The 52,232-nt window shown below is 52.1% G+C and overlaps 3 protein-coding genes across 7 annotated transcripts; all 3 read left to right on the top strand.

Annotated features, from left to right (window-relative positions):
• The first annotated feature begins 11,815 nt into the window (after positions 1-11,815).
• Positions 11,816-13,480, top strand: NANOS2 (nanos C2HC-type zinc finger 2). Its single transcript, XM_002829431.4, has one exon. The coding sequence runs from the start codon at positions 11,901-11,903 to the stop codon at positions 12,315-12,317; it is 417 nt and encodes a 138-aa protein (XP_002829477.1). The 5' UTR covers positions 11,816-11,900; the 3' UTR covers positions 12,318-13,480.
• A 10,408-nt stretch (positions 13,481-23,888) lies between these two features.
• On the top strand, positions 23,889-36,386 carry MYPOP (Myb related transcription factor, partner of profilin). 5 transcript variants are annotated; one of them, XM_054540737.2, is made up of 3 exons: positions 23,889-23,968; positions 24,888-25,438; positions 35,092-36,386. In XM_054540737.2, exons 2-3 carry the CDS (start codon positions 24,940-24,942, stop codon positions 35,790-35,792), a joined length of 1,200 nt encoding a protein of 399 aa, XP_054396712.1. In that variant the 5' UTR covers positions 23,889-23,968; positions 24,888-24,939; the 3' UTR covers positions 35,793-36,386. The 5 variants fall into 5 exon arrangements, with proteins under 5 accessions (XP_054396712.1, XP_024094023.2, XP_063576209.1 ...); XM_024238255.3 differs by lacking the exon at positions 23,889-23,968 and adding an exon at positions 24,074-24,147; XM_063720139.1 differs by lacking the exon at positions 23,889-23,968 and adding an exon at positions 24,075-24,147 and having other exon boundaries at positions 24,339-25,438.
• Positions 36,387-38,813: 2,427 nt separating this feature from the next.
• IRF2BP1 (interferon regulatory factor 2 binding protein 1) lies at positions 38,814-42,793 on the top strand. The gene has a single exon (XM_002829430.5). It carries the CDS (start codon positions 40,626-40,628, stop codon positions 42,378-42,380), a length of 1,755 nt encoding a protein of 584 aa, XP_002829476.1. The 5' UTR covers positions 38,814-40,625; the 3' UTR covers positions 42,381-42,793.
• The last annotated feature ends 9,439 nt before the right edge of the window (positions 42,794-52,232 follow it).

Raw genomic sequence — 52,232 nt, 5'->3', positions numbered from 1 at the left:
CAAACAAAAACAAGTACACACACACACACACAAATGAGTACAAATAAGTGTAAAATCTGAACCACATCAGTGGATTGTATCGATGTCTGTATCTTGGTTGTAGTATCGTACTATAGTTGTGGAAAATGTTATCATCAGGGAAAACTGAGGAAAGGACATGAAGATCTCCATTATTGATTATGTCAGTTTGTGACTTTACAATTCTCTCCAAATAAAAAGTTAAAAGAAAGCACTGATGAAATGCAAAGACAGGATGTAACACCTGTAAAATGTGCAGTGTAAACAGGGCGGCTAGAAGAACACACAAAAGGCAGTTGTTTCTTCAACGGGTTTGCTGGGAGCACATGATTAGATTTCAGTACTGTGGCCTCCAGGGCCTGGCTTAGACAGGAAGTTCAGAGAAAGACCCCCCCTTTCACTAAGCTGGGACCCCAAAGTGCTTTCTGCTGAGTGAGTGTGAGCCAGACCTAAACCTGTCCCTGTCCCAACTCCAAGTCCCAACTCCAAAGGTAGCAGCATCAACACCGAGCAGAACGGGAGAAGGAAGAAAAAAAAAAGTCCCTGAGAAGTTGTGGCTTCAGAATGGCCCAAGAACAGAGTTGACACCCCCAGGGTAGATAACTGGATGAGTCAAGGGACAAGAAGCCAGAACCAGGTTTGGAGAGGCTGTAACCGGAAGTGTCTGAGGGGTGCCTAACCAAAGCAAACACAGACCCTGGAGTCCATGCATTCGACTCAGGCCCAGGGAAAATCCCCCAGTTAAATGCAAAGGTCAGCCAGGCGCGGTGGCTCACGCCTGTAATCCCAGCACCCTGGGAGGCCGAGACGGGCGGATGACTTGAGGTCGGGAGTTCAAGACCAGGCTGGCCAACATGGTGAAACTCCATCTCTACTAAAAATACAAAAATTAGCCAGGCATAGTAGCACTCACCTGTAATCCCAGCTACTCCAGAGACTAAGGCAGGAGAATCGCTTGAACCCGGGAGGTGGAGGTTGTGGTGAGCCAAGATCACGCCCCTGCACTCCAGCCTGGGCAAAAGAGGGAGACTCCGCTAAAAAAAAAAAAAAAAAAAAGCAAAGGTCAATAATCATCAGGCCAAGAAAATCAGGTCACAGGGAAATATGACACCAATAAGAATCAAAAGAACAGAAAAGATGTGGCTCAGACTTTAGATGCTGGGAGATCAGACACCAGTATTAAAACAGTCATGCAGCCAGGCATGGTGGCTCACGCCTGTAATCCCAGCATGTTGAGAAGCTTGAGTCTAGGAGTTTGAGACCAGCCTGGGCAACACGACAAAACCTCATCTCTACTGAAAATAAACAAAAATTAGCAATCCTACAAGGAAAGGAGAGAGAGAAGGGGACAGAGATCAGATCTGAAGAGAGAGTAGTTGAGATTTTTCCAGAACTGATGAAAGACACCAGATCACAACTTGAGGAGGCCAGCGGATTCCAAACATGCCTGTAATCCCAGAACTTTGGGAGGCCAAGGCAGGCAGCTCACCTGAGGTAAGGAATTTGAGACCAGCCTGGCCAATATGTGAAAGCTCGTCTCTACTAAAAATAGAAAATTTAGCCAGGCGTGGTGGTGGGCTCCTGTAATCTCAGCTACTCGGGAGACTGAGGCAGGAGAATTGCTTGAACCCACGAGGTGGAGGTTGCAGTGAGCCGAGATCAGGCCACTGCACTCCAGCCTGGGCAACAGAGCAACACTCCGTCTCAAAAAAAAAAAAAAAAAAAAAAAAAAAAAAAAAAAAAAAAAAAAAAAAAAAATTTAAAGCAATCACAGGAGGAAATAGAAGGTTGTTAGGCTAAATGGTGACTTCGCAACAGCACCAGTAGAAATCACAGGAATGTAAAATGAAATCTTCAATGTGCTGAAAGAACAGAACGTCTGATGTAGAATTTTATATATTTGTAAATATCTTGTGTACAACAGGGAAAGAAGGAATAATGTAGAATTTTATACCTTGCAAAAATAACTTTAAGAATGTACATTGTATTAGTTTGCTAAGGCTGCCATAAAATACCACAAACTGGGTGACTTAAACAAGAGAGATTTATTTTCTCACAATTTTGGAGGGTAGAAATTCAAGATCAAGGTGTCAACAGATTTGGTTTCTTCGGAGGCCTCTCTCCTTGGCAAATAGCTGCCTTCTCTCTGGGTCCTCACACGGCCTTTCCTGTGTGCACAGAGTGTCCAGTGTCTCTTTGTATGTCGCAGTCCCCTCTTCTTTTTTTGTTTGTTTGTTTGTTTTGAGACGGAGTCTCGCTCTGTCGCCCAGGCTGGAGTGCAGTGGCGCGATCTCGGCTCGCTGCAAGCTCCGCCTCCCGGGTTCACATCATTCTCCTGCCTCAGCCTCCCAAGTAGCTGGGACTACAGGTGCCCGCCACCACACCCGGCTAATTTTTTGTATTTTTAGTAGATACAGGGTTTCACCGTGTTAGCCAGGATGGTCTGGATCTCCTGACCACCCGCCTTGGCCTCCCAAAGTGCTGGGATTACAGGCATGAGCCACCATCAATCCCCTCTTCTTATACGGACGCTAGTCAGATTGAATTAGAGTCCACCCTAACAGCCTCCTTTTATTTATCTTTTATTTGTATTTTTTTGAGAAGGAGTCTCACTCTGTCACTCAGGCTGGAGTGCAGCATGGTGATCTTAGCTCACTGCAATCTCCGCCTCCCAGGTTCAAGTGATTCTCCTACCTCAGCCTCCCAAGTGTGAAACTACAGGTGTGTGCCACCACGCCCGGCCAGTTTTGTGTTTTTAGTAGAGACGGGTTTCACCATATTGGCTATGCTGGTGTCGAACTCCTGACCTCGTGATCTGCCCGCCTCGGCCTCCCAAAGTGCTAGGATTACAGGCGTGAGCCACCGAGCCCTGCTCAGCCTCCTTTTAAATTACCTCCTTAAAGGCCCTGTCTCCAGATGCGGTGGCTGACACCTGTAATCCCAGAACTTTAGGAGGCCAAGGCCAGTGAATCACTTGAGTCTAGGAGTTCAAGACCAGCCTGGGCAATATAGTGAGACCGCATCTCTACAAAAAAAAATTTTTTTTTAATAAATAAATACATACAAAATAATGGTCCTATATCCAAATATAGTCACATCCTAAGGTCCTAGGTGTTAGGGCTTCAACATATGAATTTGGGGAGACACAATTCAGTCCACGATATAGCAGATGTTTTTAAAAACATTTTTAGGCAAATATTTTTAAAAACACGGCGGCTCACCCTTTAGTCTCAGCACTTTGGGAGGCTGAGGCAGGTGGATCACTTGAGGCCACGAGTTCAAGACGAGCCTGGCCAACATGGTGAAACCCCGTCTCTACTAAACATACAAAAATTAGCTGGGCATGATGGCAGGCATCTGTAATCCTAGCTACTCCGGAGGCTGAGGCAGGAGAATCACTTGAACCCGGGAGGCGGAGGTTGCAGTGAGCAGAGATCACACCACTGCACTCCAGCCTGGGTGACAGAAAGAGACTCTGTCTCAAAAAAAAGAAAAGAGAGAGAGAGAGAAATGACACCTGGGTGGCTACAGAGGAGTGAGCAACTGAGCCAAATGCAATAGAAAATGAGATCATAAGATCCCAGGGAAGGTGGGAAGAGGGGACACATATCACCCAGGGGCCTGTAGGTCACAGTAAAGTTTTGGGACTTTATTCTGAGGATAATAGAGAATCAGAGTAAGTTTTAAGCAAGAGGAGTGACACGATCTGATTTATATTTTAGAAATCTCATTCTGCTGCTATGCAGTAATCAACACCCAGCCACTCCTCGACACTTTCTGTCTGCCTTCCCTCTAGTCCAGCCACCATCACCTCTTGCCTTGACCTCACTGGGCTCTCAGCTTCTGCCCTCAACTCCCACTGTCTGTCCCCCCACAGGACAGTTAGAGAAACCTTGCTAGATCTTCAGTCAAAGCATTCCCCGCTGCTGCTCAGACCCGCCCATCACTCCCACCTCACTCAAAGCACAACCCAGTGTCCTTACCGTCGCCCCCTGGGTCCTGCATTCTCACTCACCCCCTCCCACTCTCCCTCTCAATCCGCCCGAACCACACTCGCCTCCCTGAACACCCAGTCATGGTCCAACCTCAGGGCCTTTGCACTGGCTGCTCCCTCTGCCTGGGTCGCACTTCTCCACGTATCGACAAGCCTCCCTCCTCTACATCCTTGAAGACTCTTCTCAAATGGTGCCTCTTCCAAAAGGCCGCTCCTAACCACTGCCCCCTTTATTTTTTCTCTATAGCACATAGCCCAACCTGAAAAATATGCATTACACATATTATTGTATATTATATGTATATAATTATTAACTTATATATAATTACATATATAATTTTTTTAATTATCTTTTTTTTTTTTGAGAGGGAGTCTCGCTCTGTCGCCCAGGCTGGAGTGCAGTGGTGCGATCTCTGCTCACTGTAACCTCCACCTCTCAGGTTCAAGAGATTCTCATGCCTCAGCCTCCTGAGTAGCTGGGATACAGGCACACACCACCACGCCCAGCTAATTTTTGTATTTTTAGTAGAGACAGGGTTTCACCATGTTACCCAGGTTGGTCTCAAACTCCCGACTTCAAGTGATCTGCCTGCCTCAGCCTCCCAAAGTGCTGGGATTACAGGCATGAGCCACCGTGACTGGCCAATTATATATATAATTTTGATATACATTATCATATTCATAGTCAATAAAATATAAACAAATATAAATGTATTTTTATATTTTTATATTATGTATATAACTATATATTTTATATATTTATATTTTATATATAAATGTATATTATATATTATATTATATATAGATTTATATATAAATTTATAATAAATATACAGTTGTACATTATATATGAAATATAAATATATAAAAATATAAATATAAATATATAAAATATACACATATAAATATATAATATAAATATTAATAAATATATACTATATTTTAATAATAAATGTATATATCTTAATATTAATATATTTATATAATAAAAATATAAATTTATAAATTATAAATATATTTCTAAATGTATGAATATATAAATATATGATATATAAATATAAGATATATATTAAGATATATACAATATTAAGATATAAATATTAATATATAAGATATAAATATATGTTTTTTATATATAAGATATAAATATATATTATATATGATATAAATATATATATTTTATATATAAGATATAAATATATATTTATATATAAGATATAAATATATATATTTTATATATAAGATATAAAATATATCTTATATTTTATGTAAGTACATATATACCTTTTATATATTTATAATATTTATGTATTATAAATATATAATTATTAATATACCATTAATCATCAGTGTTGATATATAGTATTTTGTAAATGCAAATATATTTATAACTATATATTACTATATTAATGTTATATATTATGTATAATATAAAAATATAAATATATATAAATCATATATAATTCTATTAAAATAGCATATATTTACTTATATATAACTATATAAATATATACAACATATAATTTTAACATCTATATATATATATATATTTTTTTTTTTTTTTTTTTTTTTAGAGACAGGATCTTGCTCTGTCTGCCCAGACTGGAGTGTAGTGGCACAGTCACTGCTTGACATCCTGGGCTCAAGCAATCTTCCCACCTCAGCCTTCTGGGTAGCTCAGACTATAGGCATGCCTCCAAGTCCAGCTAATTTTTAATTTTTTTTAGAGATGGGGGTCTCACTATATTGCCCAAGCTGGCCTTAAACTCCTGGGCTCAAGCTACCCTCCTGCTTCGTCCTCCCGAGTGCTTGGATTACAGGGGTGAGCCACCGCACCCAGCCCCAGATCTGGATTTCAGTCCAGCCTAACTGAATCACATCCATGACAGATGTCACCTCCAAGCCTGTTTCCTGTTCTGTGAAATGAGGATATTACAAGATACTTGACAAGGCTGTCTGGGGATTTAATGAGATGGCATAGGCAAGCAGGCCCCAGAGACCATGAGGACAATGATGATGATGGTGACCTTGCTGGCCCTCGGGGTCTCTCTCCCCCTGGTCTTCATCTCCCCTGTCTTGGTCCCCGCATGAGCAGGTCTCTCGGTCTCACAGCGGGTCCCTCGGTCTTTCTGGGAGTCACTGCTGCCCATTTACGTGTTTCTCCCCACACTTTCTCGGGGTTTCTAACTCTTGCCCCTCCCCACCCGTCTCTGGACCCCCAGCAAGAGCTATTTTCTGCCAGGCATCAGGCGGAGACGGAAACTCACAAATAAACAGGGCACCGTGGCGTCAGGTTAGCAGACGGTGGTCGTGGCCTTGGGGTGGGGGCGGAGGTTAAGACGTAGTAAACACCGGGGCTGATGAATTTCTAGTCAGTATCATCTCCCGTTCCCTTAACTCATAGCAGCAACCACACCAGGGAAAGAGAGCTTGTCTGAAGAAGGATAAGGGGTATCTTTCAGTCAACTCATCCAATAAAACTGGAGTTGGGGGGTGAAAAGCAGCCATGGCCCAAATAACAGAATCCTAGAAGAAAACAATTAGGGAGAAAATAATAAGGGGGAAAAAAAAAACACTCCCAAGCCAGCAGTATCTGGGGTTCTCCGAACAATAGGTGCAATTGTTAAGGGGAGTCATGGAGCCTGGGAACGGCCTCTCCTTACATCATTCTCAGACATCCCGCAGATGCCACAGCTGTAACCACTGTCACTGGGTTACTGGGTCCAGGCCCTGCACACACAGGGAACTCACACCTCCCACGAGGAAGGTCAAGGCTGTGACTTTGCAGAAAGCACTCAGCACAGGGACCCCCATGCCCGTCATGGTGCCTCCCCAGGAGCGTTGTTCCTCCATTCTGCCGACCACAGTCTCTTCTGCTCTCGAGTATGTCCGTGGATGGCTGACAGGTCTCATCTGCTCTGTGTCTGAAAAGCTACCTGGCTCAAATACCCCCACCCTTCCTGGCTTCCCACCTCGATCTGTCACTACACCCTGCAAGACCCCCAGGGTCTGCTGCTTTCCCTTGGGGTCTTAGGCAGGCTCTTCGCTCACAGGGGACTTTGCGTGCTCCTTCACAGGGGGTGGGAGGATGTCCGAGGTTGGGGTCAAACAGTCTTGGGTTTCAGCTCTGGAGTAACACCTTTTTTTAACATTATTTTTATTTTAAATTTAATTGATTTATTTATTTATTTTTGAGGCAGAGTCTTGCTCTGTCACCCAGGCTGGAGTCCAGTGGTGCGATCTGGGCTCACTGCAACCTCCACCTCCCGGGTTCAAGCGATTCTCCTGCCTCACCCTCCCAAGTAGCTTGGATTACAGGCACCCGCCACCACACCCGGCTAATTTTTGTATTTTTAGTAGAGACCGGATTTCACCATGTTCGCCAGGCTGGCCTCTAACTCTTGACCACAAGTGATCTGCCCGCCTGAGCCTCCCAAAGTGCTGGGATTACAGGTGTGAGCCACCACGCCCAGCCCAGACTAACACTTACTGTCCATATGACTTTGGACAAGCTCCTGAGCCCCTCTAAGTCTTCCTTTGCTCATGTGTAAAACAGGACCATTAACAGACTCTATTTGACAGGATCTGGGAGGATTTAGAGATGACACAGGTCGGGCCCTGAGCATGGTGCCAGCCCACAGATGCTCAGTAATGAGTGTGCCTGTTATTATTGTCTCAATCGTGTCTTCATTTCATAGATGATCTTTTTTTTTTTTTTTTTTTTTGATATGAGGTCTCACTCCCTCACCCAGGCTGGAGTGCAGTGGCACAAACACAGCTCACTGAAGTCTCAGCCTCCTGGGTTCAAGCAATCCTCCTGCCTCAGGCTTCCGAGTAGCTGGGACTATAGGCATGCATCACCAGTTAACTTTTTTGTACTTTTTATAGAGACTAGGTCTTACTATGCTGCCCAGGCTGGTCTCAACCTCCTGGACTCAAGTGATCCTCCTGCCTCAACCTCCCAAAGTGCTGGGATTACAGGAATGGGAATTTGGGACAATGGATGGGGCCAAGAGAGGACCCCCAACATTATAGATAACATTTTGCAATGCCCCTTTAGGACCTTGAAAATTAAACTCATAGGTAATATAGCCCACCAACATACAAATTTTATTTTATTATTTTTTTTTCCTGAGACAGAGTCTTGCTCTGTCGCCCAGGCTGGAGTGCAGTGGCGCTATCTCAGCTCACTGCAACCTCCACTTCCTGAGTTCAAGCAATTCTCCTGCCTCAGCCTCCTGAGTAACTGGGATTACAGGTGCGTGCCACCACGCCCAGCTAATTTTTGTATGTTTAGTAGAAACAGGGTTTTGCCATGTTGACCAGGCTGATCTGGAACTCCTGACCTCAAGTGACCTACCTGCCTCGGTCTCCCAGAGTGCTGGGATTACAAGCATGAGCCACTGTGCCCAGTCACAAATTTTATTTTCAAAAATGGGTATCGTGTCATGTCCTAACCAAAATATAAAGGGAAAATAAAAAGACAGTAATTTATAATAAAATAATGTCTATTTAAGTGTATAAATGCTCAGGCATGGACACTCCAAAAATCATCTGAGCGGGGCAGACACTAGCCTCTCTGTGTAGATTCACCATGAATGAGATACAAACAAATGGTATGTTGTTTGGAGACAGATACCACAAGCAACATTGCCTTGAGTGTTGTGGCTTCTAGAATTGGTGAATAACTGAATAAAGTTCTCAGAAAAACCAAGAGCTTGAAGACCAGAATGAACACAGTGGTTGCATTCCAGGAAAAATGTGTGTTATCTTAAAATATTGCAAAAAGCACCTAGTGCTTATATGTAAAACATAGGTAGGCTCTGAATTTGGATAATTATAAATGGGTTTTTCTACCTAGATGGGTGTTCAGTGGGACACTGGAAAGTTAAGTGGGGCCCAGAACAGGTCTTGGTGGTGCAAACTGCTGAGATATCTGCCATCCCTGGTCCCCACCTACTAAATCAAGCCACACCCCCAATCACGGTGACAAACTCAAAACGCCCTCACCAATTCCAAAACATGCCCTAAGGGAGATTTGCAGAGTCTGAGGGTATCCAGCCTCTGCAAACCATGCTGGCTTCATCCTGGGACCTTCACTCCATTCTAGCCACTCCAGCCCCCTTGCTGTTCCCAAATTTCAGGATGTCTTTTTTTTTTGAGATGGAGTCTCATTCTGTCACCCTGGCTGGAGTGCAGTGGCCCTAACTCGACTCACTGCAACCTCCGCCTTCCGGATTCAAGCAATTCTCCTGCCTCAGCCTCCCAAGTAGCTGGGACTACAGGCACCCACCACTGCGCCCAGCTAATTTTATTTTATTTTATTTTTTATTACTTTTTTTTTTTTTTTTGAAATGGAGCCTCGCTCTGTCACCCAGGCTGGAGTACAATGGCACGATCTCAGCTCACTGCAACCTCTGCCTCCCAGGTTCAAGCAATTCTCCTGCCTCAGCTTCCTGAGTAGCTGGGATCACAGGCACCCGCCACCATGCCAGCTAATTTTTGTGTTTTTAGTAAAGACGGGGTTTCACCATGTTGCCAAGGCTAGTCTCAACCTCCTGACCTCGTGATCCGCCCGCCTCAGCCTCCCAAAGTGCTGGGATTACAGGCGTGAGCCACTGTGCCCAGCCTGCTAATTTTTGTATTTTTAGTAGAGATGGGGGGTGTTTCACCATCTTGGCCAGGTTGGTCTCAAACTCCTGACCTCAGGTGACCCACCCACCTCGGCCTTTCAAAGTGCTGGGATTACAGGCATGAGCCACCATGCCCAGCCACAGTTTCCATATCCTGTGTTCCTCTTCCTGGAAGATTCTTCTTAGTGGTCTCAGCTTCCAAGTCCCATTCCTGAGCCAGCCACTCTTAGAACACCCGGTTCACAGGCCAGCAGGTCTTTACAGTCTAGTGTTTTCTCATTCACTGGTCGCTCTCCTGAACTCGTTCATGAAGCAAGCATAAGGTAGCCTTGGTCACTGCTGAATTTCCAGCACCCAGTATGGAGCCTCAATAACTATGTATTGAATATCAAGGTGGCCCATGGAGACTGTGGGTGGAAGAAGAACCCCTGTAGGTGCGGTGGGCGGGAGATGAGGCTTTTGCTGGTTCCAAAGGCCAGGAAGGATTTAAGACAATGGATGGGGCCAAGAAAGGGCTTTCTTTTTTTTTTTTTTTTTTGAGAGACAGGGTTGGCCAGACACAGTGGTTTCTTTTCTTTTTTTTTTTTTTTTTTAGAGAGACAGGGTTGGCCAGACACAGTGGCTCATGCCTGTAATCCCAGCACTTTGAGAGGCCGAGGCAGGTGGATCACACCTGAGGTCAGGAGTTCCAGACCAGCTTGCCCAACATGTCAAAATCCCATCTCTACTAATACAAAAAATTAGCCAGGTGTGATGGTGTGCACCTGTAATCCCAACTACTTGTGAGGCTGAGGCAGGAGAATCACTTGAACCTGGGAGGCGGAGATTGCAGTAAGCCAAGATTGTGCCACTGCACTACAGCCTGGGTGACAGAGCAAGACTCCATCTCATAAAAAAAAAGACAGGGTCCACTCCGTAGCCCAGGCTGGAGTGCAGTGGCACAATCATGACTCACTGAAGCCTAAACCTCCTGGGCTCAAGTGATCCTCCTGCTTCAGCCTCCTCACTAGCTAAGATTACAGGCACATGCCACCATGCCCAGCTGATTTTGTATTATATGTAGAGACAGGGTCTCACTATGTTACCCAGGCTGGTCTCAAACTCCTGGCTTCAAGTGATTCTCTAGCCTCAGCCTCCCAAAATATTAGGATTACAGGCGTGAGCCAGCATGCCCAGCCCAAGAGGGGGCATTCTAAGTGAGATCGCTCTGTGCCAAGGTCCTCTGCCACTTTTAACATCAATTCCCAGTTCCCAGAGTGAGTATGAAACCCGACTCTGCCATTTCCTTGTTGTGTGACCTTGGATACATTCCTTAACCTCTCCAAGCTTCATATCTTTCTCTGTAAAGTGAAAATAATAGGCCGGGCGCAGTGGCTCACGCCTGTAATCCCAGCACTTTGGGAGGCAGAGACAGGTGGATTACCTGAGGTCAGAAGTTTGAGACCAGCCTGGCCAATATGGTGAGACCTTGTCTCTACTAAAAATACAAAAACAAAAAAAATTAGCCAGGCTTGATGGTGGGCGCCTGTAATCCCAGCTACTCAGGAGGCTGAGGCAGGAGAATCGCTTGAACCCAGGAGGCGGAGGTTGCAGTGAGCTGAGATCGTGCCATCGCACTCCAGCCTGGGCAATATAGCAAGACTCCGTCTCAAATAAATAAATAAATAAAATAAATCAGGTCATGTTGTTATTATTATTTTTGTCTTTTTATTTTTTGTAGAGACAAGGTCTCGCTATTTTGCTCACGCTGGCCTAGAGGTCCTGGGCTCAAGCGATCCTCCTTCCTCAGCCTCCCAAAGTGCCGGGATTACAGGTGTGAGGCACTGCGCCCAGCCTGGCTGCTATGATGATTAGGAATAACTCTGAAGTCTATGAAGGGTGCAGCCCCTCCAGCCTAGGGGTGGGGGATATTTGCAGACACAGACTTTCTTTGAACAGACTGGGAAACTGAGGCACAGAGAGTGGAAGTGTCTTCCCAGAGGACACAGAGCACCTTGGCAGCAGAGCTGGGACCAGAGATCAGGGGAATGACCTCCTTCCACATCTCTGTGAAGAACTAAAGTCAGATGGGGGTTCTGGGCAGGGAGTGGGCCCTTTAAATCCTAAGCTCCACCTTTGCTCAGAAGAGTCTCTGGGCATTATAAAAAGGGGTGCAGCTCCCTTCTGCTCTGGGAAACGCCTGCTGCTCTTGCCCTTGCCCACGGGCCCCCAGCCCCCGCCCCTCTCCAGTGACCCACCACCCCTGCTTTGGTGCCATGCAGCTGCCACCCTTTGACATGTGGAAGGACTACTTCAACCTGAGCCAGGTGGTGTGGGCGCTGATCGCAAGTCGGGGTCAAAGGCTGGAGACCCAAGAGATTGAGGAGCCAAGTCCCGGGCCCCCGCTGGGGCAGGATCAGGGGCTGGGGGGACCAGGGGCCAACGGGGGCCTAGGCACCCTGTGCAACTTCTGCAAGCACAACGGGGAGTCCCGCCACGTCTACTCCTCACACCAGCTGAAGACACCGGACGGCGTGGTGGTGTGTCCCATCCTGAGGCACTACGTGTGTCCCGTGTGCGGGGCCACTGGTGACCAGGCCCATACGCTCAAGTACTGCCCGCTCAACGGTGGCCAGCAGTCCCTCTACCGCCGCAGCGGGCGCAACTCGGCCGGACGCAGGGTCAAGCGCTGAGGATCGTGAGATGCCCACCACCCGCACCCCGACCCTCCTTGTCCATCCCACCCAAATCCCTAAACTCTCTCTTCCAGTCACCCAGCCCTTTGGAATTTCTGGCCCCCAGAACTCCACCCTGGCTGGATCCTGAAACAGTGGAGGCTGCTGGGAGCCAGGCCAGCCCCGCCCCTTTGGACCTGTCAGCCCTCGGAGCTCTGGCCTGTGGGCGTCCAAGGGTCCTTGGTGCCGCGGGAACCCTTCCTGCGCGGCCCTGTAGCGCCCTCTGGGCCCCGGTTCATGGATCTTTTGTCCTCGTGGGGCCTGCTGGTGACAAGAGCCCTGCCCCTTCGACTTCTCTGTTCCTTGTGGAGTTCTTGGATTTTTGAACCTCCAGGATTCCACAGTGCTATCCCAAGCCAGCCCTTAGGAGACACTGAACAAGGCTGGCTGAGAAGTGCCCACTCAAGAACTTCAAGATGGGATGTCGACTTAAGACCAGCCCTCTCCACCTTCAGCCTCCTGCAGAACCACAGTGTCATCGTGGACCACGCCTGTTCATTCCTTCCCTGACATCAGTACCCATCCCTCAGGAGCGGAGTGGGACGCTGGAGAGCACCGTGTCACTGGAGGGCACCGTGTCTTCGCAGGTTCACCTGCGGATGGAGAGCCGTCGGGTGAGCTGACACCTTTCAATGCCCCCTGGTTGTTCTTCCCCTTGTTCAGCCCATTGCACCCGGCACCTGCCCCCATCCCAAAATCACCGATGGGTCCTTTCCCCCAGCGAGAAGCATATCTCTCGATCACCTCCCATCCGACCCCCCAAATCATGATAGTTGACTAAAGGACATTTTTTTTTCCTCCTGTGTTTTTCATCCTCCAACGTTCAAGTCGAGGAACCGCCGATAAGAAAGGGGTTTGAGTACCTGGATGGGAATGGCAATGGCCTAGCTTTTATTTTAGGGGCAAAGAAAAGAAGAGCCCCCGTCAGATTTTAAGTTGTTCAGTTTTTGGCACAGGGTCGGGACCCTGAGTATTGAGCTCTGGTGAATAAAAAGGTTTTCCAGTCGTCTTTGAAATGGCTGTATCTGTTTCCGTCTTTGGTTTGTTTGTGAGACACGGTCTTGTTCTGTCGCCCAGGCTGGAGTGCAGTGGCGCGATCTTGGCTCACTGCCCGGATTCAAGTGATTATCCTCCCTCAGCCTCTCAAATAGCTGGGACTACAGGTGCTCCCCACCACGCCTGGCTAATTTTTTTTTTTTTTTTTTTTTTTTTTTTGAGATGGAGTTTTGCTGTTGTCGCCCAGGCTGGAGTGCAATGACGCGATCTCGGCTCACTACAACCTCCGCCTCTTGGGTTCAAGTGATTCTCCTGCCTCTCAGCCTCCCGAGTAGCTGGATTATAGACATGCACCACCACGTCTGGCCATTTTTGTATTTTTAGTAGAGACGGGGTGACCGAGTAGGCGGGACTACAGGTGCACGCCACCACACCCAGGTAATTTTTATTTTTGGTTTTTGTTTTTTCTGTTTTGAGACGGAGTTTCGTTCTTGTTGCCCAGGATGGAGTGCCAATGGTGTGGTCTCGGCTCACTGCACCATTGAACCTCCCGGGTTCAAGCGATTCTCCTGCCTCAGCTTCCCAAGTAGCTGGGATTACAGGAGCCCACCACCACGCCTGGCTAATTTTTTTTTTTTTTCTTGTATTATTAGTAGAGATGGGGTTTCACCATTTTGGCCAGGCTGGACTCGAACTCCTGACCTCAGGTGATCCGCCCACCTCGGTCTCTCAAAGTGCTGGGATTGCAGGCATGAGCCACTGCGCCTGGACTTTTTTGTTTGTTTGTTTGAGATGGAGTCTCGCTCTGTCGCCCAGGCTGGAGTGCCGTAGCCCGATATCAGCTCACTGTAACCTCTGCCTCCTGGGTTCAAGCGATTCTCCTGCCTCAGGCTCCAGAGTGCCTCACACTCGGCTAATTTTATATATATATATATATATATAAAAAACATATATATATAACATATATAATATATATATAACATATATAATATATATAAAACATATATAAAACATATAATATATATAACATATATAACACATATATATGACACATATATATATGTTTTTAGTGGAGATGGGGCTTCACCATGTTGGCCAGGCTGGTCTCGAACTCCTGACCTCAGGTGATCTGCCCTTCTCGGCCTCCCAAAGTGCTGGGATTACAACGTGAGCCACTGCGTCCAGCCTCTGTTTCCATCCTCTCATCTGGCTTTGTCCTCAGTGGCTGCAGGAAGGAGCAGGTAGCTGCATTGGCCAGACCCAACACGGGGAAGCCGGAGGCAGGACAAGAAAGGGCTTTGGGTTCCCCTTCCAGCCGGCCCCTGATACATCTGCCACCTATGAACTGGCTCTCAAATTCCTCCCGTGCCTCCGCCTTGATCCCTGTTCCCTTTTCATGTCATGTCTATGGGTTTCTCTGGCCCTGTGAACCCTCGGGATCTTCCAGGACCTGCTTTTTGGTAGTTCTTAAACTTTGAGCTCCCAGACCCCATTGGCGAGGTGTTGAAAATTATGGTCCCTGCCCTGCGCAGTGGCTCACGCCTGTAATCCCAACACTCTGAGAGGCAGAGGTGGGAGAATCACTTGAGACCATGAATTTGAGACTAGCCTGGGCAATATAGTGAGACCCCGTTTCTACAAAAAATACAAAACAATAGTCAGGCATGCTGGAGTCTTGCTTTGTTGCCCAAGCTGGTCTCGAACACTTGGCTTCAAGCGATCCTCCCATGCCTGTTAGGATTACAGGCGTGAGCCACCACGCCCGGCTCATTTCCCTTGTTGTAAACCACTCAGTTTGCAGTACCTTGTCATGACAGCTACAGGAAAGGAATGCACTGGGGCTCTGGGGAGGCATCCAGGGAGTCTGGACTAAAGTAGGTGCTGTGTCAAAGTCTGGCCTGGAGCCCGTGAGAAGGCTGCATGCGGAGAGTTATGGGAAAAGGGACAGAGAGCTTTGCAGGTGTGGACAGGTCGAGGCCAGATGCAGGACAGCTGGTCATTCTCCTGCATCTGCCCCGTTCCTGCAGTTACCTCTCATGAACCAGAGACCAGACAGGCAGGCAGATGCACAGCACACAGGGCAGCCTCCTGGGCTCAGAGGAGATACACAGGGGCAGAGTGGGCATGCAGGGGCCACTGGAGACTTGTGCATGGCACCCGTGTGCATCAGACACCATCTCGCCCACCCCTGAGGAAATCAGAGAAGACAGCAGCGAGACTCCATGCAGAAAAGCAAATGCTTCAGAACGGCCTCTTCCCTCCAGCACCACTTTGGGCTTAGGAGAGAGAGTAGGGGAATAGTTCTACACCCACAAAGAACCAGGGAAGGAAAATTAGATCCACTAAGGATAGACCTAGAGCCTCACAGAGTCCCCAATGTGCCCTGAAGTATATAAGGCCAAGGCTTTATCTCTGCACCTCACACTCCCACAGTGGCCAAGAGTGCCTACCACTGTATTGGTCTCTGAAACTGGATTTGTGCACACGTGGGGTTCCAGGGGTTCTGGTGAGTGGTGACCATAGATGAGAGCCGATTTCCAATGCTAACCAGTATTTGGCCCGTTCTAGAGAATTTTATACAAAGGAAGGGAAAAGATTGCACTTTTTTTTTTTTTTTTTTTTTTTTTTGAGACAGAGTCTCTCTCTCTCACCCAGGCTGGAGTGCAGTGGCACCATCTCGGCTCACTGCAACATCCACCTCCCGAGTTCAAGCAATTCTCCTGCCTGCCCAGCTTACCAAGTAACTGGGACTACAGGCATGCGCCACCACCACGCCCGGCTAATTTTTGTATTTTTAGTAGAGATGGGGTTTCACCATGTTGCCCAGGCTGGTCTCAAACTCCTGACCTCAAATGATCTACCTGCCTAGGCCTCCCAAAATGCTGGGATTACAAGAGTGAGCCACTGCACCCGGCCAAGATCGCACTATTAACAAAAGTCTTTATTTTTAATTTGTACTAAGAATGTTGAGAGATCATTTTTAGGTTTATCATTCAGTTTCTCCTTCTCTCTGCCCTCCCGCAAAAAGTCTTGCCCAGGCTGGAATGCAGTGGAGTGGTCATAGCTCACAGCAGCCTCAAACTCCCGGCCTCAAACAATCCTCCCTCCTAGGCCTCACAAAGTGCTGGCATTACACGCATGAGCCACTGTGCCCGATCCAGATTCTCTCTTAACGGTCTCTCCATCTGTCGTTTTTGCCTTCTTCCTCTGCCCTCCTTCCTTTCTCCTTTCTCGCTCCCCACGTTCCTTCCTTCCTTCCCTTCTTTCCTTCCCTCCTTCTTATCCAGTCCAAAACAGAAATCTCACATTCATTAGGAAATCCTCTTGGCTCTAGCTTCAACATCCATCCCAAATCTGACCATCTCTTCTCCAGCACACTACCTTCCAATGCCCCACCACCTCTCACCCAGAGTACTGCAGTCACCTCCTCAATGATCTTCCTGCTTCTACTCTCAACCCCTAAGGGTATATTTTCAGGCTGGGCACAGTGGCTCATTCCTGTAATCCCAGCCCTTTGGGAGGCCGAGGCAGGTGGATCACTTGAGGCCAGGAGTTCAAGACCAGCCTGGTCAACATGGCGAAACCCCGTCTCTGCTAAAAATAAAAAATTAGCCAGGCATGATGGTGCACACCTGTAATCCCAGCTACCCGGGAGGCTGAGGCACAAGAATCTTTGAGCCTGGGAGGCGCAGTTTGCAGTGAGCCGAGAAGACGGCACTGCACTCCATCCTGAGCAACAGAGGGAGACTGTCTCAAAAAAAAAAAAAAAAAAGTATATTTTATTTTCTTTCTCTTTTTTTTTTTTTTTTTTGAGATGGAGTCTCGCTCAGTCTCCCAGGCTGGAATGCAGTAGCATGATCTCGGCCCACTGCAACCTCCATCTCCCAGGTTCAAGCAAGTCTCCTGCCTCAGGCTCCCCAGTAGCTGGGATTCCAGGTGACCGCTATCACGCCTGGCTAATTTTTGTATTTTTAGTAGAGACGGGGTTTTGCCATGTTGACCAGGCTGGTCTCAAACTCCTGACCTCAAGTGACCTACCTGCCTCAGCCTCCCAAAGTGTTGGGATTACAGGCGTGAGCCACTGTGCCCAGCCAAGAGTATATTTTCAAAACCCAACAAAAGTGATCCCATTAAAACACAAGCCAGCTCACCTCCCTCCTCTGCTCAGAGCCCTCCTGTGGTCACTGTCTCACTCCAACTAAAAGCCAAAATCCTCATCTCAGCCCACAAGGCCCCACACAATCTGCCTCTCACCCAAGTCTGGCTCTTTTCCTACCCTCTCCCATTTGCTCAGTCTTCTCCAGCCACTTTGGCCTCTAAACTGTTCCCCAAACACTTCTGGAACATTCTGGCCTCGGGGCCTTTGCACTCACCCTTCCGGCTCCTTGGACAGCTCTTGGCCCAGATACCCACATGGCTTACTCTGCCACTTCCCACAAGCCTTTGCTCAAAGGCCACCTTCTCCCCGAGGCCTTCCCACCCACATATTCCTAATCCCTCCACCCCATCTCTACTTTTCTTTCCTCCTTAGCACTTACCACCACCTAACATGCCACATGGCTGAGTTGTTTATTATGTCTCTGGTTGCAATGGTCAGTTTCACATGTCAGCTTGTCTAGACCGCTGTCCCCAGTCATTCAGTCAAATATGAATCCAGCTGTTGCTGTGAAGATATCTCACAGATGTGATTAAAGACTATAATTAGTTTACCTTAAGGAAGGAAATTTATCCTAGATAATCTGAGGGGGCGGTGGCTCATACCTGTAATCCCAGCACTTTGGGAGGCCAAGGCAGGTGGATCCCCTGAAGTCAGGAGTTCAAGACCAGACTGGCCAACATAGTGAAACCCTGTCTCTACTAAAAATACAAAAATCAGCCAGGCGTGGTAGCATGCACCTGTAGTCCCAGCTACTTGGAAGGCAGGAGAGTCGCTTGAACCCAGGAGGCGGAGGTTGCAGTAAGCCGAGATCGCACCACTGCACTCCGGCCTGGGTGACAGAGTGAGACTCTGTCTCAAGTAATAATAATAATAGGCCAGTGCAGTGGCTCAAGCCTGTAATCCCAACACTTTGGGAGGCCGAGGCAGGCGGATCACCTGAGGTCAGGAGTTCGAGACCAGTCTGGCCAACATGGTGAAACCCTGTCTCTACTAAAAATACAACAAAATTAGCTGGGCGTGGTGGTGGGCGCCTGTAGTCCCAGCTACTCGGGAGGCTGAGGCAGGAGAATTGCTTGAACTGGGGCAGCGGAGGTTGGCAGTGAGCCAAAATCGTGCCACTGAACTCCAACCTGGGCGACAGAGCAAGACTCCGTCTCTATAAATAATAATAATAATCTAAGTGGGCCTGCTGCAATCAGTCAAAAGGTTTTCAGAGCAGAGCCGAAGCCTCCCTGAGGAAATTCCGCCTGTAGACAGTGGCTTCAGTTCATGCCCAAAGCTCCAGCCTGCACTTTCCGATGGTGCCCTGTGTATGGATTTTGAAGTTGCTTAGCCAGCCCTACAATCCTGTAAGCTAATTCCTTGCAACAGATCACTTCATACATACCCCCTGCTGGCTCTGTTCCTCTGTGTTATCCCTGATTGACGAAGTGAGCTACTTCCTGTCCATCCACCATCCCCAGCTAGAAAGGAAGCTCTGAGAGTGGAGTTCAGTATTTTATTCACTGCTGTATCCCAGGTGCCTATGGCAGCACCTTTTTTTTTCTTTTTTTTGAGACAGAGTTTCGCTCTTGTTGCCCGGCTAGAGTGCAGTGGCACCATCTCAGCTCACTGCAATCTCCGCTCTGGTTCAAGCGATTCTCCTGCCTCCACCTCCCAAGTAGCTGGGATTATAGGCGTGCACCACCACACCTGGCTAATTGTGTATTTTTAGTAGAGACGGGGATTCACCATGTTGGCCAGGCTGGTCTCGAACTCCTGACCTCATCATCCACCCGCCTCAGCCTCCCAAAGTGCTGGGATTACAGGCATGAGCCACCATGCCTGGCCACTTTTTTTTTTTTAAGACAGGGTATCAGCCAGTGCAGTGGCTCGCACTTGTAATCCCAGCATTTTGGGAGGCTGAGGCCATAGGATCACTTGAGCCCAGGAGTTCAAAACCAACCTGGGTGATGTAGCAGGACCTCGTCTCTATCTTTTAAATTAAAAAAAAAAAAGAAAGAAAAGAAAAGACAAGACAGAGGCTCGCTCTGTCGTCCAGGCTGGAGTGCAGTGGCAAGATAATAGCTCGCTGCAGCCTGAACTCCTGGCCTCAAGCAATCCTCCTACCTCAGCCTCCCAAAGTGCTGGGATTACAGGCATGAGCAACCAGGCCCAGCCCTAGGGCAGCACTTAATATGCTTGTTGCGTCCATTTCTTTCAGCATTAAAACAACACAACACAAAACAAAAATTTAGCTTCCACTCCGCCTCTGCCTCCAGCCCTCTTCCACATACCTGATGGGTTCCTGGATGCTCTTCCTCATTCCCCAAACCTTCCCAGGCCTTTCATACCCACCACATCCCAAAACACTTCAGCATCTTACCCCTACATCTGCTACCCCTCAAGTCCCCATCTTGGGCGGCCCTACCATGTAATGCACCCTGTCTCCAGGGCCAGAGATCTAGGCTTTTTCCCTCACCCCTCACAGCCCATCAGGTTCCAAGTCGTGTCCATTCTTCCTCCTAAATATCTCTCCTTGCAACTTCCTAAGTATTTTCCTGGACTCACTAATGGGTCAAGATTCACAGTTTTGGCTGGACTCAGTGGCTCATGCCTGTAATCCCAACACCCTTGGAGGCTGAGGCCTCTCAGAGGATTGCTCAAGCCCAGGAATTTGGGACCAGCCTAGGCAACACAGTGGGATCTTGTCTCTACAAAAAATTTTAAAACTTAGCCGGGCATGGTGGTGTGTGCCTGTAGTTCCAGCTACTCTAGAGGCTGAGGTGGGAGGGTAAGCCTGGAAGTCTGAGTCATGATTGCATGATTGTACCACTGCACTCCAGTCTGGGCCATAGAGCAAGTCTCTGTCTCAAAAAAAAAAAAAAAAGACAACTCACAGTTTTGAAAATGTGGCCCTTGGCCAGGCACAGTGGCTCATGCCTATAATCCTAGCACTTTGGGAGGATAAGGCAGGTGGATCATCTGAGGTCAGGTGTTTGAGACCAGCCTGGCCAACACGGGTGAAACCCCATCTCTACTAAAAAAAAAAAAAAATTAGCCGGGTGTTGGTGGTGTGCCCCTGTAGTCCCAGGTACTCAGGAGGCTGAGACAGGAGAATCGCTTGAACCAGGGAGGCAGAGGTTGCTGTGAGCCGAGATCACACCATTGCTCTCCAGCCTGGGCGACAAGAGCAAAACTCCATCAAGAAAAGAAAAGAGAAGAAAAGAAAAGAGGCAAGACAAGAAAGAAAATGTGGCCCTAGAAAGCCTTCCCTGACTCACCCTCATCCCAGAAGTCTCGCCCTCTGACTTCCTGCATCCAGCTTCCAGCTACCCACATCTGTGGAGCTCCAAACCCCACTGCCTGTGGCTCTCCACCTCCCACCGTCTCGTGAACCCCAAGCCAGGTTTAGACTCAACTCTCTGCCTGGACTGCCATGGAGCCAGCAGCTCCCTGAATGCTCCCCCAGGGTCCCCAGTGCATTTGTTTCCTGTGGCTGCCATGACAACGTACCGCAAACTGAGTGGTTTAAAACGAGAAACGTGGTTAGGCACGGTGGCTCACACCTGTAATCCTAGCACTTTGGGAGGCTGAGACAGGCGGATCACCTGAGGTAAGGAGTTCAAGACCAGCCTGGCCAACATTGTGAAACCCCGTCTCTACTAAAAATACAAAAATTAGCTGGGCATGGTGGCATGCGCCTGTAATCCCAGTTACCCGGGAGACTGAGGCAGGAGAATCACTGGAATCCGGGAGGCAGAGGCTGCAGTGAGCCGAGATCATGCCACTGTACTCCAGCCTGGGCAACAGAGCAAGACTCCATCTCAAAAAAAAAAAAAAGAGAGAGAGAGAAACGTATTGTCTCCCAGATTCACCAGGCTGAAAATCCGAAATCAAGGCATGGGCGTGGCCTCACTCCTGACGAGGCTCTAGGGGGTGATCTTTCCTGGCTTCTTCCAGCTTCTGATAGCACAGGGCCTTCCTGGGCTTGTGGCTGCATCACCCCCGTCTCTGCTTCTGTCACCATAGAATTGTCTTCCGTGTATGTCTCCTCTTCTTATAAAGACACCAGGAATGAGGAATGAAGGGTCCACCCTACACTGGTATGGCCTCATCTTAACGAATTCCCTCTCCAAGGACCCTATTTCAAAATAAGGTCACATTCTGAAGCACTGGGGGATCAGGACTTCAGCCTCTCTTTTGGGGGGAAATAGTTCAACCTGTTGGTCACTTTACACTCACATATCTTTTTTTGTTTGTGTTTTTTTTGTTGTTGTTCTTATTTTTTTAATTTAATTTTTTTTTTTGAGGCAGAGTCTCACGCTGTCCCCCAGGCTGGAATGCAGTGCCGCAGTCTCAGCTCACTGCAAGCTCAGCCTCCCGGCTTCATGCCATTCTCCTGCCTCAGCCTCCTGAGTAGCTGGGACTTCAGGCGCCTGCCACCACTCCCGGCTAATTTTTTGTATTTTTAGTAGAGACGGGGTTTCACCATGTTAGCCAGAATGGTCTCGATCTCCTGACCTCATGATCTGCCTGCCTCGGCCTCCCAAAGTGCTGGGATTACAAGCGTGAGCCACCGTGCCCGGCCTTTTTTTTTATTTTTTTGAGGCAGAGTCTCACTCTGTCACCCAGGCTGGAGTGCAGTGGTGAGATCTCGGTTCACTGCAATCTGTGCCTCCTAGGCTCAAGAGATTCTCCTGCCTCAGCCTCCCGAGTAGCTAGGATTACAGGCACATGCCACCACACCCAGCTAATTTTTTTTTTTTTTTTTTTTTTTTTTTTAGTAGAGACAGGGTTTCACCATGTTGGCCAGGCTGGTCTCGAACTCCTGACCTCAGATGATCCACCTGTCTCAGCCTCTCAAAGTGTTGGGATTACAGGCGTGAGCCACTGCACCCAGCGTTACATTCACCATATCTTACACGACCCCACACCCCCAAGTGGGAACCTGGGCCAGAGACTTGGGTTTCACCTAGATATCTTCCTTTCCCTTGCTAGCGCGACACTCACCATGCTTTCCATATATTCTCTCAAATGTCTCTCCGTGTCCCCCCTTGACACTGTCCCTGTCTTAGTCTAGTCTCCCCCGGCTTTCCTAATCCTTTTCTTACCCCTGCTCATGACTTTTTTTGACTCCGCCCAGTAGTCTTGCTCCCTCCCATCCACCCTCCACACAGCAGGCAGAGGGGCCTTTTTTCTCTCTCTCTCTTCTTTTGAGACAGGGTCTCACTCTGTTGCCCCAGCTGGAGAGCAGTGGCCTGATCATAGCTCACTGCAGCCTGCAACTCCTGGGCTCAAGCGATCTTCCCGCCTCAGCCTCCCAAGTAGCTGGGACTACAGGCATGTATTTTTGGGGGTTTGTTTTTTTTTTTTTTTTTGAGACGGAGTCTCACTCTGTCATCCAGGTGGAGTGCAGTGGTGCAATCTCAGCTCACTGCAACCTCCGCCTCCCGGGTTTAAGCGATTCTCGTGCCTCAGCCTCCCGAGTAGCTGGGATTACAGGCATGCACCACCATGCCCACCTAATTTTTGTATTTTCAGTAGAGATGGGGTTTCACTATGTTGGTCAGGTTTGTCTCGAACCCCTGACCTCAGGTCATCCGCCCGCCTTGGCCTCCCAAAGTCCTGGGATTACAGGCGTGAGCTCCACCGCGCCCGGCCCAGGCTACGGATTTTAGCTTTTATGTTCATTGTACCAGGAACTGTATAAGTGCTCATGTATATTTATTGAGTCGATAAATGAAGCACCGCTTGTCGAATGACCTTGAGGACTCCTGCAGGATGCTAACGAACACATTTCTCTGCCGGACTGAGCTCCATCATCCTGCCATGAGGCTCACCCCACCTGCGTTCTGGCTTCATTCCTGTCTCCAAGCACTTGCTTAAAGTCGTGCCGGCGTCAGGATCTCCCTTCCTACCAGCCAGGAAGCTCTTCTCTCTTATCTTCCCCGCTCCTCGAGGTAAAGGTGCGCACAGAGGGGCCCCCAAGGCGTGACTGGAAGACTTGTGGGTCGCTATGGTTACTGCATCCGCCCGGGGCGGGACATCCCCAGGACGCCCAGCCTCTAGGGGTGCGAGGTGGGAAGCTCTGGAGCGGCCCAGCGCAGAGGCGGGCAAGCCAGGAGGCAAAGCGGTTTCCTCACGCCTCCACCCCACCCACACAGTTGTCAAGGAGACAAAGCGCTTCCCTTCAGCGCTGCCTCCCTCGCCTTTCTCCTAGAGAAAGGGACAGTTGCGTAGTTAGAGGGCAGGGTGGGCTGAAAGACCCATCCAGGCTCGCAACGCCTGCGCGGAGACCTGGTCCCGGGTACAACCCGAGGTACGCGCATGCGCGCGACGGCGTTTTTGCGCGTGCGCCGTTGTGGCCCCAGGAGGCTAAGGGTACCCGCGCGGCGCTAACGTTGCGGCTGCGCAGTTGCGGCCTGCTGGTGGGGCTCGGCGGAGTGCAGTTCTGCGCCTGCGCTGTGCTGGGGTAGGTGGGAATGAAACCCAGGCGGTAAGGGCATTGGGGCCGACTAGCCCTGGGCGCGCCTGCGCCTTGGCAGCGGGGCGGCCGGAGGCGGGGCCGAAAGAGGGGAGGGAGGGAGGCGGGGGGTGGGAACAGGCCGCAGAAGCCCGAGCCCTGACCCACCGGCGGCTGCGGCGGCGCCGGTGAGTGACCCGTGGCCCGACTCGGTCCCCACCCTCCGCGACCCTCGCTCTCCCTGCCGTCCCCCGTAGCCTCCGCTGTCTCCTTGTGATACGGGACCCCCGTTATTTCCAGAGCTCCCCTTAATTTCTGGCAATCCCCAGAGCCCCCACAATCCTCGCAGACCCTGATCTCCAATATTTGATCGTTCCAGCTCTTCCAGTGATACAGGAGCTCCCACCTCACCATTACTCCTGGACATCCCCTCTAAGGGCCCTTCTCATATCAACAGACGCCCCGTTGCCCCCTGGAGCCCCTAGAGCGCCTCCTCTGCTCTAGATTCCCCCCTTCTTGCTGCATCCCCCCTTCCGCATCTCCTTATCTTCATGCATCTAAGACCCCCCCGAGGCACCCCCATCCTCCCTCCATTTCCTATCCTCCCGTGCCCCCATTCTCTAACTCCTGCAGACACCTCCTCTCCTCGCACTTTTCCTCCTTTCCTTTCATCCCTCCAGACCCTCCCCCAATTTCTATCAACTCTTCAGCGTGGCACTTCGCGCCGCGCGAAGTCCGAGCCGAGCGCTCAGCCGGTGTCAGCTATTCTTAGGCGCTTCCGACTTCCCCGGGTGCCCGTCGCCCCCGCCCGCCCCCCGCCCCCACTCCTGCCCCCGGGAACTAAGGAGCTCTCGGCCCGGCGGTCCGGGCGAGGCGGCGGTGGGGGGACCCCGAGCCCCAGCCAGCTCCGTGCGCCCTTTGCCCGCAGCGCCGGCGCCCCCCATGCGCCAGACGGCAGGACGGCGGCGTCGGGGGGCGCCATGGCCTCGGCGGCGGCGGGCGAAGCGGAGGAAACCACCCGGTTGCGCAAGCCGCGCTTCTCATTCGAAGAGAACCAGATCCTGATCCGCGAGGTACGCGCCCACTACCCGCAGCTCTACGGCGCGCAGAGCCGTCGGGTGAGCGTGGCAGAGCGGCGGCGCGTGTGGGACGGCATCGCCGCCAAGATCAACGGTATCACCAGCTGGAAGCGCACGGGCCAGGAGGTACAGAAGCGCTGGAACGACTTCAAGCGGCGCACCAAGGAGAAGCTCGCTCGCGTGCCGCACTCCACGCAGGGCGCCGGGCCCGCCGCGGAGGACGCTTTCTCCGCGGAAGAGGAGACCATTTTTGCCATCCTGGGGCCAGGTGTGGCGGCGCCGGGGGCAGGTGCTGGGGCGGAGGAGCCCCCTGCGGCCCCCTCTTCACAGCCGCCGCCCCCAAGCGCCTGCCCCCAGCGCTACGTGTTGTCGGAAGACCGCCGGGAGGACCGACGTGCAGGTGAGTGTCTTCAGAGTCGGCTGTGTGCCTGCGCTGTTCTAAGCCTTTCACATGTCTCATCAAAGCCTTGCTGCAGCCCTGTGAGGTGGATGCTGTCCTTCTCCCCATTTTATAGCTAGGGAAACTGAAGCTCAGAAAAATGAAATGACTTGCCTCAGTTCCGATAGCTAGTAACTGTCAAGAGTCAGGAATGGAACCAGACCTAGGAGGCCTGACCCAGGTCCACACCTGGGATCATCAGCACAGGCAGGATTTCATTAAATGCAGTGTCGAGTAGTGACTCTGGAGGCAGGCTGCCTGGGCTCCGATCACAACTTTGCCACTGAACTGTGTCATCTGAGTAAGTTACTGTACTTCAGTTGCTGCATCTGTAAAATGCAGATAAAAATAGTCTGCACCTCAAAGGGTTGCTGTGAAGATTAAATGAGCTAATATGGGTAAGTTGCTTAGTTCAGCACCTCCTCAACTCTCAATGTTAGTTCTTGATAGAATCATCAATATGGTGAGATGCATACTATTTCACTATTTCATAAATAAAAGACTCAGACATGTTTGGTAATTTTCCCAAGGTCATGCCTTGGATAGAGGTGTGGAGAGCTGACTACAGAAACTTCCTGCTTAGCCTTGATTCTGGATTATTTCTTCTACAGCTGTTCCCTGAGCACCTGCCCCATGCTCGATGAGGTTGGGGACACATGGATGACTGAGCCAGTCTAGTAGGGGGGTGGGGAAGACAGTGATGACTTGAGGGAGCAGGGCTGGGGTAGGGGATCCCAGGGACTGTGGGAGCCCAGAGGGGGTTTCTGATTTCGGTGGGGGAGGTGGGTATGGGGGTGGTGTCCAGGAGGGCTTCCTGGAGGAGGGGACATCAGAGCTGAGATGCAAAGAGTAAAAATGAAGAACTGGGAAAGTATTTTTGGTAGAGGGAACAGCATGTACAATGGCTTGGAGGCAAGAAAGCTTGGCCAGTTTGGGAAACTAAAAGAAGTTGCGGGGAAAAGGGTGTAGAGTGGAAAGGTTGAAGAAAAGTAACATTTTGAGATGAGTTCAGAGAGGTCAGCAAAGGCCAGACCATACTGGGCCTTTAGGCCAAGGTGAGGAGTTTGGATTTTATCCTGACTGCTATGAAGAGCCACTGAAGAGTTTGGAGAAGGGGAGGAACATGGGCATGATCAAACAAGACAGTTCAAGATTATGTGATTCAGAGAGGTTCATTCACCCACCCAAGGTCACACAGCAAGTAAGTGACAGAGTCAGGACTCAAGCATAAGTGTGCGTCCAACCCCCAGTCCGTGGCACTTAACCACTGAGCAAGATTGCCCAGCAATAGCAAGAGTTAATATTGACCAGGAGTTAATGAGTGTGCCAGAATTAGATTACACGTGGCTTAGAAGTCAAGGTCAGGAATTTGGACTTAATTTTTTTTTGTTTTGTTTTTTGTTTTGAGACGGAGTCTTGCTCTGTTGCCCGGGCTGGAGTGCAGTGGCGAAATCTTGGCTTGCTGCAACCTCCGCCTCCCCAGGTTCAAGTGATTCTCCTGCCTCAGCCTCCTGAGTAGCTGGGATTACAGGCGCCTGCCACCATGCCCAGGTAATTTTTGTATTTTTAGTAGAGATGGGATTTCACCATGTTGACCAGCCTGGTCTCAAACTCCCGACCTCAGGTGGTCCACCCACCTCGGCCTCCCAAAGTGCTGGGATTACAGGTCTGAGCCACCACGCCCAGCCTGTACTTGCCCTTGAGGGCATTCAGGAGGCATGAAAATCTCTTAAGCAGGAAGGTGACACAATCACATGGGACCTTTGTTTTCAAACCTTGAATCAAACCTCAGTGTTTCCATCTGTGAGATGGCCAACTTATTTTTTCAGAAACTTGTTACCACTTCATTCACTCATTTAGCAAATATATATTGAGAACCTCATCCAAGGCAGACACTGTGGTAGGTGCAGGGAATAATGTAGAGAAAAAGACAAAATCCCCTTCCCTTATGGAGCCGACATTCTTTTTGTTTTGTTTTGTTTTTTTGTTTTTTTGAAACTGAATTTTGCTCTTATTGCCCAGGCTGGAGTGAAATGGCACAATCTTGGCTCACCGCAACCTCCGCCTCCCAGGTTCAAGCAATTCTCCTGCCTCATCCTCCCGCGTAGCTGAGATTACAGGCATGCGCCACCATGCCTGGCTAATTTTGTATTTTTAGTAGAGATGGGGTTTCTCCATGTTGGTCAGGCTGGTCTCGAACTCCCGACCTCAAGTGATCTGCCCGCCTTGGCCACCCAAAGTGCTGGGATTACAGGCATGAGCCACCACACCCGGCCTGGAGCTGACATTCTATGTAGTTGGAGGAAACAGACCACAAAGAAGTCCCAAAAGAGACTGTATACCAGGAGGTGGTGATAACTAAGAGGATAAATAAGTCGTATTCAGAGGATGGTGAGTCATGGAAGGGGGCTATACAGACAGGGTAATCAGGGAGGGCTTCTCTGAGGAGGTGAAATTCAAGTAGAGATGGGAATAGAGTAAGCCTGACAGACATCTGGGAGAAGGGCACTCCTGCTAGAGGAAACAGCACGTGCAAAGGCTCTGAGGCAAGAACACGTGTAGAACATCCTCAATTAGAACCTTACACAGGCCTGGCCAGGCACGGTGGCTCACGCCTGTAATACTAGTTCTTTGGGAGGCTGAGGCAGGCGGCTCACCTGAGGTCGGGAGTTCGAGACCAGCCTGACCAACATGGAGAAACCCTGTCTCCACTAAAAATACAAAATTAGCCAGGCGTGGTGGCGCATGCCTGTAATCCCAGCTACTCAGGAAGGCTGAGGCAGGAGAATCGCTTGAACCCGGGAGGCAGAGGTTGCAGTGAGCCGTGATCGCGCCATTGCACTTCAGCCTGGGCAACGAGCGAAACTCCGTCTCAAAAAAAAAGAACCATACACAGGCCTGGCATGGTGGCTCACGCCTGAAATCCCAGCACTCTGTGTAGTACCAGCTCACACACTCATTTACAAGTAGGGAAACTGAGGGCCAGCTGCGGTGGCTCATGCCTGTAGTCCCAGCACTTTGGGAGGCCAAGGCGGTCGGATCACCTGAGGTTAGGAGTTCAAGACCAGTCTGGCCAACATGGCGAAACCCCGTCTCTACTAAAAAATACAAAAATTATCTGGATGTGGTGGCACACGCCTGTAGTCCCAGCTACTCAGGAGGCTGAGGCTGGAGAATCACTTGAACCTGGGAGGTGGAGGTTGCAGTGAGTCGAGATTGTGCCACTCCACTCCAGCCTGGGTGACAGAGTGAGACTCCGTCTTAAAAAAAAAAACAAACAAAAAAAACAAAAAAAAAACAAGTAGGGAAACTGAGATCCAAAGTTTGCAAATAAATATGATTTTAACTGTTAAACAGTGAAGCCAGGCACAGAGGCATGCTTGTAATCCCATCACTTTGGGAGGCTGAGGTGGGAGGATTACTTGATCCCAGGAGGGCAAGACCAGCCTGGGCAACAAAGTGAGACCCCATCTCTACAAAATAATCCAAAAATTAGCCAGGCATGGTGGCACGGCGCCTTGGTCCCAGCTACACATGAGATTGAGGCATGAGGATCCCTTGAACCTGGGAGGCGGAGGTTGCAGTGAGCCATGATCGCACCACCGCACTCCAACCTGGGCAACACAGTGAGACCCTTCCTCAAAACAACCAAAAACAAACTCTTGCAGGGGCACTTCTGTGACTCCCGTGAGCCTTATAGGCATGAAGGCTCAGCTACTTTCTGTTCCTTTTTACTCAGTAGACTGGAAAAGCCACATTTCTGCAATTCCCACGTTCCTTAATGAGGAAGATTTGACACCCACACCCACACCCCAGGCCCACAGCCCTTGCCCAAGGAATGGTTAGGAGCATGGACTCTGGCCTGGTGTGGTGGCTCACACCTGTAATCCCAGCACTCTGGGAGGCCGAGGTACGCAGATCCCTTGAGGCCAGGAGTTTGAGACCAGCCTGGCCAATGTGGTGAAACCTCGTCTCTACTAAAAATACAAAAATTAGCCAGGCATGGTGGCACATGCCTATAATTCCAGCTCCTCGGGAGGCTGAGGCAGGAGAATTGCTTGCACTGGGAGGTAGAAGTTGCAGGAAACTGAAATTACACCATTGCACTCCAGCCTGGGTGCAATCTCAAAAAAAAAAAAAAGGCCATGGACTCTGGCCAGGAGCAGTGGCTCACACCAGTAATCCCAGCACTTTAGAAGGCCAAGGTGGGAGGATCATTTGAGGCCAGGAGTTTGAGACCAGCCTGGGCAATATAGCGAGTCTCCCATCTCTATAAAACAAACAAAAGAACGGACTCTGGAGTCAACCTGGGTTCAAATCCCTTTTCTGCATATCACTCTATGACACCTCTCTCTGAGCCTCAAATCACCTCATCTATAAAATGGGGCGATGATCATGGTAGCACCTACCCTAGAGAATGGCTGGGAAGACTAGGTGAAATCACGTAAGAGGGGAGCTTAGCCCAGGGCCTGGCGGGAGCAGGTGTCCTGTCACTGTCCGCTCTGCTCATCTGTCTCCCAGCCTCCCTACCTCCTGCTGGTGGCTGGCCCAGGGAGGCTCGACCCCCGGCAGTCAGGGTAGGCAGTGGCTGATTTGTTTGCTTGCTTGTTTGTTTTTGAGACAGGTTCTTGCTCTGTCGTCCAGGCTGGAGTGCAATGGTGTGATCTTAGCTCACTGCAACTTCGGCCTCCAGGGTTCAAGTGATTCTTGTGCCTCAGCCTCCCGAGTATCTGGGATCACAGGCGTGCACCACCACACCCGGCTAATTTTTGCATTTTGAGTAGAGACGGGATTTCACCATGTTGGCCAGGCTGGTCTCAAACTCCTGACCTCAGGTGATCCGCCTGCCTGGGCCTCTGAAAGTGCTGGGTTTACAGGCTGAGCCACCGCGCCCAACCTGGATGGTTGGTTTTTTGTTTTTGTTATTTTTTTTTTTCTCTATCTTCTCTCTTTCTTTGGCTGGCTGTTTTTGAGAGAAGAGCAGGGTGATCTGATTTGGCCAAGGAGCAGGAGGCCAGCTTCCCCGAGGAAGGAGCATCCGAAAAAACATCCAAGCTGATGCAAGAGGCAGTGTGAGCCTGGCCCAGGGAACGACATGTGGGAAGACAGAAAGGAGGAGTTGGGGGCAAGCGCTGAGGCCCCATAGCCGTGGGAAGAGGCTGGACTTTCTCCTGTGGGTGCTGGGCCCCCTGGGGCCTGGGACCCAATCTGTGCTGAGTCTCTGGAAGCCCCAGTTCTTTTCTCATTAAAGAAAAAATGTTGTGCTGGACATTGTTCTAGGCACTGGGTAAACAGAAGGGAGCAATACAAAGCCTGCCTGATGGAGCTGACATCAGGAGGAGGAGACAGACAGCAGACACAGAGCCATACCGTGCCAGGTGGAGATAAGTGCTGGGAGAGGAATCAGGTAGGGTTAGGGGAGAAAAAAAGAAGGGGACAGCGCCAGCCTGAGCAACATAGCAAAACCCTGTCTCTACAAAAACAAAACAAAAATTAGCCAAGCGTGATGGTGCACACCTGTAGTCCCAGCTATAGCTACTCAAGAGGCTGAGGTGAGAGAATCGCTTGAGCCCAGGAGGCAGAGGTTGTAGTGAGCCGAGATTGCACCGCTGCACTCCAGCCTGGGTGACAGAATGAGACTGTGTCTCAAAAAAAAGAAAAGAAGTAGGCCTGATGTGCTTGAGGATCAGCAAGGAGGCCAGCGTGGCTACAGCCAGGTAACCCAAGAGGGAGGGATGGGAGCCCAGGTCAGGAAGGCAATGGGGGCAGATCATGCAGGGCCCTGGAGGCCTCAAGAACTTTGCTTTTACCCTGAGTGAGGTGGGAGCCACAGGACAGTTTGAGCATAGAAACAATACCTGACTTGTGTTTTTTTAAACAATTATATTGCGATATAAGGCCGCGCGCGGTGGCTTACACCTGTAATCCCAGCACTTTGGGAGGCTGAGGCGGGCGGATCACGAGGTCAAGAGATCGAGACCATCTGGCCAACATGGTGAAACCCCGGCTCTACTAAAAATACAAAAATTAGCTGGGCGTAGTGGTGTGCGCCTATAGTCCCAGCTACTCAGGAGGCTGAGGGTGGAGAATCTCTCGAACCCAGGAGGCAGAGGTTGCAGTGAGCCGAGATCATGCCACTGCACTCCAGCCTGGGCAGCTGAGTGAGACTCCCATCTCAAAAAAAAAAAAAAAGAAAAAAAAAAAAATATATATATATATGGCGATATAATTTCCATACTATACAATCAACTCAAAGTGTATGATTTGCTTCAGCCCTGGAGTTTGAGACCAGCCTGAGGAACACAGTGAGACCTCATCTCTACAAAAAAATAAAATTAGCTTGGTTTGGGGTTGCACATCTGTGGTCCCAGCAGCTCAGGAGGCTGAGATGGGAGGATCGCTTAATCTGGGGAGATTAAGGCTGCAGTGAGCCGAGATCTCACCCCTGCACTCCAGCCTGAATGACAGAGCGAGACTCTATCTCAAAAAAATGAAAATTAAGGCCGGGCGCAGTGGCTCACGCCTATAATCCCAGCACTTTGGGAGGCCGAGGCGGGTGGATCACAAGGTCAGGCGATTGAGACCATCCTGGCTAACATGGTGAAACCCCGTCTCTACTAAAAATACAAAAAAATTAGCCAGGTGTGGTGGAGGGCACCTGTAGTCCCAGCTACTCAGGAGGCTGAGGCAGGAGAATGGCGTGAGCCCGGGAGACGGAGCTTGCAGTGAGCCGAGATCACACCACTGCACTCCAGCCTGGGCGACAGCGAGACTCCATCTCAAAAAATAAAAAAAAAAATAAAAATTAAAAATAAAGTGTACAGGGCCAGGCGCAGTGGCTCACACCTGTAATCCCAGCACTTTGAGAGGCTGAGGCAGGCAGATCACGAGGTCAGGAGATTGAGACCATCCTGGCTAACACGGTGAAACCCCGTCTCTACTAAAAATACAAAAAATCAGCCAGGCGTGGTGGCAGGCGCCTGTAGTCCCAGCTACTCAGGAGGCTGAGGCAGGAGAATGGCAAGAACCCAGGAGGTGGTGCTTGCAGTGAGCCAAGATCGCGCCACTGCACTCCAACCTGGGCGACAGAGCGAGACTCCATCTCAAAAAAAGATAAAATAAAATAAAGTGTACAATTCAATGGCTTTTAGTATATTCAGGGTTGTGCAACCATCGCCATGATCAATTTTAGAACATTTTCGTCACTCCAGAAAGAAACCCTGCACCTCTTAGCCATCCCCGAACTCCCATCTTCCCCATCTTCCCCCAGCCCCTGGCAGCCACTCATCTACTTTCTGTTTCTATAGATTTGCCTTTTTTTTTTTTTTTTTTTTTTGAGACGGAGTTTCGCTTTGTTGCCCAGGCTGGAGTGCAATGATGCAATCTCAGCTCACTGCAACTTCTGCCTCCCGGGTTCAAGCGATTCTCCTGCCTCAGCCTCCTGAGTAGCTGGGATTACAGGCATGCGCCACCACGCCCAGCTAACTTTGTATTTTTAGTAGAGACAGGATTTCTCCATGTTGGTCAGGCTGGTCTCAAACTCCAGACCTCAGGTGATTTGCCCACCTCAGCCTCCCAACGTGCTAGGATTACAGGCGTGAGCCACCGCACCTGGCCTATTTTTTATTTTTGAGACAGAGTCTCGCTCTGTTGCCCAGGCTGGAGTGCAATAGCGTGATCTTGGCTCACTACAACCTCCACCTTCCAGGTTCAAGCAATTCTCCTGCCTCAGCTTCCCCAGTAGCTGGGATTACAGGCATATGCCACCATGCCCGGCTAATTTTTTGTATTTTTAGTAGAGATGGGGTTTCGCCATGTTGACCAGGCTGGTCTTGAAGTCCTGACCTCAGGTGATCCACCTGCCTCGGCGTCCCAAAGTGCTGGGATTACAGGCATGAGCCATCAGACGCGGCCAAATTTGCCTATTTTGGACATTTCATATAAATGGCCCCTGTGATCTGTGGTTCTTTGTGACTAGCTTGTTTCCCATAGCCTAACTGACTTGTATTTTAGTTGGACCCCTCAGGCTGCTGGTAGAAAAAGATAATGTCAGGGACAGGGGTGGAAGCAGAGAGCCCTCAGAGAGGCGATGACAGCAATGGTCCTGGTGGGAGATGCTGGTCGTTGGACCAGGGTGGGGGACCATGGAGAAAGAAGTTGTATGTATTTAATTTGAAGGCAGAGACGATAGCTTCTGTATGCAGATAGTGTCTTAGTAAACAAAACAGTGAAGGTGTTTAACCTGAGCAGCTGGGAGGATGGAGCTGCATCAGCTGAGATGGGGGTGGCTGAGGAAGGAGCAGGTTGGGGGACGATCAGAAGCCCAGCTCCGAGCAAGTGAGTTTGGGGCGTTTTTCGACAATTGAGAGTACACAGCTGGAGAGAGGAGTCTGGAGCCCAGGCGAGAGGTTCAGGCTGAGCCCAGGAAGCTGGGAGCCCCTGTATGCAAACTGTTCAAGCCCATGAGCATGAATGAGACCCCAGGTGAGTACAGACTGAGGAAACCTACAAGGCTGGGGGCTGAACTGGAAAATCCTGCTGTCCTGGTTGGAGAGAGTCTCAGGGAAGTGTCCACCAGTGCCCAGCCACCCCAGCTCTCTCCCAGACCCCTCTCTCACTTCCTCAGGATCCAGCAGTGTGGTGCAGTATCCATATAGTTCAGAGCCTCGTCAAATGTTGGCCCTTGTCCGGGCACAGTGGCTCACACCTGTAATCCCAGAACTTTGGGAGGCCGAGGCGGGTGGGTTGCTTGAGGTCAGGAGTTTGAGACCAACCTGGCCAACATGGCAAAACCCCATCTCTACTAAAAATACAAAAATTTAGCCAGGCGGGGTGGCGCCTGCCTGTAATCCCAGCTACTCAGGAGGCTGAGACAGGATAATTGTTTGAAGCCGGAAGACAGAGGTTGCAGTGAGCTGAGATCGCGCCACTGCACTCCAGCCTAGGCTACAAAGTGAGACTTTGTCTCAAAAAAAAATAAAAAAAATTAAAAAACTGTTGGCTGTCTCAAAAAAAAAATAAAAAAAATTAAAAAACTGTTGGCTCTTACTTTGAGTGAGATGGGAGCTGCCTGGACTTCCAGGACCTGTTTCCACTAAAGCTGACAAGACTCTTTCTCCTCTGGGTACAAAGACGGGCCTGCCATGGAGCTTCTCTTCCAAGGCATGATCTGACTTAGGTTTTAAAAGGATCATTCTGGGGCCAGGTGCGGTGGCTCACACCTGTAATCCCAGCACTTTGGGAGGCCAAGGCGGGTGGATCACCTGAGGTCAGGAGTTTGAGACCAGCCTGGCCAACATGGTGAAACCCCGTCTCTATTAAAACTACAAAAAGTAGCCGGATGTGGTGGCGGGCACCTGAAATCCCAGCTACTCGGGAGGCTGAGGCAGGATAATCGCTTGAACCCGGGAGGTGGAAGGTACAGTGAGCCAAGATTGCACCACTGCACTACAGCCTGGGTGACAGACCAAGACTGTCTTGGGGCTGGGGGGGCGGGGGGTGAGAAGGATAGTTCTGGGTTCGGGTAGGGGGAAGGTGAGGGAAGGAGGGGGAAAGGGGAAATCAAGGCAGCATCGAGGGTCACTCACCCCTTACCTGTATTTCTCTCTCTACAGATACATCAGCCCACAGCAAGGGGGGCTCCAGCAGCCCGGAGCCATGGGCCCGGCCCTCCTGCACTCCCCAGGAAGGGGGCTGCCCACGGCCCAAGGAGCGTGAGTCCCCACCCCCTTCGGCCCTGCACCCGGTCCAGCTGCCTCGCCTGGCCTTGTCTCCACCACCCCCAGCCCCTCCACTGCCACCCCCACTGCCACTGGCTCAAGTGGCACCCTCACCCCCTAGCCCCCCACCCCCTCCTCGGCCTCCACCCACACTCTCGACCTCAGACCCCTCCCTGGACTTCCTGCGGGCCCAGCAGGAGACTGCCAACGCCATCCGGGAGCTGGCCGGCACCCTTCGACAGGGACTGGCCAAACTGAGCGAGGCCCTCAGCGCTCTGCTGCCCCTTCTGCCAGGAACCCCAGTCGATTCCCTGCCTCCACCTCTGCCCCCACCCCCACCCCCACCGCCACCTCCCAGGCCTGTCCTGCCCCCACCAGCCCCCAAGGTGGAGATCACCCCAGAGCCCGTGTCCGTGGTGGCTGCTGTGGTGGACGGGGCAGTGATGGCAGCCAGGGGAGTGATCATTGCCCCAAGGAGCGAGGAGGGGGCGCCCCGGCCACCCCCAGCCCCGCTCCCTCCGCACGACTCCCCCCCACACAAGCGGAGAAAAGGTTTCCCTACACGGAAAAGGCGCGGCCGATGGAAATCTCCATGAAATCTACTATGATCCTGCCTGCACCCCCTCTCCCCAGCTTGGCGCAGTCGAGGGGGGTGATGCTCTCTGCCCATCCCAGCTGCACCCTAGCTCCCTGCTCCAGGGACGTGAGCACCCACTCCCTGTGCTAGTTAGTGCCTGATTATCTGGGGGGGCCTCAGTAATGGGCCCCCCCAACCCCTTTCTCTGGTACAGTGCTGTCTGCCTGGCTGCCTCCCTTAACCCTGACTTCTAAGCCATCAATTTCATGTTATTTATTATTGCCCTATGTGGGGTGGGGAGGGAACCTCTCGGGTCTGCACATCTCCCCTTCCCTAACAGTTCCTGTTCTTGACTTGAAGAGAATTGACCCGTGGGGGACTCCCCACCTCCCCAACCCAGACTTTGGAGCGGGTGGGAGTTGTAAGACAAATCAAAATATGGATGACAAAGAGGATATAGCCGTGTATACCCCAGGGAGAGGAGGCGCGAGTTCTGATGGGAGAGGTACAGGTTGGGTTCTCTGCCTACCATTGCTGTCTCTGACTTATGGAGCTCAACCCCCTCCTTTCTTCCAGTGGTGACAAGATATCAATAAACTTATTTTTAATACAATTACTTGAGGCTCTGTCTGAGACAGGCCTGGGGGACCAGCCCCTACACCTGCCCCGCCCCCTCCACAGGCAGGCAATCGGGAGGCTGGTGGTTTTCCAGCTTTTTTTTTTTTTTTAATTCTTAAAGCCATCAAGTCTTGTGTTTACATGAAATCTTATTTCCACTCATCCTTTAGATACCAGTCTAAATGTCACCTCCAGGAGAAAGTCCTAGATTCCTTCCCCAAGGCTAACATGGGTTTGCCTCTTAGAGTCTCTTTCAGTGTCCTGTGGTTTTCTTTTCCTTTCTTTTCTTTCTGTTTTTTTGAGATAGGATCTCGCTCTGTTGTCCCGGCTGGAGTGCAGTGACATGATCACAACTCACTGTAGCCTCGACCTCCCAGGCTGAAGCAGTCCTCCTGCCTCAGCCTCCCAAGTAGCTGGGACCACAGGCATGTGCCACCATGCTCAGCTAATTGTTTTATTTTTCTAGAGATGGGGTTTTCTATGATGTCCAGGCTGATCTGGAACTCATGGGCTCAGGCAGTCCTCCCACCTCGGCCTCCCAAAGTGCTGGGATTACAAGCATGAGCCACCACCACACACAGCTGGGTTCTTTCTCATAGTGACTCTAAATGAACACAGGCCTTTATTTAAGGCACATTTGCCCATAATGTCATGAAGGCAGGAACTGGTTATTTTACTCTGCTGCAGGGCCAGGTAACAAAGTAGATAATCACCACCACTCTGGACTCAGACGTGGCTCAAGTACTGGTGCTGCCCTGGCCAACTGTGTAACCATTGGCTTCCAGTGTCCTCATCTGTAGAATGGACATAAAGATGTCAGAGTCTTTCTTCCTATAATTAGATTATACTTTTCTTTTTTTTTTCTCTTTTTTCTTTTTTTGAGGTAGAGTCTCCCTCTGTCGCCCAGGCTGGAGTGCAGTGGCGCAGTCTTGGCTCACTGCAACTTCTGCCTCCTGGGTTCAAGTGATTCTTCTGCCTCAGCCTCCCAAGTAGCCGGGACTACAGGCGTGCGCCACTACACCTGGCTAGTTTTTGTATTTTTACTTATTTAGTTAGTTCTTTGTTTTGTTGTTGTTGTTGTTTGTTTGTTTTTGAGACGGAGTCTTGCATCTGTCCCCCAGGCTGGAGGTACAGTGGTGTGAACTCATCTCCTGAGTTCGTGGAATTCTCCTGCCTCAGCCTCCTGAGTAGCTGGGATTACAGGTGTGTGCCACCACACCTGGCTAATTTTTGTATTTTTTAGTAGAGATGGGGGTTTCACCATGTTGGCCAGGCTGATCTCGAACCCCTGACCTCAAGTGATAGGGCTCCCAAAGTACTGGGATTATAGATGTGAGCCACTGCCACCACCCGGCCTAATGTTTTTTTAATTTTTTTTTTTTTTTTTTGAGATGGAGTCTCACTCTGTCGCCCAGGCTGGAGTACAGTGGCACGATCTTGGCTCACTGCAAGCTCCGCCTTCCGGGTTCACGCCATTCTCCTGCCTCAGCCTCCCAATTAGCTGGGACTACAGGCACCCACCACCACACCCGGCTAATTTTTTGTATTTTTAGTAGAGACAGGGTTTCACCGTGTTAGCCAGGATGGTCTCAATCTCCTGACTTCATGATCTGCCTGCCTCAGCCTCCCAAAGTGCTGGGATTACAGGCGTGAGCCACCGCGCCCGGCCCCCTAATTTTTTAATTTTTAGTAGAGAGAAGGTTTTACCATGTTGGCCAGTCTGGTCTCGAACTTCTTACCTCAAGTGATCCGCCCTCCTCGCCCTCCCAAAGTGCTGGGATTACAGGCATAAGCCACTATGCCCGGCCAGGAAGGCTTTTCCTGACACACACTCCCCACCGCAGTCATCACAAATTTTTAGTTCATAATTTGAGTAAATTTAATATCTGCCTCCATCACCAGGCTGGGGCTTCTCAGGGGCAAGGCTTAAAGCCTGTCTCAGTCACTGCTATGTCCCCAGCATTGCCCAGCACGGAAGAGGAGTTGAATATTTGAATAACTGTCCAGCTTAAAAACAACTTCCATTTATGGCACTTATTTTCTGTGCCAGGCACCAAGCTAAGCATTTATATGCATGTTTGCATTCAGTCTGAAGGTACCCAAATAAAAAGAGACTGGAGGGAGTCTCCATTTTTTCCAAGAAGTTTAGAAACTTGCCCAAGGCCACGCAGCTGGTCAGAGGCCAATCCAGTCCACCTGAAGGCTGAATCTGGCCAGAAGTCTTAACTCCCATTAGTGTTTCGTAAATAATAGCCCAAAGGCAACTTTAAGTGACATATTAATGTCCTCTTGAATGAGTCGATAGTTTTCACTGATTTTTTTTAAGGTAACCACAGTACATGAAACCCATGATTGTGAACGTATTACCTAGGATGAGGCAAAAATAGATAAATCTTTTTATTTATTTATTTTTTTTTGAGACAGGGTCTTGCTCTCTTGCCCAGGCTGGAGTGCAGTGACGCAATCATGGTTCACTGCAACCTGTTATCTCCAGGCTCAAGCAATCCTCCCACTTCAGCCTGATAAATCTTTTTAAGGGAGAAAAGTGTTCAAATACAGGTAGTAGACAAAATTGTGAAACCATTTTGAAATTGTGAAGTCTGGGTAACGGAACCAGAGCTGCCGCGGTTCCAGTGGGACGGGAGGAGAAGGGACAAGCAGCCCCTCACTAGACAAAGCCAGGGCCAACTGGTACGTCATTCAAATATTTTTGAGCACCTAACACGGACCCAGGCCTAGAGAAAGGGGCTGTTGTGGGTTAGAACCTGGAGACCCGCCTCCGCCCTTGCCCAAAGACAGCCTCGTCCCGTTCCCAATGCCTGGGAAAGAAGAAGGGTCCTCACAGCCTGATTGGGCCTTCCAGGTAGTGAGCGCTCAAGGTTGGGGAAAGGTTGGTCTGGTGTTTGCCCTTCCCCAGCAACTCCCTCCTCTTGCCCGTCACTTCTTAACCCCATACTCTTCCCTCAAATTGGGGAGCAATAGAGGATAAGGGTCCCCCAAACGCCATGCTCCGAATGCATGTAAAGAGCCCCCAGAAAAGGTGGGGGGGTAGCCGGGAAAGCAGCGTGAATCTGGAAGGCCTCCCCCGACCTCCCAGACGGCGGAAGTGCGTCACTTTGTCCGTCCCGCAGTGCATTTTGGGAATTGTAGTGAAGCGGGTGGGGGACGCCGAGCCCGCGATGGTGTAACCCTTTAGAGGCCAGAGCGCGCGGGCAGAGATGGGACAGGGTTAGAGGGCGACCAGTCGCCCCACTCTTTTAGCAGAGGAAAAACTGAGACAAGGCTCTGGCTCGGAAGCCCTTAGTCCTCTCCCTTCTCTGGCTGTGGCAGGCCCCAGAGGCATATATCTAGGATTCCGGGGGGAGGACGAAGTGCCAAGTGGCCACCTCCACCCCCACCTAGTTGCCAGCTTCCCGTCCCTGCTCTGAAGCCAATCAGGGCTTCTCCGCCCCGCCCCAGAAGCTGCTACTTTCCTAATCTGTCATTGGCCCACCTTTGCTGGGCGGGGAAACTGAGGTTCAGAAAGGGCAAGACACTTTGCCTAAAGCTGCACAGCAAATCGGAGCAGAAGTTGGAAGCCCGGAAGCCTGTCCACCCACCCCCACAATTTCTGAATCCGGAGTAGCACTGATCATTCGTATTGCATCCTCGCTTCCCACCTTTGTGTCCCCGCATCTTGCGGCGCGCTGAACTCCGGCCCCGCGGAGAGGGTTGTAAGGGTTGCGCGGGGAGAGGTGACGACCCCCCCCCCCCCAGCCCGCGTCTGCCCGCCGTTCCCTTTAAGAGCCGGCCCCGGCGGGACTACGTTTCCCAGAAGGCTTTGCCGGCGTGTTATGTAACTTTCCCTGCGAAGCGGCCTCTGGGGCAGAAGAAGGAGGTGGAGGAGGCGGCAGCGGCCGTTGCAGCGGCGGCGGCGAGAGCGGCGGGAGCCCGAGGCGGAGGCGCTCGCGGCCCATCCTGGGGCCCGAGCTGTGCGCCTCGGCTCGGAGCCCGGACCGGGCGGGGGCGCCGACGTGCCTCAGCCTGCCTTCGCGAGGGAGGCGGGAGTGAGCAGAAAGGCTTAGGGCCCAGGGGGCGGGGAAGGGGGGCCGGGCCTGGATCCGGCTGGGAGGCCGAGCCGGAGGCCGGACCGTGGCTCGCGCTGTCCCGGGGACGCGGATCGAACGTTGGCGGCGCGGATCGCACGTCGGCGGCCGGTGGAACGCAGGAGCCGGGCGGCGCGCGGACTGGGGCCATGGCGTCTGTGCAGGCGTCCCGCCGCCAGTGGTGCTACCTGTGCGACCTGCCCAAGATGCCGTGGGCCATGGTGTGGGACTTCAGCGAGGCCGTGTGTCGCGGCTGCGTGAACTTCGAGGGCGCGGACCGCATCGAACTGCTCATCGATGCCGCCCGCCAGCTCAAGCGCAGCCACGTGCTCCCCGAGGGCCGCTCGCCCGGGCCCCCGGCCCTTAAGCACCCGGCCACCAAGGACCTGGCGGCGGCAGCCGCACAGGGGCCCCAGCTACCGCCCCCGCAGGCCCAGCCCCAGCCGTCAGGGACCGGCGGCGGCGTCTCGGGCCAGGACCGCTATGACAGGGCCACATCATCGGGTCGCCTCCCCCTGCCCTCGCCCGCCCTGGAGTACACTCTGGGGTCCCGCCTGGCCAATGGGCTGGGCCGTGAGGAGGCCGTGGCTGAGGGGGCGCGAAGGGCCTTGCTTGGCTCCATGCCTGGCTTGATGCCCCCTGGGCTGCTGGCAGCTGCAGTGTCTGGCCTGGGAAGCCGAGGCCTGACGCTGGCACCCGGCTTGAGTCCTGCCCGTCCCCTCTTCGGCTCCGATTTCGAGAAAGAGAAGCAGCAGAGGAATGCGGACTGTCTGGCAGAACTGAACGAAGCCATGCGAGGCCGGGCAGAGGAATGGCACGGGCGCCCCAAAGCAGTGCGGGAACAGCTACTGGCGCTGTCCGCCTGCGCCCCGTTCAATGTGCGCTTCAAGAAGGATCACGGGCTGGTGGGGCGAGTGTTCGCCTTCGATGCTACTGCCCGTCCTCCAGGATACGAGTTCGAGCTGAAGCTCTTCACCGAATACCCCTGTGGTTCCGGCAATGTGTACGCTGGCGTCCTGGCAGTGGCTCGCCAGATGTTCCACGATGCTCTGCGGGAGCCGGGCAAGGCACTGGCTTCTTCGGGCTTCAAGTACCTCGAATATGAACGCCGGCATGGCTCAGGAGAATGGCGGCAGTTGGGCGAGCTGCTTACCGACGGCGTCCGCAGCTTCCGCGAGCCAGCTCCCGCGGAGGCCCTGCCCCAGCAGTACCCAGAGCCAGCCCCTGCGGCTCTCTGTGGCCCACCCCCGCGAGCCCCATCCCGGAACCTGGCGCCCACGCCGCGCCGTCGCAAGGCATCCCCCGAGCCGGAGGGCGAGGCGGCTGGGAAGATGACCACTGAGGAGCAGCAGCAACGGCACTGGGTGGCACCCGGCGGCCCGTACTCCGCTGAGACCCCTGGTGTGCCCTCGCCCATTGCCGCCCTGAAGAATGTGGCCGAAGCCCTGGGCCACTCACCTAAGGACCCTGGCGGAGGCGGGGGGCCTGTGCGTGCAGGGGGCGCCAGCCCTGCGGCCTCCTCCACGGCGCAGCCGCCAACCCAGCATCGCCTCGTGGCCCGCAACGGCGAAGCAGAAGTCAGTCCCACAGCGGGGGCCGAAGCTGTCAGCGGGGGTGGCGGCGGCACTGGGGCGACCCCTGGGGCCCCCCTGTGCTGTACCCTGTGCAGGGAGCGGCTGGAAGACACCCACTTCGTCCAGTGCCCCTCGGTGCCCGGACACAAGTTCTGCTTTCCCTGCTCCCGGGAGTTCATCAAGGCGCAGGGCCCGGCCGGGGAGGTGTACTGCCCGAGCGGAGACAAGTGCCCGCTGGTCGGCTCCTCTGTGCCCTGGGCCTTCATGCAGGGCGAGATCGCCACCATCCTTGCTGGAGACATCAAGGTTAAGAAAGAACGGGACCCCTAGGCTACCACTGCCTCCAGGCTACTGCCCTCTGCCCCTTTGCCACCCACCGCTGCCGCGGATAAATTATTCCCTCCCCGACCCAGCCCAGTGCCACCTCTATCTGTGTACATACTCCCTTCTTCCACCCAGATGGGTCCCCTGGGGTAGATGCATTGTGGGTGGGGGGAGAAAGCTTGTGGCTCCTGTCCGAGGGGGTGTTTGGGGTCCCTTGGCCCCTCCAGTTTCCCTCTGTCCTCCTTGGCTTGGCTTTGCTGCTGCTTGTAGTTGGGGGAGAGGTGCCCCCCTCCTCCTTGAGAAGGGACCTCCTGAAAACTCGCTCTTTATAAACGAGGCAAAAGCATTTAATTCCCACCCCCCCACCCCCCCGCTCCCTTCTGCTCCTTCAATAAACGGAAAGATGGGTTTTTTTTTTCCTTCTTGGTCCCTTAGTTGTGTGAGATGCTGCGCCCCCTTTGGGACTGAACTGGTCCTGCGAGGGCGAGGACGTTGCGCGGTAGCCTCCAGGTGGCGCCCTGCACCCAGGAGGTCCCGCCGGCCGACCTTCAACAAGTGCGACCCACTGGTCACGTTTTAGCCATCGGCCCGTTTTCCAGATGAAAGAACTGAGGCTCAGAGAGGGGATGGCTCCTGCAGGGGAGCCACAGACAGGCTTGGGAGTAGATTACCTTTCTGTAGCTGACCCATCCCCTATCTCTACCTGGAAGGTGGAGGACTCAGCGCCTACGTGGGGAGGGGAAAGAGGCAGCGGGAGGCTTCCTAGAAGACACGGGCAGTGGGTTCTTGCTGGAGAATTTAGGGTAGACTGCTAGAGGGACTGCCCGAAGAAACAGGAAATTTACCTCCACGGGGTAAACTAACAGGATGCCTAGAAACAACTTGGCTACTTTTTGCCTCTGGTGGTGCCCCAGAGGCGGACGTTTGGGAAGCCCCAGCTGGACTCCTCACCCTCGTCTTGGGAGACAAGCCCCTTCGGCGGCCACCCTAGAGAGCAGAGTGAAAGGCACTTGCCTCGCGGCTGCTTCTGATGTGCGCGGCCTTGTCCCGCACCTGTCCGGGTGGCTGATCATTAACCAGGACTTCCTGCTCGCTGGCGTCACGGGGCGGGGCCTGAGCGGGCTGCGGCAAAGCAGGGGTTAAGGGGAGGGGGCGGCCCCAAGAGCCCAGCCCCCACCCCTGCGGCCTCCCCGGCCAAGCTGAGGTGGAGATTCCGGGAAGGGGGAATGCGGGGCTCAAAGGCCCGCGGATGGTCAGAGAGATAGGGAATGATTGTCCTACCACCACCCAGCACTGTCAGACAGCTCTGGGACCCAAGTTTGCCCCCAGATGTCCTCGGGAACCCAGGGTTCCCATCACCTGAATCTGGAGGCCCCTAAAGTCCTGACCCATCAGCTCGGTTACCCAGGGGTCCCACCCATACTTGCATACCTACATGTCCTAACTCCCAGATATTAAGGATCCTAGGGCTTCAACCTTCGCATCTGGAGGACCCTCTGTTCTTGGACTGAGGGGTCCCATCCTTCCCCACCCCCCAGCCGCCAGCTCTCAGGTGTTCTGCCACCCCTGGCACTGCCAGCCTGGGCTCAGGGCAGGGCTGGGAAAACCACCCCTGATTAAATACACTAGGTGATAAGCCTGGGGCAAGAGAGACCTGGATGGAGCTCCTGTGCCTGGGCTCCCCTCCCAGGCAAGCCTGTGGCTTCCCCTGACCCAGTTCTGCAGACCCAAGTGCTGGGTATCTCCCCCACCCCCAAATCTTTGCAGCTGGAAGCCTCCAGACACCTGGCTTCTATGCCCCAGGGGGAGCTAAATTGCTGTGGAGGACACCTGGCCCTTTAAGAACAGCTGGTAGGTGGGTGGGGGGCAGGGGAGTCACCCCCAGCCTGGCTGGTGTGTATTCTAGATAGAGGTTGAGTTAACCATTAACAGAGCAGAAGGCCTGACCTGTGTGGGTGTGGGGGCTGGATCAGCCCCCCTTCCCCCAGTGCCAGGGTGGGGCCAGGGTGGAGGGGTTCTGGATTTATTTGGGAATCAGGGAGCAGGTGGAGAGACTTGGAGATAGGGGAAACGCAAGACAGACACTCAGGGAATGATGGGAGACAACAGAGGTGGGGAGGGAGAGATGCAGAGACCAGCTCACTGAAAGAGACAAGGAGACGCAGGAGCCGGAGACCCAGTGAGACAGGGAGAGACTCCAGAGAGCCTCAGAGATGAGGCAGACACAGAGAAGGAGAGACAGAAAAGGAAATGGACAATATTCTGATGGGTTGAGCGAGACTGAGATGTACAGATGAGATGCCAACAACAGAGACGCAAAAGAGGGGAGACTGAGATGCAGAGAGAAGGCAATAAAGAAGAGATGAAAAAGAAAAGGAGAGATGAGAAAGACTGAAATCTTTCAGTCTTTGGAAGCCTTGGAAAAGGCACAGGTGTGAACTAGAGTGATGACATCCTCAAACTCAAAGGTTCTATGAGACAGGCAGGGAACTGGAGGAAGTGCAAGGTTGGATCTGTTTGGGTCATTTAGTCCCCAGTCAAGGCACCTCCTCCAAGAAGCTCTCCCTGACCCCCAGGCTGCATCAGGTGCCATTTCTGCACCCCACATATCCTTCTGTGCTCCCCCAATCCCAGCCCTGTCCATTCTGGAGTGTTGCTGTCTGGCAAGCAGACTGTGAGCCCCAAAAGGGCAAGGCCAGGGCTGTCTTGATCACCACTGCGTCCCCAGCATCACCCAGCACAGGGTCAGCTTAAGGGATGGATAGATTAATGGGCTGCTTCTCTTCCTCAACAAGTGTTTATTCAGCATCCACCATGTGACAAGCACTGGAGGAGATAATGTGGATGGAGCAGGAAACAGAATCCAGCCCCTGCTCTCATGGAGCTGGCATTCAGGTAAGAGATGGAAACAGGACCATAAAATATGACAGCCAGCCAGGCACGGTGGCTCACGCCTGTAATCCCAGCACTTTGGGAGGCCAAGGCGGGCAGATCACAAGGTCAGGAGATCAAGACCATCCTGGCCAACACGGTGAAATCTCGTCTCTACCAAAATACAAAAAATTAGCCAAGCGTGGTGGCACACTCCTGTAGTTCCAGCTACTCAGGACGCTGAGGCAGGGGAATCGCTTGAACCCGGGAGGCAGAGGTTGCAGTGAGCGGAGATCATGCCACTGCACTCCAGCCTGGTGACAGAGCAAGACTCTGTCTCAAAAAAAAAAAAAAAAAAAAAAGACGCTTAGAATGGTCAGTCCTAAGAAGAAAAAATAAACCAGGGAAAGGGGATAAAGAGTGATGGGGGTTTCTATTTTACTTTCTTTTTTTTTTATCTTAATAGAGATGGGGTTTCACCATGTTGGCCAGGCTGGTCTCAAACTCCCGAGCTCAAACGATCTGCCTGCCTCAGCCTCCCAAAGTGCTGGGATTACAGGTGTGAGCCACCGCACCCAGCCGGGGTTGCTATTTTATTTTATTATTTATTTATTTTGAGACAGAGTCTCACTCTGTCGCCCAGGATGGAGTGCCGTGGTGCAATCCCAGCTCATTGCAGCCTCCACCTCCTGGGTTCAAGCAATTCTCCTGCCTCAGCCTCCTGGGTAGCTGGGACTAGAGGCACGCACCACCATGCCTGGCTGATTTTTGTATGTTTAGTAGAGACGGGGTTTGACCATGTTGGCCAGGCTGATCTCAAACTCCTGACCTCATGTGATCTGCCTGCTTCAGCTTCCCAAAGTGCTGGGATTACAGGCATGAGATACCGTGCCCATTTGGGATTACTATTTTAGAAAAGGATGTAGGGAAGAGCTCACTGAGCACGTGACACTAAGAACTGAAGGAGGGGAGGGAGTAAGCCAGCAGAAATCTGTGTAAATAGCACCTGCAAAGGCCCTGAGGTGGGAGCCTGCTTGGTTTGTCCCAGAAGCAACCAGATGACCAGTGCTGGGGGAGATTAGTAGGAAATTGAATCAGAGGGATGGTGGGGGAGCAGTAAGAGGACCTGTACACTGTGATAAGGACTTTGAATTTTTTTTTTTGTATTTTTTGAGACAGAGTCTTGCTCTCTGTCACCCAGGCTGGAGTGCAGTGGCACGACCTCAGCTCACTGCAACCTCTGCCTCCGGGGTTCAAGCCATTCTCCTGATTCAGCCTTCCGAGTAGCTGGGATTACAGGCGCCCACCACCACACCCGGCTAATTTTTGTATTTTTAGTAGAGACGGGATTTCACCATGTTGGCCAGGCTGGTCTCGAACTCCTGACCTCAAGTGATCCGCCCGCCTTGGCCTCCCAAAGTGCTGGGATTGCAGGTGTGAGCCACTGCACCCGGCCTGAATTTTGTTTTAATAGGAACAGGTGGGAGCTTTCAAGCAGAGGGTAAAGGGATGGAGCAAATGAGACAGAAACGGCATAGAACCCGCTGGGACTGACATTTATCTGTGTGTTCTCAACATGGAGCCCAACACAAATGCCCGATGACTGTGTGTGCATGTGTGAGTGAGACCCCAAACCAACAGAGAAAACGTCAGAATGGCATCTAGATGGACAGACGGGCTCAGAGACCCCCAGGGAGAGGCCAGCTCAGGGTCCGGGGACACTCGGGGACAGCAGATCCACACAGACCCACAGCAGCCCTGCTGAGAACTCCCATTCCTTCCAGAACCCTCCCCACCCGGAAAGCTTCCTGGGGCTGGAAAAATCCCCTAGGCCCTCCTGCCTGCCTCACCCATGGCGTGCCCACTCACACCTCAGGCAGAGGAAGCTGGCAGGCCCCACAGGAACCTTTCTGTGCAGGGGGAGTGGAGATGGGCGGGCGGCAGGGACGAAGGGAGAAGAGTGGCGGGCAGGCGGGCAGCGGCTACACAAAGGCCCCAGTGTCTTCCCCTCCTGCCTGGGTACAGATATAAATAATACATATATATGTGTATATATATATATATATACACACACACACACACACACATACACACACACACACACACACACACACACACCAGCACGCTGGTTGGGGAGGCTGGGGGCCACACACTCCCCTAAGGGTCCAGGCATGGCAGTCTGCCCCTGTGGGGGCTGGGGGCTCAGAGACCCACAGAGATAGTACCCAAGACTTAGAGGCTCAGGTAGACAGAGAGACGGTGGACAGAGAGAAGGAGAGGGAGAAACTTACAAAGTGGGACAGAAACAGACTTACAGAGACAGTGCCAGCATTAGATAGAAAGCAAGTGTCACGAAGCAGGCGGACTCGAATGGAGATACATCAGCCGAACATCCAGAGAAATGGAACTTATCTGCAGAGAGACAGAAAGAGCCACAGGGAGAGGGACAGTGACAGAATGAAGACAAGGGTCATTCCAGAGAGAGGCAGAGCCATAGAGAAGCCCAGGTGAGAGGAAGCAGGGACAAAAAGAAACAGAGAAATCGACACGCAGTGAGAGAGAGAGAAGCAGACAGACAGACAGAGAGTTGAGGCTGAACGCTTGGGGAGGCTGGTGCCCAGGGTTAGGGGGAGGGTCAGGACCCATTTCCAGTCTGGGGCACACTGTCTGCAGGGCTCTGGTCCAGCCCAGAACAGGCTGAGGGGCAGGAGCAGAGGTGAGGGAGGTGGCCCTTGGGTTCCGGATCTTGGTGTTTACCTGGGGCAGGATTGCAAATAGGCGCCCAGCCTGGCCCACGGTCAGCAAGGGTGGGAGGGGCTGGGCCACAGACCTGGCACCAGTGGGCCCGACACACCCACCTGTGGCCTGGGCGATGAGTAACACATGCACGGTGACACCTGGGTAGATGGTGACACATAGAGGGACAGACACGGTGACACACAGTGACAGATATAGACAGAGCCACAGTGACAGGTCCAGAGTGACAGAGACGTAAACAGTCACAGAGACACACTGTCACAGACACGGTGACAGACACACTGATGCATGCTCACAGAAAACACAATGACAGGCAAATGTGTTGTCAGGCACAGAGGCACAGTGACAAAGCACACAGCGATGAACAGACACAGAGAACATGGTGACGGCCACAAAACAGACAATGACAGAACAGTCACCTACGCGTGTACACGGTGAGACAGTCAGTGACACCAACACAAACCCAGCAATGGACACCAACATAGAGGTGTCCAGGCAGACACGCTCATGTGCTCAACAGAGACACACCATGGAGTAACACACGAGCCCACAGACACAGTGACATTGAGACGCTGACAGCAAGACACACGAATAAAGCCCAGTGACAAACGGCTTAGACACACATGTCCTACCTAGCTGTGAACCACCTGGTCACCAGTGAGTATGTGGCTTCTGGGAACCCACCTCCTCCCATACGGCAGGCTGTGGCGGAGAGTGGGGGTGACTGCCAGGGAGGGCTTGGGACCCCAGGACTGCGCTGCGCTGCCGCTGTCCCTCCCATCCTGCAGAACAGCGGGGTGCTTAGAGGCACTGACTCTGGGCCTAGACTGCCGGGGTTCATGCCCTAGCACCCCACTCATTATCTGTGCAAGTTACTTCACCTCTTTGTGCCTCAGTTTCATTCAACAGTAAAGTTGTGGGGAGCGGGAGGGATGGAGCCCATCAGTTCTGTAAGGTGCTAACACAATCCCTGACTCGTGGGAAGCCCTAGGAGCTTTTAATTATCATAATCACCATCATCACCATTCATCATCATCATCATCATCATCATCATCTCATACCTCCTAATGCTGACAGCCCTCTGCCCACAGCTGTGACCCTGCCCCAGCCTCTGCTCCAACCCACAGGCCCCTCCCCTGGACCATGTCACCTTAGGCCCACAGCCCAGGGCCGCCTGTGTCCCCATGGCCACCCCACATCCCTGATTCGTGGCGTCCCGTGTCTGTCCATGCGTCCCATGTCTGACCGTGGTACTTTTCCACGCTGGACATCAGCCGGCTGTCCCTGGGGTGGGGGTCACACCTGCCCACGCCAGCAGAGCTGGTGGCCACCAGACACCCCGACGGATGGCCCCACCCTCCCCCGAGGACCCTACAACAACACCCCACCCCTCCGGCCACCTGAGGTCCCCACTGGGGCGGCCTGAGGCCCGAGCCTGGGGACAGGAAGCCCCAGGCCTGGCCGCCCTGAAAGCCTCTTTCAGCCTGGGCCTCCTCCCGCCACCACCGACTCCTCCCGCGGAATAATATTTGGGCTGTTGGCCGGGGGGCGGGGGCCAGATCCGGAGGCCGCCTGGGAGAAGCCAGAAACCGCAGGGCTTCCTGCCTCGGGCTGGCCGACTCCGGGAGAGACCCCCAGGCCTGAGGGAGGGGGGCGGGTGCCTGGGGAGACTGAGGGCCTTTCTCTCGGCCCCAGTTGTTTTTTCCAGGAACCGGGAGGAATTCCCCGGCCTGCCCAGGACAGCAAGGCTGGTGGGACGGACGGGGAGCCAGCGCGGCAGGGGCGGGGGTGACACGCAGCCGGCAAGGCGGGGCGCAGCGACAGGAATAGAGGGCCTGGCCTGCGAGGTGGCAGGTAGAGGCGGAAACCCAGAGAGCTGGGAGAGGGATGGAGGCCAGAGAAAGAGAGACCAGAGATCCAGGAAAGGAGTCGGGGGGAGACGGACCCCAGGAAAGAGTCACTGAGAGAAGGAGGGAGAAACCCAGAGTCCCAGGTGGAGGGAAGAGGGGAGTCAAAGCAGTAGAGAGAAAAGGCAGGGGCCGGGTGAGGGGGGAGAGAGAGAGAGACACACACAGAGACAGCAACAGGAACTCTAAGAAACCAAGAAACACAGATAAAGGCACAGAAAGAGGGTGAGGGACAGATTGATACAGAAAGAAATGACACTGGCCAGGGCAGTGGCTCACGTCTGTAATCTCAGCACTTTGGGAGGCTGAGGCGGGAGGATTGCTTGAGGCCAGGAGTTCAAGAATAGCATGGGCAACACAGGGAGACCCCTTCTCTATAAAACATTAAAAAATTAGCCAGGTGTGGTGGTGCACACCTGTAGTCCTAGCTACTTGAGAGGCTGAGGAGGGAGGATAGCTTGAGCCCGGGAGGTCGACACTGCAGTGAGCTGTGATTGCACCACTGCACTCCAGCATGGGTGATAGAGCAAGACCCTGTCAAAAAAAAAAAAAAAGAAAAGAAAAGAGGGAAGGAAGGAAGGAAGGATGGGAGGGAAAGAAAAAGAGGAAAAAAAAGACACTAAGAGACAAGGAGAAAGATGGACCCACAGAAACTGAAAGACACATCACACTGGTGTGCATGCATGTGTGCTCATACACACACACACACACACACAGACAGACACACAGGCAGATTAGACAAAGTCTTTGGTCGTCAAATGACTGAATGGCTGGCTGGCTGGCTGGCTGAATAAATGAATGAGCAACCAGAGAGCCAGCAACCAGGAAAGGCAGATGACAGGTAAGAAAAAGACAGAATCAGATCAACCTTGCCCACCTGCTCCAGCCCCGCTGAATGACCTCAGCCCAGTCCCATCTCATCTGGGCCTCAGTTTCCATTCTGAAGGGAGGGGTGGGAGGTGCACAGTTGTGTTTCCGGGACAGCCAATCTGAGCAACAGACAGGCAGACTCAGAGTCCCAGGAGAGACCTGGGGGACAGAAATACAGATCCCAAACCCAGAGGCTCACAGTGGCTGAAGGAGGACACAGTTCCTTCCCCGCACACTCTCATGCAAAAGTGACAGACACCAGGCCAGCCTACTCTCCACACACATTCAGATGCAAATGCAACAGTGACAAGTACACAGCAAAGGCAGCCATCAGACACACACAAACACACATGCTTTTTTTTTGAGACAGAGTCTTGCTCTGTCTCTCAGGCTGGAGTACAGCAGTGCAATCTGGGCTCACTGCAACCTTCAGCTCTTTGCAACCTCTGCCTCCTGGGTTCAAGCAATTCTCCTGCCTCAGCCTCCTGAGTAGCTGGGACTACAGGCGTGAGCCACCACGCCCGGCCTAATTATTGTGTTTTAGTAGAGTATTTTTAGGCCAACATTGCCATATTGGCCAGGCTGGTCTCGAACTCCTGACCTCAAGTGATCCGCCCACCTCGACCTCCCAAAGTGCTGGGGTTACAGGCATAAGCCACCACACCCAGACTACATGTTTTCTTTTAAGCATGCAGACATACACGGACTCACAAAGATACACATAGAACACACAAGAACAGCCAGCCCTGCCATATGCACGTCGTTCCACACACGCACTCTCTGAGGCAGTGAGTCAGGCAGAGAATGACATATAGACACACACGTAACACAGTGTGAGACCCAGAGGGACCCAGGGATAAGTGTACACAGAGAACCACACACACAACACAATAAAGACATACACAAAAGGCAGGGCACAGTGGCTCACGCCTGTAATCCCAGCACTTTGGGAGCCTGAGGTGGGCGGATCACTTGAGGTCAGGAGTTTGAGACCAGCTTGGTCAACATGGTGAAACCCTGTCTCTACTAAAAATACAAAAATTAGCCAGGTGTCGTGGCAGGCACCTGTAATCCTAGCTACTCGGGAGGCTGAGGCAAGAGAATTACTCGAACCCAGGAGGTGGAGGTTGCCATAAGCCAAGATTGTGCCACACACTCCAGCCTGGGCAACAGAGCGAGACCCTGTCTCAAAAAAACAAAAAAAAATACATACACAAGAGTCTGATATTCCCAGCCACCCAGGGCAAGTAAGCATATACCCAGGGTATGAACAAACACACAAACCTACACAATCAAGGGATACCGACAACAGACAACACCCTGCGGTAGACCATGAGGACCCCAATAGGCATAGTGCTATCCTATGACACACAGAGCACACACACACACGCACACACGCAGATAAACTCCAAAATGTGCATGATCTCCAGTCATTGAACTGACACCTCATCTG

This window comes from Pongo abelii, chromosome 20, assembly GCF_028885655.2.
Source record: "Pongo abelii isolate AG06213 chromosome 20, NHGRI_mPonAbe1-v2.0_pri, whole genome shotgun sequence".
Classification (NCBI taxonomy): Eukaryota; Metazoa; Chordata; class Mammalia; order Primates; family Hominidae; genus Pongo; species Pongo abelii.
This window is presented reverse-complemented; position numbering and strand designations above follow the sequence as displayed.

Bases quoted from the DNA above. Each gene is read 5' to 3' on its own strand.
- NANOS2 (XM_002829431.4), top strand. From the start codon at position 11,901: ATGCAGCTGCCACCCTTTGACATGTGGAAGGACTACTTCAACCTGAGC.
- IRF2BP1 (XM_002829430.5), top strand. From the start codon at position 40,626: ATGGCGTCTGTGCAGGCGTCCCGCCGCCAGTGGTGCTACCTGTGCGAC.
- MYPOP (XM_063720139.1), top strand. From the start codon at position 24,511: ATGCATCTAAGACCCCCCCGAGGCACCCCCATCCTCCCTCCATTTCCT. The intron at 25,439-35,091 runs GTGAGTGTCTTC...CTCTCTCTACAG, and splicing joins CCGGGAGGACCGACGTGCAG to ATACATCAGCCCACAGCAAG.